Source organism: Lygodium microphyllum, chromosome 29 (assembly GCF_053477565.2).
Source record: "Lygodium microphyllum isolate KBCC chromosome 29, Lygodium_microphyllum_v1.1.10, whole genome shotgun sequence".
Lineage (NCBI taxonomy): Eukaryota > Viridiplantae > Streptophyta > Polypodiopsida > Schizaeales > Lygodiaceae > Lygodium > Lygodium microphyllum.
In genome coordinates, this window is record NC_141163.1 from 56,391,614 (window position 1) to 56,463,702 (window position 72,089).

The 72,089-nt window shown below is 42.4% G+C and overlaps 1 protein-coding gene across 1 annotated transcript; it reads left to right on the forward strand.

Moving 5' to 3' along the window:
- The first annotated feature begins 17,033 nt into the window (after window positions 1–17,033).
- On the forward strand, window positions 17,034–58,687 carry LOC148010665 (uncharacterized). The gene is made up of 4 exons (XM_087671679.1): window positions 17,034–18,159; window positions 18,247–20,585; window positions 20,765–21,042; window positions 58,265–58,687. Exons 1-3 carry the CDS (start codon window positions 17,107–17,109, stop codon window positions 20,892–20,894), a joined length of 3,522 nt encoding a protein of 1,173 aa, XP_087527805.1. The 5' UTR covers window positions 17,034–17,106; the 3' UTR covers window positions 20,895–21,042; window positions 58,265–58,687.
- The last annotated feature ends 13,402 nt before the right edge of the window (window positions 58,688–72,089 follow it).

Genomic DNA, 72,089 nt, shown 5'->3' on the forward strand with positions numbered 1-72,089 from the left:
CAATCTTGGGACCAGGGCCAGATCCACCAGCTTCAGCATCGGCCGCATCATAGGCACCAAGGGGCATGTCCCCAGCCCCTCCCTGATACATCCTTGCGATGATGGGGTTGCACACGCTCTTCAGCTCCTTCATCTTGTCCTCAAACTCATCCGCCTCGGCCAGCTGATTTTGATCCAGCCACTGTATGGCCTGCTCCACTGCATCCTCGATCTTCTTCTTGTCCAAAGCGTCCAGCTTCCCAGCAATCTTCTCATCCCGGATGGTGTTCCTCATGTTGTAGGCATAGTTCTCCAAGGAATTCTTCGATTCAACTTTCTTCTCGTCCTTGACCAGAGAAAACCAAATTCTTGGCACTCAGAGCTTGTGCCCTACTCAAGAGGCTCTATTCAGAGTGTTTGGCATGATTTTCGAGGCAGACGAGCAGGATGGGACACCACGGGGGGCAAGGGGTATGACAGATAGCTTAAATTTGCCAAGCAGATTGTGGTCTCTGGTCCTGGCCCTCTCGCCTTCAAATACCTAGATGAGAACTCCATGAATTTTTTCCCCTTGTTGAGTAGTGGAATCTTCTGGTGGTTTGACAATCCAGTAACTGTTGGCATCTTCAACTCCTCCAAAACAGGTTACAGATTGCTAACCACTGCCTGAACCATACGGTACATCATGTGAATGGAGCCTAAATTTAGTGCGCTCATGCATCAGCTTTAGGACAGAACCATATGTCACCTCCTTGGATTCAGCACCGGATGATGTTACCGCGGAAAAATCTCCAATGCAGAGAAGAAGTAGCAGCAGAAACAAGGAAGGCTCCATGGCCAGTCCACCACCGCAGAAACAAAGATACATGGGCTTTTGGTTGTGTGCTCCGTGACTTTGGTCCTGAATTTACTATGTTTGATGTTGACGGAGGAGAACCTCACACAGGCATAATTGCTTCCATCAGTAATGACAAGCCTGCATTGGTATCATGTGTGGATGATGATAGGTTGCCATCCTTGAGTTGCGAGAAGGGCCAAGAAGTTTGATTGTGCCCAATCTGAAATACCACCATAGATGCCAGATTGTTTTATAGTGGGTAGTTTGTAAATTTGGTCTGTAAATGCTAGATCTGCTCACTGTAGTCATAGGGCCATGTTGAGAGACTAGAACTCAAGCTCACAGATTGATTACATAGGCAGACGTCGTGAGACTGACTGACTCCACTTCAGTTTAGTGACTGACTATAATCACTCCTCCAATAATTGACATCATTGAAGTCACGATCCCCAGTGGCCACATCATTTCCCTGTGGCTCAGCAGGATTTTGTGTGGCATGCTTAGCAGGATGAATTGGACCAATCTCTCCAATGACACGTTCTTGTAGTGCATGTTCCATTGCCTTTGCTTCTCCAACCTTCAAGCCTATGGCACTGATCTTCTCAGCTAGTTGATCAACTGCCACATTGCTAGGAGCACAAACCAGCACCTGGTCTTGATTTTGCTTAGCAAGATGATACACAATTGCAGCTGATGTTACAGTCAGTTTTTTTTTTCCAATTCCAGGAGTCTTGGCTGTTGCTATAGCTGTTGCAGGGACAATGGCTCCTGAGATGACAGCCTCCTGCTTAACATGGAGATGATCTCTTTGGGCTATGAGCTGTGCGCGAGGGCATAGTTGGGTTATTGCCTACAGCTTTGTTAGATTCACCAATACCAGCAATGGTTTTGACATCCATTACATTAGGATTGGTTTTATACTTGGAGCTGGCCACTTTCATCACAGTTTTGAATGAGCAGGGTTTAAATCTCCAGACTTGTTAAGTGGAGGAAAATTGATAGCCAAATTGAGCTACGAAATTGATTAAGGATTACATATTTTGAGCACATATTCATAGTGGTAGCATAACTGAAGAAGAAAGCAACTTAGCATAACTAAAGAAGACACATAAACAGTTCTTTCACACTTGATGATGATGCCCTCATACTTGCAAGCTATGTCCTGAAATCTATAGCTAAACCTTTCAGACTTCAAAAGGTCTTATCAAATGCAACTCTGATACAATTGCAAATCAATCATTGGGGGATAGAGGTCCTAAAATTCACCAACACAGACAAGGACAGGAACAATATATCTCTTGTTTGTAAAGTTTGGTACAAGAACCACGAGATAACTCTGCATTCTTGAGGATTTATGATTCATGATATTGCTGTAGCTGACTTCTGTCATGCTTTGGAATATTTTGAAAGCAACTTGACTACAATGGCAGCTAAGATCAATAGCTCCAGCTCTAGTGAACAAGGTTGGCTTCAAACACAGGCTAATATTGACAAACTTGGAGTTTTAGTTGATCAGCGTATTGCTCTTACGAAGGCAGTTATAGAAAAAAGAGCAAGACTTGAATCAAATGCTTACGCTTATGGCCAACATGTATATGTTGGTGGTACACTTGAATCAAATGCTTATGCTTATGGCCAACATGTATATGCTGATGGTACACACTACGATCTACATGCATCTTATGAATATGAACAGCAACAACATGCAAATGAATATGAGCAGTATGCAAGTACATCTGGACAACATGTTAATGCTTATAAATATGATGTACCATATCATAATGCAGAGTATCATTCCATTGAACCTTGGCAGCAGAATGGCTATTATGGACAACATGCTTATGCTCATGAGCATCCACCTCTTCAGTAACATAGTTATGATTATACTTGTGAAGCTCTCTTAGTTGAGTAGCCCAGTTCTTATGGATGTGATAGTAATGGTTATGCTTATCAGTACTCTTCTAGCTTTGATCAACAGCAAGTTCATAACTACCATGGTACCCCATATCCCAATCAGTTCATACCTCATGATTACCCAAATGTAATGATGAGTTCTTATGAAGAAGAGAACAATGAGCAAGCTGAACAACAAGATTTGGATAATGAACAACATGATCAACAAGAGGATGAGCAAGAAGACCAAGAAGATGTACAAGAAGGGAACAATGAAGAGCAAGATGTACAAGTTGATGGCATCTTCGTTGATGAATCACATGAGGCACTTGCAGATGAGCAAGATGTACAAGTTGATGGCATCTTTCTTGATGAATCACATGAAGCACTTGCAAATGTAGATGGTTATGCTGAAGGTTTTAGACTCTTAGAGAAACCTCATGATGATATTCTTGAGCATCAGTTTACACTTAATCAAGGTTTACAACAGCCATTGAACGCATTTGATAATGAGTACCTTGATCATGGTTATGATGACTGGCACATGTCTGATGATGATATAATACATGATTTGGGCATACATGAATATGAAGATGGCATTGTGCTTCCCTATGATCCGAGAGATTATGGATGTGATCATGGACTTGATTATGGGGATACTTCATCGCATCCATTTGATCCGGGTGGATTGGAGTATGTGGTTGAGGGGCATTCTATTCTCTTGGACAATCATTATGACGGAATACCTTTTGATCTAGGAGGTTTTGAGCAGGATTTTGCACCTTCATTAGGCCAACGTCCATATTGGGGTTCAGAATTTTCATCTTTGAGAGGCTTATTTGGCTGAAAATTAGTCCATTTATCTCTAGTTCTACTGCAAACAATTTTTGGACAGCTTACTGTTTTGGTTCAGCTTCAATTCTGGTTTGATTACAAAAGAAGGATATCTATATGGGTTGCAAGTATGTCTAATGAGTTTTCTTTTGACTCATAGCACACTTGATTTGGATATGTCCATCACAAGATATCTCCATTTTACTACAACAGGTTCTGTAGTAGACAGCAAGCTGTCTATCTCTTGTTTTGCAGGTGTCCTTTCTTGGAGTTATGATGGTTTAGTTTTCAGTTTTATCATTTCAAAATGGATGTTCATATGGCTTATTCACTTTTCCACTTATGATCCTCTCCATTACTTAGTACAAACTAGTGCTTTTCCTATTTTTGTAGCCCTTGTATCAGAGTAGTACTCTGTTTCATCTATCCTTTTCTAGTCTTTCAGGTTTGTTTTTGAGGACAAAAACTTTTGGGAAGGGATGGATTGTAAGAAGATGTGAATGAGGAATTTAGTGTGCATTGCCATGTCACACTGACATTAGTATAAAAGGAGAGGACATGTAATTTTACACATCTTTTTGACACATTAATACAATTACAGTCTTTCTCTCCCATCTTGCTCACAGCTTCTATGGCTTCTCCCTCTTTCCTGTCTTTCTCTCTCCAAATCTAGTCTTTCTCTCTCCTCATCACTCTTCTTCTCTCTCTTCCTGTAGTCTTTCTCTCTCTTCTGCAGTCTTCTCTCTCCTCTTTCTCTCTCCCTAGTTTTCTCTCTGACAACTTTGCACAACTTGCCTTGGACACTGTGACACCTTATTACTATCTCCACCACATCCAAAATAGCACTCCAAATATCTAGTTTGCTAGCATCCTAAAACATTGTTTCATCCACTACATCCCCTATCAAAGAATAGGGAAAGACTAGTGTATCCTCACATATTGCATTATTTGACTTCCCAAGCTCAGTAAAATCACTCACCACATTATCATCAATATGAATTTTCTATATCTCTAGTATATCATCAAAGACAATAGGTGCATCGAAACATCCATGGAGACTACAACAATTGCTATAAGTAGCATTGCAATTCCCTTTTGCATAGCAACATCATCATGTAGAAAATCCATGGCATTTATAGCATGAAGCATGGTATCCTTTGTATCTTTTGTAGTCAACACTAGTGATGCATGTAGATCTTGTGAACCCTCAATTACCAATTCCTCTACAACCATAAGCAATACAACTTCCTTTGGCTCTACATCTCCATTAGCCACTACCAAAGCATATGTTTTCAACTCATCCACAACATCATAGCATACCTTAGGTAGGGCATCTACCTTAGTCTCTATAGCATCTCCACTTACACCCACTAAAGCATCTGCATTAGTAAGTACATGAGGCAAATCCTCCATAGACAATACATTGTTTTGTACCTAGGTTTGAGCCATACGCTCTGTCAAATCATCAATATGATCTTCTGTCACTACAATGGCATCTACTATTACACTAGGCAAGTCATCTACACCTTTAATATCCACAACTGCATCCCCCACATCACCATGATTCTCTAGCATACTCTTTGCCTCATGAATCATCTCTTCTCATCCATAAATAACAACTAGAAGTGCCCACTTTTCTCTTTGTTTCTGTCACCTTTTAAGCTTCAAAACTACATTTTCTACATCATCCCACTTTGTTGTTAGTCATCTTTCTGTATTAGCATATTCTAGAAGATCTAGAAGACTATCATGCAGTGTGGAATCTATTGCCTGAACAAACAATTCAAATTTGAACTCCTCAAGAGTCAGTTGTACTCTTCTTGGCAATTGTGCATTTCTATACTCAAATTCCTGCAATAACTCTCAGACAGTTAACCATTTATTGGGTGTAGCAACCCAATTCAAGAAAGCTTCTTTGATCATCCAGTCCTATTAGAAAGCCATGGTTGAAACCCTCACCTCGGCCAACTTCACGCCAAGTTTACCAATGTCAAAGCACGTAGAATTAAAGGTCTACTGCAGGGGAAAGAGACAAAAGTGTGCGGGGAGATTGAGAGATGGAACAAGATGAAAGAAAGATAATTTAGAATTTTGAAGATTTATTGGAGATAGATAGAGGTGAAATCAAGTGACTTCATTTCATACAGTTCAGTAGAGCAATATATATGCAATACTTCCAATAGATCTAATGGATATGCCCAAGATAAAGGCACATGCATACACTTGGGATGATAGCCCAACAAAAATTGAGACTATGGCTTATTATACACACTAATGCATGAATAATCTCTATTGAGAATAATCCAAAAGTTGTAGGTAATACCCCAAAATCTCATGCATACATCAATCTCCTAATGGAAGATTATAGGTGGCACCACCATAGACAAGAGACATGAATAAGAATGCATCAATCCCTATAAAAATACCCTCTATAGGCCTTTAGAAGCACTTCAGTCCTATAATTAAATTTTTATTGTAGCAACAAAACATGATATAAATGCAACTCCTTCCTAGAAAAACTTTATATTTGTTGTCTAGACTATGTCTACTAAAGGTAGAGATCAATACTCAAGCAATAGAACTCAAGAGAAGCCATGGTTGAGCATTAAATATCCATTTCAAGCTTGTTTCCATGTTCTTGATTGTTATTTATAGCCCAAAACAATCCAAATAAAAAGCATAAACCCATCAAAACTCCTCTTTGATGTTCAAAGAAGGTTTCCATGATATTCAGTACCAAGAATCGAGTGAGAGATTGCCTCAAAGATCTTGTAAGAGATGAATATCTTCAAGGATATCCTCGTCTATTCAAAAATAGTCCCAATACTCTCCTCTCTCTTCTCCAATGCATAAATAAGCCTTCAACCCACTTACTTTCTTTGGCTCTTCCCCTTATGTTTCCTTTGAGTCCTCTTCTAGTTAGCATGCTATTGCCTTCACCTTTGTGACCATGTTGGAGAGCAGTTGCCCAATTAGTCCTATTGGTGTCCCTAAATCTGCACTAAATGGTCTTCTTGATCTCACACTTTCCCTTCCTCTATTCTCCTCTATTCAAAAATAGTCCCAATACTCTCCTCTCTCTTCTCCAATGCATAAGCCTTCAACCCACTTACTTTCTTTGGCTCTTCCCCTTATGTTTCCTTTGGGTCCTCTTCTAGTTAGCATGCTATTGCATTTACCTTTGTGACCATGTTGGAGAGAAATTGCCCAATTAGTTCTATTGGTGTCCCTAAATTTGCACTAAATGGTCTTCTTGATCTCACACTTCATTCTCCATCACATAGCCCATAAAACAAGTCACTTAAGTTACTACTAATCACTACTCAAAGCCATGTGGTCATTAACTCCTAAGACTTCACTTGACTAACTTCTATTACCAAGACAATGAGTAAGCTAGAGAAGTCCATTGACTAATAAGTTTGTCACTTACCATTCTTTAGACAAAGCATATCCCGCTTTCATGCTCTATGTCAAAAATCCCATGACAACGTGCAAATATTGATGATGGAATGCCTAGTTAGATGGGTTTACACATCTACACTTAGCACGCCATTGGTCATTATGGCGCTTACATGGCCACTGACTTATCACTTATTATATTCAGTTTGTTGCACCTACATCTAGCATAGTTATAGTGCCAATCGATTAGTAGAGTTAGTTATGCACTATTTGACTTCGTAGGCCACTTTTCTTTATGTTATAACTTATCTATGCTTTATGTACATTGTATTGTGTGAGAAAGAAGAAGAAGAAACTAGCAAGAAAATGTTTTGGCATCTATCTCTCTTCACATGTTTTTGAGTGAGCTTCCTCTTGTGTGTATGGTATGTGTTTGGCGCAACAACTCAAGCAAGTCCCCCCACCATGCGATTTGTGACATTTGGCAATCACAATGTTTCTTGGTGGTTGTGTTGATGCAAATAATGGTCCAAAGCAAAAAAATAGCTAGCACTAAATTATCATGGAGCTGTAGTTACTCTTTTAGCTACTCATTCTTAGAGATGCCTAGTCTTAAAGATATGCAATCCTAAAGATTTGTGCTTACTCTTGGATATACCTAGAAATGCTCTCAAGAAGGTGTACCAATGCATAAACTCAATCCATACAATATACCTTTGATTGGTGTTCTATAGCATGCAAAGCAAGTGAGTTGGAGAGTGCTTTCTCCATTCCATCCCTCTAATCAACTTTACATCAATACCTCCCACTACATCGCATGGTAAGAATACAAGCACATTTGAGTGAGTTGATTCTCTATCTTAGCAATGGAAGATAACTATCATGTCTTATGCATGACATTGGGACATTATTGGAGCTCTTATTCTTCCAAGAGTTCAATCCAACCTATAGCTTAATCTAGCTCTCATAGCCAACTTCTACTTTTGCTTTGAACCATCTATCTCCCTCTCTACTCAACTCCATGAAAAAAAAAAGTAAGTAAGAAGATCCACGAGATGTAGTAGACTCACCTAGTTGGTGTTGGTGTTCTCATGATCAAGTGTGGTTCCCCTTGATCCATCAGTGCTACTCTCTCAATTTGTCTATTATAGTTGCTCCATTTCCAAGAGAAGAATAGGGCAGAAGGAAAATAAGAAGAAGAGAATGGAGAATAGAGCTTCTCCCCACTCAACCCTCAATCTCATGCTTTCACCAACAACATGGGAGAAGAAGAATGGTAGGAGGAAGAATGATGAATAGCTTCACCTCTTGGGTTCACACACACGCACATGCACATGCACGCGCGCACACACACATTCTCCCTCCCAAGCTATGATGAAAGCAAGCAAATAGAAGATAGAGATAGAGAAGAAGAGGCTCCCAAAGTTTGCACACACAAGAGTGAGGGCTTCTATTCATTTTACAAATTATATGCTATAGTTTACTTTTGCTTTGGTAGATTTAATCCTTTTCCTCTTGTGACATATTGTCCTCTCTTTTACCTTGCAATTGGATGTGCAGTATTCATGTCATAGACTTGTGGACACAATCTGTGTAAAATTAATAGACCATGCCTAGAACCTCTATAGTGGTTATGGGTCTTCTAAATGAAATTTTATAATTTGCAAGGGAGTGAGCTCAACTCTCAATTTCATTTACAAGAACTTGTAAGACTTATCTACACAAGCTATAAATGGAAAAAAACTAGATATGCACCTTGCAAACTTGAGGTGCCTAAAATAAATACAATGAATTTACTACTTTTTTTTTTCTTTTAACATTTCTAACACTAGTTGTTGACCCATTTTACTTATTATTCTCTAACTTGACTAGCTATTTCTATAGCTTGTTGTCTCTTTGGATCAACATTTTTATTCACAAAAGTGCCACTACAAGCATCAAATGGTTACTAGTAAAAATATTAGAATGAGCATCACAAATTTACTAGTTTTTTTGGCATCCTTATATGCACTGATAGTATAATGCATACAATAATGCTTATATTGACGATGGTTATAACTATGTCCCAATGTTGATGCTAATAATGACACTTAATCTTGATGGAAGTGGTTGATTATCTCCTTTGTGTATAGTAATGGTTGATCCAAAGAGACACGTAATGGTTAGCATCACAATAATTGTTGATTATCTCCTTTGTGTATAGTAATGGTTTATTGAGAATTAGCTAATAAGTATGGTTGGACAAGCACATACGCATGCATGCATGTGTGCATAGACACATGCACACACACGAGAGAGAGAGAGAGAGAGAGAGAGAGAGAGAGAGAGAGCCGCCCCATGGTGCAACTAACATTAGGGTTGGGTATGTCACGTAAGAAATCCAAAATTTCTCCCCCTTGGTAGTAGTAGAAAATGATTCAAAGTCAAGGCTATTTTTTGAGAATGAGAATAACCAAATGAATCCAACTAATGGCATGCTCACCACATTTGTCATGGTCTTGTTAGGTTACTACATTTGACCATAGCGTTGGAGAAGAGATGATGTTGGTTGTATGTTTTGGAGTTCCATTAAAAGGCCTCTATATATGGCCATTAAAGATAGAGGCACGCACATACATATGAGAAAAATGAAGAAGAGTTATTGTGAAATTTGTCTAGTTGCCATATAAGTTGCAATTTGGTATGATTGGTTGGGTAGATCCTTGTTTAAGAAATAGTATAGATTACCAATCTATGTGCCAACAATATCCATATGCATAGATGTACTCTTAGGGTTTGGTTATGTAGGAAAAAGATCCAACCTCTTAGCTTAGCAGTCTTCATCAATGGCCATATAATGGTAGTCCATCTTTTCAAATTTCCTCTTTCTTTTCATATTGCATATCTAGTGGAGCATGTAAAATTCACAACCATTTATGAGACATATAATCATCAACTAGCATTCTACGTGCGCTTCGCACGCACAGTTTGCCAACAATCCGTTTCTCATCTTTCTCTCTCCTCTTTTTTCTCTCTTTCTCTCTCCCCCCAAAATTCCCTATGTTAATTTTCTCTCTCTCTCTCTCTCTCATCATTCTCTTTTTATTTTTTTTCTTTTTTCTCTCTCTCTCCTTTTCTTCTCTTTGCACTTTTCTTCTCTCTCTCTCTCTCATCATTCTCTTTTTATTTTTTTTCTTTTTTCTCTCTCTCTCCTTTTCTTCTCTTTGCACTTTTCTTCTCTCTCTCTCTCTCTCTCCTCTCTTTTCCTTCTCTCTTACTTCTCTATTTTTTATTCTCTCTCTTTTAAAATTTTATCTTTTCTCTCTCTATAATTCTCTCTACATGTTCTCTCTCTCTTCTTCTTCTTTCACTTTCTTCCCCCCCTCAGTCTCTCTTAAAGTATGTAAAATTTATATTTTCCTTATATATAATTCTCTCTTTATGTTTATATTCTCTCTCTTCTCCTCTCTCTCTCTCCGTCCCCTTTTCTTCTTCTCCCCTTTCTCCTAATTTTCCTTTTTTTCTTCTCTCCCTCTATCTCTTTTAAATTTTATCTTTTTCTTCTCTTCTTCTCTCTTTTAAATTTTATATTCTCTCTCTCTCTTCCCCCCTCGCTCCTTCTCTCTTCCTTCCTCTCTCTCTCAAAAAATATTTAAAATTTAAAAAGGCTTTTCTCTTTTTTCTTTTTTTCCATCTCTCTTCCTATTTTCCTCTCTCTTCTTCTTCTTCTTCTTCTTCTCTCTCTCTCTCTCTCTCCTTTCCTTCTCTCTTCTCTTTTTTCTTTTTTTTCTTCTCTTTAAATTTTTTCTTTTAAATTTTATCTTTCCTCTCTCTATAATTCTCTCTGTGTTCAAATTCTCTCTCTTCTTCTTCTTATTTTCTCTCTCTGTCTCTGTCCCCCCTCTCTCCTCTCTCCTCTTTTTTCATTTTTTATTTTCCTCTCTATCTCTCTCTCTCTCTCTCTCTCTTAAATTTTATATTTTCTCTCTCTATAATTCTCTTTCTCTCTGTTCCCTCCCTCTCCTCTTCTTTCTTTTTTGCTCTTTGTTTAATCTCAGAGAGAGAGAGAGAGAGAGAGAGAGAGAGAGAGAGAGAGAGAGAGAGAGAGAGAGAGAGCCTAGGCCCTACGCATGAGAGAGAGGGGGGAGGGGGAGAAGAAAAATGTTTAATTAAAAAAAGACTATTCTCTTTCCTCTTTCTCCCCCTTCTCTCTCCCTCTTCTTCTTTTTATCCTTCTTCTTTTCTTTCTTCTCTCTCTTTCTTTTATTCTATCTCCTTTTCAAAGTGTGTGAAAAACTATATTCGAAAAATTTTAAATTAAAAAAAGCTTTTAAATTATTGAATTAAAAAGTTTAATCTAACTATGAGAGAGAGAGAGAGGGGGAAACTTTTGATTTAAAAAGAAGTTTGATTTAATTAAAGAAGAGAGAGAGAGAGAGAGAGAGAGAGAGAGAGAGAGAGAACCTAGGCCTTACACATGAGAGAGAGAGAGGGAGAGGGGAGAAATTTAATTAAAAAAGAAAGGGGGTTTTAATTTAAAAAAGGGAGGTGAGAAAATGAGGCTTTAATGAAAAAAGGGAAGAGGAAGAGAAAATGAGATATTACACGTGAGAAAAAGAGAAGGGGAGAGGGTTTTGATTAAAGAAAAGAGGTTTGGAAAAGGGGGTAGGCTCGGAAAGCCCTATGGAGGTTCGAGGCTAATTTTTTTTCTTTCTCTCTCTCTCTCTCTTTTTCTTTGTATTCTATTTTAGTTTATTTTTTTCCTCTCCTGGTTCTCTCTCTCTCTCCTTTTTTTCTCCCCGCTTTTCTTCTTTCTCTTTCTCTCTCTCTCTCCTTTTATTCTCCCCCCTCTCTCCTCTCTTTTCCTTCTCTCTTACTCTCCTCTTTTTTCTTTTTTTTCTTATTCTCTCTCTCTTCATTCTCTTTTTAAATTTTTTCTTTTCTCTCTCTCACTCCTCTCTTTTCCTTCTCTCTTTCTCCTCTATTTTTTATTCTCTCTCTTTAAATTTTATCTTTTCTCTCTCTATAATTTTCTTTACATGTTCTCTCTCTCTTCTTCTTCTTTCACTTTCTTCCCCCCCCCCAGTCTCTCTTAAAGTATGTAAATTTTATATTTTCTTTATATATGATTCTCTCTTTATGTTTATATTTTCTCTCTCTCTCTCTCTCTCTCTCTCCCCTTTCTCCTAATTTTCCTTTTTTTATTCTCTCCCCCTCTCTTTTAAATTTTATCTTTTTCTTCTCTTCTTCTCTTTTAAATTTTATATTCTCTCTCTCTCTCTAAAAATATTTAACATTTAAAAAGACTTTTCTCTTTTTTCTTTTTTCCCATCTCTCTTCCTCTTTTCCTCTCTCTTCTTCTTATTATTCTTCTCTCTCTCTCTTTCCCCTCTCCTTTCCTTTCCTTCTCTCTCTCCTCTTTTTTCTTTTTTTTCTCTCTTTAAATTTTTTCTATTTTTTTCTTTTAAATTTTAAATTTCCTCTCTCTATAATTCTCTCTGTGTTCAAATTCTCTCTCTTCTTCTTCTTATTTTCTCTCTCTGTCTCTGTCCCCCCTCTCTCCACTTTTTTCATTTTTTATTTTCCTCTCTCTCTCTCTCTCTCTATAATTCTCTTTCTCTCTAGTTCTCTCCCTCTCCTCTTCTTTCTTTTTTGCTCTTTGTATATTTCTTTCTCTCTCTCTCTCTCTCTCTCTCTCTCTCTCTCTCTTTCTCTCCTTATTTTAATTAAATAAAAAGTTTTCAAAAAAAAGTTTAATGTGTGTGTGTGTGTGTGTGTGTGTGAGAGAGAGAGAGAGAGAGAGAGAGAGAGAGAGAGAGAGAGAGAGAGAACCTAGGCCCTACGCATGAGAGAGAGAGGGGGGAGGGGGAGAAGAAAAATGTTTAATTAAAAAAAGACTATTCTCTTTCCTCTTTCTCCCCCTTCTCTCTCCCTCTTCTTCTTCTTCTTCTTCTCTCTCTCTCTCTTTTATTCTATCTCCTTTTCAAAGTGTGTAAAAAACTATGTTCGAAAAATTTTAAATTAAAAAAATATTTTAAAATATTGAATTAAAAAAAGTTTAATATAACATAGAGAGAGAGAGAGAGAGAGAGAGAGAGAGAGAGAGAGAGATCCTAGGCCCTACACATGAGAGAGAGGGGGGGGGGAGAGGGGAGGAATTTAATTAAAAAAGGTAGGGGGTTTTAATTTAAAAAAGGGAGGTGAGAAAATGAGGCTTTAATGAAAAAAGGGAAAAGGAAGAGAAAATGAGATATTACACGTGAGAAAGAGAGGAGGGGAGGGGGTTTTGATTAAAGAAAAGAGGTTTGGAAAAGGGGGTAGGTTCGGAAGCCCTCTGGAGGTTCGAGGCTTTCCGAACCTATAGCTAAAATAATATAGTAGTAAGATTTTCATTAAACATGTAGGACTTTTTATTTATTGTATTTCTCATTTTGTTGAGTAAAAAATATGAATGATTTATCTTTTGTGTTTTTGCACCCTATTGGCTTTTTTACATCACATGCTACAACTTGGCTTCCTTGATGGAGCTATGTTGAGGCTTGCATGTTGCGATTTGGCTTAGGCTCGAGAGGTTTTGAATAATCATTGATGTATAGTGCTTCGTTTGTTGCTTAGTTGTTCAATTCATGATTCAATTTGTGGTACAATGTATTGCATGTGTGTCTTTGTTCTCCATTTTCCAAATTGTTTTTCAATTCGTGGTACAATCTACATCATGTCTATGTGTGTGTGGTTTAATTAATTGCATTGTGGCAAAATTGGATGGCTACAGTGATAGGGGGTCACTAATGTGGTATCCATGGGGACTCTAGGAAAAAAGGGAAATGTGGCAACCTTGGGAAGTTGAAGTAAAGAGTAGGCGAGGGTGAAGTTGCAAGAGATGTGGAGATACGGAAGGTGAGGAGATGAAAAGGTAGGTTGAGTGTTGTTTTGCAAATGGCTTGTAGGCTAGGTCATCAAAGTCTATTTTCAAGACAATAGCCATGTTGTGGGTAGTTTTCTTAGTGTTGTCTTTCAATGGGGGCAATGCACTAGGTGGTCTTGGGCATCTTCAAATGCCAATAGTAGATAAGGATGGAAACCAGAATGAAGATGATGTGCAACACATCGTCAACATAGTAGGGGTGTGGGGGGAGGGGAGTTGGTATGATGAGGCTACATATCCCAAAAGGAAGGTTGCATGTAGATGTTATTGAAGGCATTTAACACGATGATGCCCATAGTGGCATTGATTGGGATGCTTAAGCCTTGCATCGCAAACATGGCCACTGTGAAGGCACCCCTTGTTTACATGGTCACATATTTTGACATGAAGTACAACATGTTTGTGTATTCTAAACCTTGGCTAGAACCTATAGGTGACCATTAGTACAAGTGCCAATTTGAATGAGAGCTTCGAGGCCATGGACATCACTACCATGAGCACGAGTGTGATGCCGTACACTTCGGCCTAAGCTTTGTCCCTAAGCCACTCAAAGAATAGTCAGCTCACCAAGGTGCTTACTATAGCAGTGCCCCATTTATGATCAAGTTAGGTGACAATACACCTAATGATGTGCGGAGGTAGCCAAGATGGAAAAAGGAGGGGATGATGGAATAGAGTTGCATCGAGTTGGTTAAAGAGGAAGTAGATAAGAAGGGTGGAAAAAGAAGGGGAGGACATGATGGAGCTCTAATGGAGAAGAAATGAGCTATTTGTGATAATAAGTGGGGACGTGCTTGAGCATCAAAATAAAGCAAGCTTTATAGTGATCTCAAAATCACAAAGGAAAGCACCTTTGAGCTACACCTTTCCAAAAGTCCTAGCTTGGTGGCTCTAATGAAATTTAAGATTTTTCACATTTTCAAAAGAGGTATATACCATCTTCAATAAGCAATAGTGGTTGTTAAAAGCCACCAAGTCTACATTCCACTTGAGAGCTTGTGGAGATAGGTGAAATAGAGCATGGTCTATCATCTATGTTGGAAACTAGGAAAGGCATCAAGAAATATGACTAGTTCTAGCCATTCACATGGGCTTGAAATAGAGGAGAGGAAAGTTGAATATAATTGAAGGAATAGCCTAAGCAAGCCACATGAAGGCATGTCATAGAAGGATGAAGACGACAGAGAAGAGAAAAGTGTATGATCTTTGCCAAGGTTAATATCTACTTTCAAAACTATATTTTGTACTAGAACCTATCTTCGCGATATTGAATAGTAAATAAAAGTAAAGAAAATGCCATATGTTTTTTAAAAGCATATGGAAAAATGGCACTTTCCTTCATAAATTTAAAACAACGAAGAGACGTGCCAACTCTTGGCTATGCTACTTGTATAGCATGTTCTTGTCCTTTTTTGTGTTATTACTATGCTTTTATAAAATAGAAGTCAATACTTGAGTATAACAAAAGAGAAAGGCCAAACCCATTGCATCTTAGACTTTGGCCAAGTAATTTGTTTGGTTTATATTTTTACATTTTACAAGGTACTCTTCATTATTAAGGGAACATCTTAGGCTATGCAATATGCTCATGTCCTTTCTTGTATAGCATATGTCGTTCATGTCCTTTTTTGTGGTATTTGATGCTTTTATAAAATTATAAGTTAATTATTGATAAAAAAAATAGCAAAATGTCAAATGCATTACATCTTGGACTTTGGCCAAGTAACTTGTATGGTTTATGTTTTTCAGTATTTTGGAACACAACACTGGAAGAATGTAATGATAGAATGCCATCAATTAAACCTAATTGCACAAGTCTCTCACTAATGTGCCTACAATGGTTGGCTCGAGTGCGGGGATTGCACCGTGCGTGACTTACACTTGCTATTAGCTAAGTCTCTTTTTTCTGGAGAATTAGTAACGTTAGTAATATAATTATAGAATAATTATAGAATTTATAAGTTATGAAAATTCTTCCTGACAGACAATGCGCCGCCGTCGCGGGCTCGCAATGCATGTCCTTGCATTGGCACTTTTTGTTGCAGCATCACAAACAATCATGATCATATACATCACTATTACTATATATAGACATGAGAATGCAGCCTAGAGGTAGGACTGTCCTGTCATCCGGCAGCTTCCATGGCTGGCCGCCTGTAGTTGCCTGAACTTCTGTTTCCTCTCCCGGGCTCACCACTGTCCGCCATGGATGCACCTTCATTCGGCCGCAGTCCGCCATGCATGCAGCTAGAGCTAGGTCTGTCCTGTCATCCGGCAGCTTCCATGGCTATCCGCCTGTAGGTGCCTGAACTTCTGTTTCGTCTCTCGGGCTCACCACAGTCCGCCATGCATGCACCTTCATTCGGCCACAGTACTCCCCCGATTAGCACACAAGACCGGTCTTTCTAGCAGACAGCAGCCATACTAATCTCATGGTTCCATCTCCCTTTCCATCGGCCGTTCCTCTTTGCGGAATTTATGCGCTTGTGATCGCGTGGCTGCGTAATGTGTACACTGGTCTTCCTGTACTAAATGTGGAAGCGTTTCATGCAACCATGGCGAGCTGATCATTCCAAAATTATGAAACCGGACACGTCTTTTGGCGTGCAACGACAGGCAATTTGATGTGATGTCGTAAAATGATCATCCAAAATCGTCATCTGCACTGTACGATATCTGCCATTTTGTTTAAATCAGAGGTTCATCTGTAGGAGGCATGCAGGATATTGGAGCAGGTTGTGAATGGTTAGGGTTTCTAGCACCTTCCTTAAAAGACGCTGATCAGGAAAGAAAGATGGCACAGCAGAACACTAGAGCTTTTGAACGTCGTTAAGCCTTATCATCATCAATCAGATGGAAGACACACAAATGCAAACAAAGTGGAATTTCCAGGTGAACACGGAGCGACTACTAGCCAGTTATTATAAGAATGCTGTAGTCCTAAAACAACACATATGTTTTGTCTATTACAACCTTAATTTGTTTCTTCTGCTTGTGAGCTGATTGTACCAGAGCGAGGTCTAGCTGTATGTTACATTAGCTATAATTATGAAATCCTTTTGTCCAGGAATTTGATTTCCGAAAAAGGTCCATTATTCCTTCCAAAGGGGAGCTTCTGGGTGAACATGTAGGCTCAGAACTCCCCGAGAATAAAGTGAATGGGCAGAAGTATGAAAGTGTTTCTGAGTACCTTTCCACTCAGTTCCTGCTTTTACGGCAAGACTGCATTCAGCCCTATTGTGATGGCATAAGAGCGCTCATGAAAGGAGCTACCCTTGCACACGATCTTCAAGTCTATAGGGATGTGAAATTGCTCACAATTCGCTGTGGCAAGTCTGGAATGGAGTACCGTGTCTCTTTTAGGATGGATAGGTATCCTGTTGACTGGGGTTCTTCAAAATGCCTTATGGAAGGTACGCTTCTGTGTGTCACAAGTGACAATTTTGATACTTTTATATGGGCAATTACAACTGGGCACAAGAGGACATCTATGGAAGGAGATTATGTTCACCTTAAATGCCTTCCTGTGTTTGAGGAATCAAAACTGGAGTACAAGAAGACATATATCATGGTGGAGTCACCAGCGGCATTTTTTGAAGCATACTGCCATGTTCTAGAGAACTTGCAAAAGCCAGAGCTGACAATGTTACCATTTGTGGAGCACCTTGTGTCATTAGAGCCTTTAGTGGAACCACCCGACTATCTTTCAAGAGGAAGTAAACAAGATGTATTGTACGATTTTTCATGCGTGTTTCCTGAAATGAATCAGGAATTTGGATGCAGTGTGTTTCCAGTGTTACAGGACTGGCCCTCATGGAACAGCTTGTTAGATCCCAGTCAGATCACAGCTGTTAGGCATGGCCTCACCAAACGTTTGGCTTTGATCCAAGGTCCTCCAGGAACGGGGAAAACTTTTGTTGGTAAGGTGATTGCCGCACTTCTGTTACACAATCTTGGCAACAGTACTGGAGTTACCCCGTCTTTTGAAAGAGACAGAGAGAACTTTCATGCCCACAAAAGATTCAAGTTAAGCAAAGATGTGCTAGATGGCCCTTTACTGATTTTATGCTACACAAATCATGCTTTGGATCAATTTCTGGAAGGAGTGTTTGAATTTGAAAAGAGTCTAATAAGATATGGCGGGCGATCAACCAGCATTAAGCTATCAAAGTGCACAGTAAAGCATCTGATCAAGAAAGAGAGACAGGGACTCCTTCGGTCACTGTGGGACCGCCACAGGCAGATTTTGCGGAAAGCTGATAAAATCAAGTTTTATATCTCCAAATGTCAAACACTTATGTGCTCAGAACATGTGAGTTATGATACTCTATGTCAGGTAGCCAGTGCAGAACAGGTTGATAATCTGTTTTTTTCTGGTTCTAACTGCCAAATTGTGCAGCTATGGCTACAAGGTTTAAGCTTGCACTCTGCATGTAAATTGATGGAAGGTTCAAAGCCATCCCAAGAAGAAGCTGTGAGAACATTAACAGATGGTTTTCAGTCAGCATCTGCAGGAGAGTTAGGACCAGATGAGGAGGATGCAGATCTACCTGAAGAGCTCATTTTCCATGAGCCCTATGTTTGGCTGCTGGGAAGATCTGCCCGCAGTAAATTGCATGCAGAATGGCTGAGGCGGATAAGAATCCGAGCAGAGAGAAGGCTTCTTGGACTTTTAGACGATTATCAAAATCTATGCCTTAAAAAGAAGAGACTAGATGAAGAGATTCACTTCTCTATTTTAAGTAGAGCCAGGGTTGTCGGCATGACCACCACTGCTGCTGCCAGATGTCATAGCATCCTTATGAGGATGAAACCAAAAGTTATTCTGGTTGAGGAGGCTGCTGAAATTCTGGAGGGCCATGTTATTGCTTGTTTAACTCCATACACACAGCATCTAATTCTTATTGGTGACCATATGCAGCTCCGGCCTTCTGTAGCAGTCAACAAGTTGGCTACTGATTATAGCTTAGATGTCTCTCTGTTTGAGCGTTTAATTATGGGTGGCATTGAGCATGTGACCTTAGAATATCAAAGAAGAATGAGGCCTTGTATATCTCAGCTCCTCCACTGTATTTATCCATCACTAAAGGATCACTTTAGTGTTTTGGAGCTGGACAATGTAACTGGAATGTGCAATAATGTTTATTTTGTCGATCACAGGGGAGAAGAGAAGCACCTTATCGAGTCAAAGAGCAAAGTAAACTTTGAGGAATCGGCATTTGTTGTGGAGTTGTACCTTTATTTACTGAAACAGGGATCTTACCTGGAGCCGAACATTACCATCTTGACCATGTATAGAGGTCAGGTGCAATGCATCAAAAGTACACTGCAGGAAAGGATGGAGAGGCAGCATTTTGTATCTGAACAGAGAGCCAATCTACATAGAGCAGCTTCCCAAATAACATGTGTAGATGATTATCAAGGGGAAGAATCAGACATTATTATATTGTCTTTGGTAAGAAATGTCCGACATTCTGGAAAAGATCATGGTGGAGAAAGTATTGGCTTTCTTGAGAATTCAAATCGTGTATGTGTGGCCTTATCTAGAGCTCGCAAAGGCTTGTTTATTTTTGGAAATGCAGAGCTTTTAGCATCTAAAAGTGTACTGTGGGGAAGGATATTACATAATCTAAGACAGTCAAATTCTGTTGGTAGATTTCTTGTCCTGTCTTGCCAAAATCACTTCCTTAAAGAAACAGAGATCCATAAAGCTGATGATTTTTGGAAGGTCATAGATGGTGGCTGTAACATAAAATGCAGATATGAATTGGATTGTGGTCATCCTTGTCCACAATACTGTCACCCTGGTGGACATGAGCACACTGTTTGTATCAGTAGATGCTCAAGGTTGCTTCCCTGCATGCACCGTTGCATGCTGAAATGCCATGGATTTACACCATGCCCTGCTTGTAGAATGAAGGTACAAAAGCATCACCATAGATGTGGCCATGGACAAATGGTGCCATGTTCGTCCTTTGAGTTTCGTTGTGAAGAGCCTTGCTCTGCTTTGTTACCTTGTGGTCATAGATGCTGTCGCAGATGTGGTGAAGACTGTACAAGGCGGTGTCCTGTAAAGGTCAAGAAAGAACTTCCATGTGGACATTTTGCACTTATGCCCTGCCATAGACTCCCTAGCACACATGTTTGTCGTGAATTGTGTGGAAAGTCTCTTGAACCCTTCTGTAGTCATTCCTGTCAAGGGTCTTGCACCTCCTGCAGAATGACAAATGTGCATCCTCAATGCTGTCAAAGGTGTGAAAAAATTCTTCCATGTGGACACCAGTGCAAATCATTGTGCTATGAGACATGCCAACCCTGCTTACAACCTTGTGAGAATAGGTGCATTCATAGACACTGCCAACACAAATGTGGTGATTTGTGCTCACCTTGTTTGGAGCCTTGCTCATGGGGTTGTGATCATTATAAATGCAGCCTTACGTGCCATGAAGTTTGTGATCGTCCTCGTTGCAACAAAAAGTGTCCAAAAGTGCTGAAGTGTGGACATTATTGTATTGGCCTTTGTGGGGAACCTTGCCCAACAAGGTGTAGAGTCTGTCACCCCCACACAATTGAGACTTTTTCACAGCTCAAAATAGGGGAAATGGAGAGAGAAGCCCAGTTTGTGCAATTACTAGATTGTGGACATTTGTGTGAGTTTGGGATGCTTGATCATTGGATGGGAGTGGAGGAGTCTAATCGAACAGAGGCTGGCTGTTTCTCAAACCAGCTAAAGACATGGTAACAACTTTTTTGTGTTTTATCAATAAAGTATAACTTAGAGAGTTGAACTAGAATCTCAGTCACCGAAAGAATTTTACTTTTTTTAGCTCAGAAACGGGCTGCATATTTGTTTTACAGATGTTTATTAAGAGCAATTGGCACCTACATAGCTAATTCTATGAGTTGGTTGGCTGCAGCCCCAGATGTATGATTCCCATAAGGAAAACAATACGCTATAGAGGCATAATCAATTCATATCTTTTGGATCTTGAAAAGTCCAAGAAGCAGATATTGAATATGGATTCTAACTGGTCCAAGGTGTATTGATACTGTGACATACATCTATACAACTCAACCTTATGAGTGGTGTTATCCCATATAACCTTTTAGACTGTTTGGCTTGTTTTCAATGCTTGGCAGTAATGGTTTATGAAAGGGCAATTCTAAGTCAAATCTCAAGATCTATCTCTTGCAGGTATGTAAGGCTTTTAAAATCTAGCAGTGAGAGCTAATTTGTGATGAGTTTTGTATTGTAACTTCATGCTGACAATATTACCTCAATATAGGCTGCTCTGTACCTGTCTGACCTCTTCCCCATGGTGCATGATTTGTAGTTCATGCGGCAGTTATAGACAAGCAAATAGTCATTGTGTATATGCAGAGCATGTAATAGCTTCATATTAATGGATTCACTGATGATGTTTGTCAAAACATTCCAAAATGGTGTACTCGAAAGTGAATTTTTAGAAAGATTTATGCGTACTGTACAGTAAATACATGCAACTGATATTTTCTATCACTATGGCAATACGAATTACAAGATACTGCAGCATACATACGTGCAGTTGATAACACATGTCAAGTTTAAATGATAGGCCACACAATTTTTTATTTTCCCAAAAAGGGAATATTCTAGTAAAAGGCACCTCACTGAAAATTATCACTAAATGCAAGGTACAAAGTACAAGATGCTGCATCATAAAGTACAAATAGGAATTAAAAGGGCAGTGGGGGGTAATCATGTGATGACTTAGTGGCTGTCAAGTACAGGGCTAATGAAATGGCCAGTTTGGTGGGTTGTAATGCCAAATCATGTGGAGGCACAAGGTGGAGAAGATGCCAATCTCCCATGTGCTCTGGAAGGCCTGCTGGTATGAGTGGACTCTCCCTGTAGTCTCTCCAATCTACCTTTGAGAGTATGAGTGATCTTCGTCCAAAATATGGGAAATGGTCTTTGAAGTAGAGATGCACTGTTGCTCTAGAGCTTCATGGCATCTGTTTGTTTGGATGGAGCAAGCAATTATGCTACTGATAAGCTCCTATTTGTGTTTATGACCTGCACTCCACTCTGTTTAGGATAATAAGGGTTGGGGACAATCAATGTATTCTTTTTGGATCCCCTATTGAAAAATATGCTCAAAGATTTGGCAATTAAAGTTCAACTTACATTTAAACTTGCCAAATTCTATATATAACACAAAACATATACACATACATACTCAAGCATTGATGTACTCGTCTAATGTTGGATAGCATATGAAATGCAGACTTTATGAGCAAAGTATTTATAGAAGTTAAAGTTGCATATTTACTATTAATCTTTGCATTGCAATCTAGGTGACTTTTGGCAATAAAATACCTCCAAAAACTTATCTTACAGCCATATTGGCAATAAGAGGTGATTTTTTGCATGAATTATAGCCAAATATTTTCATGTTGGACCTCATTTAATGCCAACTTTGTGAAATTTCGCCCAAAAAACTAGATTGGGAAAATGCTATGTTGTTGGTCTTATATGTGATGACCTATGCTCCCACGTAAGTGCTCATATCACAGTAAGATTCCTTGTGTCACTATCATCCCACCATGAGTGTTGTGGAATACCAACTTGAGGGCTCTCCTCGAAACCACCTAAGCCTTGGCACAAGCTCGAATGCAATCGCTTTGAGCCTCCTTTGCTACCTTTTATCTCAAACAAGGAACTAGACTTCTATGTATGATAAGCCACATGAAGAGCAATATTTTAAATCAGGCCTTTAGTCTAGAATGGTGTGCGGTACGAGGTCTCGAAACTTTCTATAAATAGGTAGGCCGCCCTCCATTTAGCTCAATTTCGTTTTTGCAGGTTTTAGTCACTCTAGCTTCGCTGCCTACACATGTTCACGAAGGACATCTCAGCCAAAGCTACCCATTGCTGCCTATATCCATTAGGTGCTTGTTTTCAGTCTCCCCTTGTGTTTATTATCTTTTATTCCAAGCCATCCCACCCTAAAGCAGCCTAGGTATCGGGTAAAGGGTGCGTGTCGGCTACCCAATGACCTACCAAGACTACAAAGGCGATGGTTATCTTACCAAGGAAGTCCAAGTGATTACCCTAGAGAGGCTAGAGCATCAGACCAAGGATGCTTGTCGGTTGCCCAGGGGCATACCAAGTCCTACAAAGGTGGATGGAATCAACAATGGACTTTTTTTTTGGAGGTCTTTGTTATAGTTTGTCACATGATTTAACATTAGGTGAGGATTTCAAAATTAGTGTTCGTCCTGTTGAGCCATTGTGCCCCAAGTTACAGGAAATAAGGATGGGTAGTCCCACTACCTTCATCAAACAAGCAAAATAATCCCACATACTATTAGGATAAGTGCCTAGGGATTACCTATGGGTATGTGTGTGTCAATCATATGGAGATTATGTGAAGAGAAACAATACGACATGTGAGCAAGTAAGACAAGCAAAGCCAGCATGTAAGCTGGTACGAGTATGGTGGATCTATAGTCGACCACTCCAAGGGCTACTGAAAAGGGATAAATGTGCACAAATTCATGTTTACATGAATAGCTTGGGGTTACTTGATCGGGGTGCACGGGTTTGATTCTTGGATTTTGGCTATGTGCCTCTTGCGTTAGATCAACACTCATCGTCATGATGGCCAACCTTTTGACAATGTTGACAATACCTATTTTTCTTATGTACATTTAATCATCCAGGTTTGAGAGTTGATTGTTTGGTTCCTTGGGATTCACTAGTCTTATTTCGATTTTGATTTGAATTTTGTTTGTCCTTGCCTTTTGAGAAGATGCGACGAGAGTCCTCTCTATCGAGGACGTGTTATGAAAATGATCAAACAATGCATAATGCAATAGCTGACACTCAAACTCATAAAATGTAAACATTTGAGACTGTGAAGTCACTTGCTATACAAAATGGAGATATTTTCTTGGTAGCTTGTTAAGAAATAGGGTAACTTGATTATTAGAGGAATTAGGAGCTGTTGAGCTAAAACACGCTTTTTAACTGATTAGCATTCTTAAAACAATCCCAAATCACAATTAATTAATGAAAAACCCTAAAAAGGGGAGCGGTTTGAGAGAGTTTCAATGGTCCCTCAAAAAGCCTAATTCTTCGGGGCACCCTTCAACATCTATAAATACATAGGCTATCCCCATTTAGCCTTATTCCCATTTGCGCAGGTTTCACACCCTTGAGTGCAGATTTCAGCCATTGGTCTATCTCTACGTGGTTGTCTAGCCTCCGAGACTGCTACCACCTCTCCTGGCATCTTTCTCTAAGCTGTCGCCTACTGTTTGGCGCCTTCCTCCAGGCTATGTTTGGCATCTTCCAGCCATCGCAAGCATCTTCATCAACTCCAGCTGCTTGCATTTGGTGTCTCTTTCTCCAAGCGACAGGTGTTGGTGCTCCTCCTCATCTAGGTGACATTCACAGTTTGCGTTTACACTTATCTGGGGGCCGCCTTCCATCTCCACAACTTCTCCTACTTGCGTTTGGTGCTTTGGGCCCTTGTGGCATCATCGTTTTGCAGACTACACACTCCGACTGGTGGTCATAGACTTGGGATCTGTCTCTGGTGGATGTAACTCTCCGATACATGGCTCTACCCTTGAGTATTTGTATACTCTTACATTCATTTGCAGTATTCATTCACTCTAGAGTTATATTCTTCTCTCTCTTCTTTTGTTTGTGTTTGAGTTTTGAGTTTTGAGCTTTCCGTTTAGGGTTTGAGTTTTGCTTTCAGTGTTAGTGTCTCTCTCTTTGTGTTTCTATTGTGGTCGTACACTCTGTGTTTCCTCAGTGCAAACCCTAGTAGTTTTCTTTACATGATGGTATCAAAGCCGGTGCTCTTGTAAAGAGTATACTTCGGATATTGTGGAGAGCTAGTCTTTGTGCGAGGCACACAATATGACTCGTAACCGAATCACAATGTCCCAGACGCTTTCTTCTCCACTTCCTATGATGTCCTATCAGGCTTTTCCATTATTGGAGGCCCTGAGACGGCATTATGGACTCCGTGAGGAGGGTGACACTCCACTTTCACCTTCATCTTCTTTTTCTACTATTCCAGATTTCACTAACATGATAGAGGACTTTGAGGAGTACTATCGCAACAAGTACGGTAATGTTTACATCCCTCCCACAAGCTTTGCTACCACATTTGGACCGGTTGGTGAGGCTGGCCACCTCTCCGATCATGGAGGATATACGGCATTTGGAGCATCTGGCGATCCATCTTCATTATTTCAGCCCAGGTCCAGTGTCAGGTCTGTACAACCCTTTTGAGTTGAATGAATCAAAACCCTCGCTTGTTTCTTCTTTTGAGGTGTAGGATCTTGATGGCTTTGCATATGTGTGAACTTTAATAGAAGGGGCTCATGAAGCAAACAGAATTTAAGTACATCTACAGCTTTTGTTTCATTTGAGCATGTAACACACACTTCTCACTTCCTTCTCCTATCCCACCCTCTTCTACCTCCACCCTTGATCATCTCTCTTCATTCTTTCAAAATCTCGGATTACACTCCACATCTGCTTCACACACACTAGGGGTTGGATCTTCCATCTTTTTTTTTTGCAAATAAAATATGGTTGATTATATTACTCAGAAAAACTGATTACAACGGAGTGCTCATGCTCAACAGACTAGCTGGAGCTAATGAAAGTCACAAGTCCATCATGTATACAAGCCTCTCAAGGCGGTCTGGGGGGAATGGGGGCAAGAAGCCATGGAGGGGGGTGTATTGCCATCCGGGGTTGCTTGCCTGCATCATGAAAAACAGGTCTTGGCCGCCCCAAGTACGCATGAAATGACATTGGAGCTCCTGATGAGCCTTGGATTCGCCTTGCATCTGATCCCATCAGCCATGGAGGGAGTGAATGATGGAGGTCTAGAGCTATGCTAAAGTCGCTTGTACTGAAAGTCTCTCTCCGTCGAAAGCCTCGATACCACGCCTTCCAGAAAGCCTCTTGACAGTGCTGTAGGCTCCAGTATCTAGCGGATGGGTAGAGCCTCCAAACCGACCACTGCGCACAACCCTGCCTCGATAATGAATATCGTGTCATGCATCTCGGCCTCATATAGAAGGTGGCGGCCCTGGCTGACTGCCTACTAGCAGAAAGCTCCCCATGAGATACATCCAAGGCTGGGTGCTATATGGCGAAGGATGCAGTATGCACCTCTCCACATGAGCTGCGCCGCCTCACACGACCAAAGGCAGTGCTTTGGTGTTTCCAAAGGCTGCTGTGTGCAGCGCATATAACCTCCCTCTTGCATTTGGACAAGCCAAATTCCCACTGCTAAGCCTCCTTGTGCCACTAGCCATAAGAAATATGATACCCTCCTCGGCCTCCAACTATCCCATAGGCGGTACCAAAAGGTCCATCAGAAAGGCTCTGTGATGTCGTGCTCCGCCTAGTACCTGCTACATGACGGCACCCAATCCATATCCTTCTGCATCGGTCCGTGTTTGCCAATCCTGGTAGTGTATTCCAGGAACCTCGGTGGCTTCCTAGCGACCGTTGTGGCTGGCCATAGCCACTCTCCCGAGTCCCACTCTAGCTCATCAAGCGGCATGTTCTCCCAGATCCAGAGGTGCCACTCCCTGAGCTCTTGCCAGAAGACAAAAGGGTCCAACTGCCATGTCTTCCCCTGAAGGCCAATCACCCGGATTCTCCTCCATGAGAGAACAGCTAACCCCTCATCTTGCTGCCCTCTGTCAAGGGCCAGACGCCTTCCCTCCTGTACGGTGAAGAGGCCCACTCTACCTGCCACCTGTAGGGGGATGCCTGTTGGTGAGAACCTAGCGGCCCATACCTCCTCAGGCTCTATTGGCTCTTGTCTTTGGGGAGCAAGCCACTCTTGAGGTATTGTTGTGTCTATCTCCCTTCTCCTTATCTCCACTCCTCTTTGATAGCTAGATACTTGCTACAGCACCTCCTCGTCCACCATCTTGTACATCTCCCGCCATGTCTTGATGGTACGAGCCGGGCCGGCCTCCCAGCCAGCCCACTGGATGTGGGGGCACTCGCCAAGCTGTGCTCCTTCCTGATCTTTGACTTGGGGGTTTTAGATAACCGGCTGACGATCTATCTCCTCCTGGCAACGTGGGGAGCTTTGGATTAGGGCCTTACAGAGGCCTTGCCACACGCAGATCAAGCTGCGTAGGAAAGGTGATCTGGGCGGGGTGATTTGGGCTGATGTGAAGATCCATCTCAGGGACGGCCTCCACTCACCGCCAAGCCTTGGTCTATAGTCCTGAAGACCCTCATGCAATAGGACCTTCCATGTCTGCTCTCTCGGTGTGAGGCTGCGGACAGCTAGCTTGCCCAAGAGGGCCATACTCCAATACTCTGGATCTATGATCCCCAGGCCTCCCTGTGACTGATGCCGTATGATGGTCGCCCATCTCACCTTGGCCTTAAAATCCCTGGAGCTGTCTGACCCGAACCAAAGGGAATTCCGCACTAGGCGGCGAAGCTGCACTATGCAAGATGAGGAGAAGCACCAACATGAGGCGATGTACCAGGCTGTCGCTAGGAGGACCTGGTTAACCACCAGGGCTCAACTTGCTAGTGAGAGGCGAGCCGTACTCCAGTAGGTCAACTTCCTCCGAATAGAATTGAGGACTGGGAGAAACTGCTGGGCGGGAGTGATGTCGAGTCCCACTTGAAACCCTAGGTAACGGGTGGTCTGCCCTCTGCTCACGCATCTAAATCCCAGGTGGACGCTCCACTCCATGCTTTAGTCCGGGTTTGTGAGAAAACCAACCGACTTTCGCCAGCTGATTTTCGCTCGCTGAAAAACATAACACCTCAAGAGCTAGCCTCACTCTCTCTACCATCAACTCATCGTCCCCTATGTAGAGTGCTGTATTATCTGCATACTCTGAGTCTAACAACTCAGTTTCCTCTCTCACGGGAAGTCGGAGTATCAAGAATTGCGTGGTGGGGGGACTTGCTCGAGATGCTGCGCCGAACACACACAGAATGCACAAGGAGAAGCTCACTCAAGAGACAAGAAGAGAGATGGAGGCCAAAACGTTTTCTTGCTGGTTTCTTCTTCTTCTTCCACACACTTTACAATGTACACAAAGTATAGATAAGATACAACATAAAGGAAAGTAGCCTACTAAGTCAAACGATGCATAACCGACTTTTCTTCTTCCACACACTTTACAATGTACACAAAGTATAGATAAGATACAACATAAAGGAAGTAGCCTACTAAGTTAAACAATGCATAACCGACTACACTAGTCGACTGGCGCTATAACTATGCCAGCTGTAAATAGGTGTAACAACCTGAATATAATAAGTAATGAGTCAGTGGCCATGTGTGAGTCATAATGACCACCGACGTGCTAAGTGTGGACGTGTGGACCCATCTAACCAGGCGGTCCATCATCAATGTCTGCATGTGTTGAGCTTGTCATCTCAACACTCCCCCTCAAGCTGAATTGCATCTCTGCGACTCCAAGTAAGCTTCGAAACTTTTGAAGCTTCTTTGTACCCAATGCCTTCGTGAAGATGTCAGCTATCTGATCCTGTGTGCTGACATACACCAAGTCAATCTCACCTGCTAGTACCTTCTCTCTCACAAAGTGGTAGTGTACCTCAATATGTTTTGCAGGGTTCCTAGCCAACTGTATGCTACTCATGTTGTCACAATAAATGACAACCGGATCTTCCACCTGCACATCCAAATCAGCCAATAACTTTTGTAGCCATACTACCTCACATGCTGCAATAGCAGCACCTCTATACTCAGCCTCTGTACTCGACAAAGCAACTGTAGATTGCTTTTTGCTGCTCCAAGCAACTGCTGCACTACCAAGAGAGAACATGTATCCGCTGGTAGATCTTCTATCAGACATACTACCAGCCCAATCTGCATCTGTGTATCCAAACACCTGTACATCTGTACCTGCCTCATAGAAAAGTCCATAATGTAATGTGGACTTCACATATCTCAATATGCGTCTGACTGCATCCAAATGTGGCTTTCTAGGTACTTGCATAAACTGACTCACAAGACCAAGAGCGTAGCTCAAGTCTGGCCTTGTAATGGTCATGTAGATCAAACTCCCCACTATCCTCCTGAACATAGTAGGGTCTTCTATCTCATCCCCAACATCAGCACTCAACTTTACATTTTGCTCCAATGGGACTGAAAGTGGTTTGCATGCTGTCATACCATACTTGGATAACATATCCAAGCCATACTGTCTTTGGGACAGCCATATACCATCATCACATCTGATCACCTCAATGCCAAGGAAGTACCTTAGCTCACCTAAATCCTTCATCTCAAACTTATTCTTCAAAAAATCCTTGACTTTAGCAATCCCACTATCACTATCACCTGTAATAATCAAGTCATCCACATAGATGACTATGATGACCAAACCTGCATCTCCTTTTCTCACATAAAGTGAGTGATTAGCATCAGAAACATAAAAGCCAATATTGACAAGATACTCTCTGATCTTGTCAGACCATGCTCTAGGTGCTTGCTTGAGCCCATAGAGCGCCTTCTTCAACTTGCACAAATACGTGGGATGCTCTAAATCTTCATAACCTGCTGGCTGATCCATATACACTTCTTCCTGCAATTCACCATGCAAGAAAGCATTCTTTACATCCGTTTTTTGCAACCTCCAACCTTTGGTTGCTGCCAAAGCAATCACACATCTGACAGTTGCCATCCTAGCAACTGGACTGAAGGTTTCTTCATAATCTATGCCATATGTCTGGGCATAGCCTTTTGCAACCAGCCTAGCTTTGTACCTACTAATAGAACCATCTGCATTGTGCTTAATCTTATAAATCCACTTACATCCAATAGCTTTCTTGCCCTTCGGCAATGATACTAGATCCCAAGTCTTTTTGGCCTCTAATGCAACCATCTCTTCATCCATTGCTGCATCCCAATGAGCATGACCAACAGCCTCCTCAAAACATGTGGGCTCAATATCCTCAACTAGTTTCACCACATAAGCATAATGGTGAGCTGCATAACCCTCAAAACCAAATCTTTTAACAGGGTATCTAACCCTGCTAGATCTACGTATCACCGGATCACTCAATGGAGCCTTTACATTGCTATGAGCTCTCTGTACATCTGGTGTCCTGACAGAAGGAATACCAAGCTCATCATCTAAGCTCTCTGAGCCACTGGAGTCTCCATCAGGAACTGCATCAATGCCATCTGACATTTTATTCTTTCCTTTGTCTTTACCTGTAGTACTACTAGATGCACCTGAAGATGTAGAGGTACTCCTTAGTCTCCCAGACCAAGGACTACCAGATGATGTCTCTGGTCCACTAAGAGTCTGTGATTCTTGCTTTTCAGCCTGTACATGAGTGTCATGATCATCATCATCATCTAATGCATCACCACTAGATGCATATCAACTGCTCATTTCATCAAAGATGACATCCCTGCTCACTCTGAACTTACATGTGACAGGGTTATAACACCGATACCCTTTCTGCTGTAAAGAGTATCCAATAAAGACACACTTTTCAGCCTTTGGATCCAGTTTCTTCCGCAACTCATCTGGCACATGAACATACGCAATGTAGCCAAACACTTTCAAGTGTGATACATCAGGCTTCTTGCCGGTAAAACATTCTTCAGGAGTCATACCATGAACTGCAGCTGTGGGAGTTCTGTTCATAATATAAACAACAGTATGAACAGTCTCAGATCAGAAATGCTTAGGTATATTCTTTTCAGCCATCAAGGCGCGTGCAACTTTTGCAATATGCCTGTTTTTCCTTTCTGCAACCCCATTTTGCTGTGGGGTATACCTGCATGTGAACTATCTCTTTATCCCATGAGACCTCAGAAAATCACTGAACTCATTCGAGAGATACTCTCCCCCTCCATCTGAACTCAAGCACTTTACTTTCAAGCTTGTTTCTCTTTCAACTGCAGCCTTGAAAGTTCTAAAGTGCTCAAATGCTTCACTCTTTTCCTTCATAAAATATACCCACAGCTTTCTAGAACAATCATCATCAATGAATGTGACAAAGTATGAACTGCCTCCAAGAGATACATTTTGTGTAGGCCCCTAAATGTCTGTATGCACAACATCAAGAATATTTCTGCTTACATCTCTGTCATGTGAAAAGGGTTGTCTTGCTTGCTTACCAAACTGACATGCTTCGCATACCTTATGAAATTCTGCAACTCTAAATGTAGGCAAACCTGTAACCAACCCTTTGGATTGCATTAATTTCAGCCTTTGTACATTTGCATGTCCAATGCGTTTGTGCCAAATTTCAATATCTGCAACAACATCTTTTCCTTTAGCATACATAGCAGCATTCATAGTAGGAATTCCAGTATCCAGAGTAAACATACGTCCAACTTTACTTCCCTTTGCTACCAACCTACACTCGTCATTGAAGTCTTCTACAAAGCAGCCCTTTGCATTAAATCTGACTTGCAGCCCTTGCTCTACCATTTGACCGACTGACACCAAGTTCTTTGTAATAGATGGCACATGTAATACATCTGAAAGACTCTGTCTTACCATCGTGCAAGGACAAGGGAACTTTTCCAATGTGTGAAATTTGGTGGCATGAATCATCACCCGTCTGCACATAACTTGCATTTTGCAAATCGTGCATCTCTCCAAACCATTCTGCATGGCTGGTCATATGATTGGATGCACCTGAATCAACATACTAAACATCATCATGTGTTCCCTTTCTTGTAACAACATTCAGCTTATGCTGCATAACAAACAGATGTTCATTTTTGTCTTCATTCTGTCGTGAAGACGATGCATAGTTTCCTTGCTGCAACTTACCACTGCGAATATCATCTTTCTTAGCATAACATTGGGCTGCAATATGACCTATTTTGCCATAGTAGTGACATACAATACCAGAGTTGTTAGAACCTCTGTTCTGCCATCCACCTCTTCCTTTAAATCTTCCCCTGCCTCTAACGTTACCACGACCTCCTGAAACCTGCATATCGCCAAATTGCTGATTCAATTTGTTTTGCTTGTTATCACTACCACGTCCTGTACCACGGCCTCTTGAAGAGAACCTGCCACGTTCCCTTCCTGAACTGGAGTAGAAAGCTTAGACCTGTTCACCACTTCTTTCAGATGTCTCACTCTGCATGTTGATCTCTTCAGTGATCATAAGGGAGACCAACTCATCGAAATCTGGGAATGGCTTTCTAACATATACGGAAGTTACAAAAGACTTCCAAGCCTTTTCATTGTTAAGTCCACCCAAGGTAGACAACACCAAATCATAATCATCGGGCATTGCATCAATCGCTGTCAAGGCATCTGCAATGCTCCTTACCTTCAGTGCATACTCATTGATAGACATCTTTCCTTTCTTCAATGTATTTAACTCTTGCTTGAGTTGAATCTTTCGTGCCTTTGTATTTACAGAAAACATACTTTCAAGTATGGTCCAAGCTGCATATGAATTCTCTGTATTTCTAATATGACCCAGCATATTATTGTCAATTACTGCAGACAGCCAATACATGATCTTTTTATCTTTTGCATTCCATTTCTTCCGTGCCTTTGTCTCTTCTGCAGTTGGAGGATCACTCACCTCTAGCTCCTTTTCTTCATCTGAAACAAACTCATAGAGGCCTTTTCCAATAAGGAAGTTCGTGACACGGAACTTCCATGATGGGTAGTTGTTTTTGTCGAGCTTCTCAATGATGGGGCTTCCACTGTTCTCTGCCATTATCACAAAACTAATACCAAACAGCAAGCAAATCTTCTGCAATCTTTGACCTGTAGTGCACAGCAATACACCAGACAGCCTTTTTCACTGTCTGCTCAACAATACATGCAATCTGCAACCTGTTTGCAGATAAACCTTATGTTTTCTTCTTGCAAACACCTCAAGAATTACAGATTTGCAATCTGTAACCTGCGCACCCACTTTCGGTCAAAACAGGCGAAATCACAATGTACCCTGAAACTGCTGTCCGCAACCTTGCGGCTCTAAAATGGGGCCTGAAACGGCCTCAGATGCCCAAAATAACTGCAGTAAAGCCCTAAAGGGCGTGTCTGCAGAATACACAGTGCTCTTCGCGCACACCAAATCTCACTGCAATCTGAGATTTTTGCTCGACCTTGCTTCCGATGCCTCCACAGGCACTATCCAAGAGAGAGAGTGGAAGAATGGGAGAGCTTCTTACCCGTGGCTTGCTTGCTCGAACCTTGCTTCTTCTCCTTCGCTTCAACCTTCGAAATCAGTCTTTCTCAGTGGCGCGGCTCTGATGCCATGTCAAGAATCGCGTGGTGGGGGGACTTGCTCGAGATGCTGCGCCGAACACACACAGAATGCACAAGGAGAAGCTCACTCAAGAGACAAGAAGAGAGATGGAGGTCAAAACGTTTTCTTGTTGGTTTCTTCTTCTTCTTCCACACACTTTACAATGTACACAAAGTATAGATAAGATACAACATAAAGGAAAGTGGCCTACTAAGTCGAACAATGCATAACCGACTACACTAGTCGACTGGTGCTATAACTATGCCAGCTGTAAATAGGTGTAACAACCTGAATATAATAAGTAATGAGTCAGTGGCCATGTGTGAGTCATAATGACCACCGACGTGCTAAGTGTGGACGTGTGGACCCATCTAACCAGGCGGTCCATTATCAATGTCTACATGTGTTGAGCTTGTCATCTCAACACGGAGGCTGTGTAATCTGCTCACACGTGACCTGAGAAAATGAGACATCGCCTTTGCAAAGAGTAGAAATAGGTACGGGGCTAGGGGGCAGCCCAGCCGGATCTATCTCTCCAGTCGAAACTCCACCCCTCGCCTACCACCTATGAGAACCTTGCTGGTGGCCAATCTTTGAAGTGCAGAGACCCCTCGAATCCAAGCTTGGGGAAAACCCAACCTCACCATGGTGCCCTCCAAGAAATCCTAGTCCACCTTGTCATAAGCTGTCTTGAAATCTAAGAGTATTACGACCAGTCTCTGCCCACTGTGCTGTGCCCACTCTGTCGCCTCAAAGAAGGTGAATACATTGTCTAGGATGCTCCTATCCTGGACAAAGCTTGTCAGTGTGTCATGGATGATATCTGGAAGCACGGGGCGTAGTCGCCTACCAATCATCTTTGCCAATGCCTTATAGGCCACTGACAATAAGGTGATCGGTCTCCACTTGGAAAGCTTCAACGGGTCTCCCCCTTTGGGGAGAAGATTGATAAGGCTTGCCGTAAGACTCCCTGGCATCTGTCCTGAAGTGGAAATCTCCTGGAAGGCCATCAGTTGGGGGTCCTTTACCACCTCCCAGTAGGTGGTGAAGAATGCCTTAGAGAGGCTATTCTCTCCTGGGTATTTCTGCCGGTCCTGTGTATGGAAAGCCTCCTCTAGTTCCTTCTCTATGAAGGGGGCTAGAAGGGAGTGTCCCATCTCCTCTCTGACGATAAGGCTTGCCGTAAGACTCCCTGGCATCTGACTTGAAGTAAAAATCTCCTGGAAGGCCATCAACAGGGGTCCTTCACCACCTCCCAGTGGTGGTGAAGAATGCCTTAGAGAGGCCATTCTCTCTCGGGCATTTTTGCCTGTCATGTGTATGGAAAGCCTCCTCTAGTTCCTTCTCTATGAAGGGGGCTAGAAGGGAGTGTTCCATCTCCTCTGTGACGAGGGATGGGACGTGATTCCAAACTTGCTGTCTACATTGCTGTCCTCTAGCTGAAGCTGTCTCCTGCTGGAAGAGGCACCTGTAGTAGTCAGTGGCAATCTCCATCACCTCGTCTGGGCTAGAACGCGTCCTCCCATATTGATCTCAAAGGCTGCGTATCTGCTCTCCTGAGGTGTGAGGCTGGTGCACTTGGAAAAACTCCCTGCACATTGTATCCCCCTTCCGTGCTTTGAAAGCTGCGGAGGTGTGAAAAGAGAACTTTGAGCGCTTGTCCTCTAAGCTAGCAATGGCTGCTTGCGCGCGCCCCTCCTGTGCGTGGAGGGTAGGGTCCCCTGGTGCCTCCTGTAATAATCTCTGCGTGGTTGCAAGGTCCTGCTGCAGTGCTCTCTCCTCCTCCCCTCTGCTGCTTGGCCTATATGGTTGCCTCTTGGCAGATACTGCTCGACTTGGCTAGGACCTTTGCAACCTCCTCTCCGATCCATTCCCTCGTGCCCGACTTCCTGTTCCAAATCTGCTCTATCTGTCTCGTCACCTCCTCCCTCCTATAGATTGAGTTAGGGATCTGACAGGATCGAGTGGCTAGGGCAGATGCTAGGGGATCAAGTGTCAGGAGAACCATGCAATGGTTGGACAATGTGGTACCCGCCAACTGCCTGATTTGGCCTTCACGAGAGCTACCCCTCTCTCCCACATAAAACCTGTCCAACCGCTCCACCAGGACTCCACCTAGCCTCCTGTATCCCCAAGAGAATTCCAGCAACCTCTGCCTCCTGTGAAAGGTAGGGTCTCTCTAGGCATCACGTGCTCCTACTACCAGTAGAAAGACCTCCCATGCCTCCTGCTCCTCTCTAGCCATGCCTTGGTAGTTTTTGCCTCTGCCTTGCTGGTCCTCCAAAGCCTCCAGGTTGTTGAAGTCCCCTCCAACGATCCAGGAGTCCACCACTGGGAGTCCATATGCGATCTCCACCCAGAACCTGTTGCGTACCCTAACCTTCGTAGGGGCATAGACATTGAGGACTTCAAGGCACGAGTCCCCAATATCCAGTCTGATCCATAGAATCCTCCTTGCCACTATCGTCCCGTGGTCTCGTACACAGGCGGTGAGACTCGGGCCAATAGAGGTGCATACGCCTCCACTCCTGCCGTGGGCACCTATGGCGTGCTCCCAGTAAGTGTGCGAGCTTCCCGGGAGTACCTTTCCTACCCGCTGAGCCTGGGTGGGCATGAGCTTGTGCTCTTGTAGAAGTAGGATGTCGATCTGTCCGGCAAGGGCAGGCTGCAGCTCCTGCCGAACAATCAACTTCTTAGAACCATGTGCCCCATTGTAGTGGAGACTGTTCACATTCTAGGATGGAAGGTGTAAGCTCATGGGGAAACTTGTGACTGATCGAATAGGCATTTGTTCGGTGTGGAGGCTGCTGATGAGGAGGAGAAGCTATGGGGCATGCAAGTGCGCTTTGCCGTAGGTATGGATGGTAAACTCCAATCCCCCATGGTGGCCCTTGGCTGGACCATAGGGGTGATAGATGCTCTAGGTGGTACTATCAATGCATCTATCAACCGTGCTGAGAGTTGTGACTTTGTACATTGGTAGAAACGGGCCGCTTTTGCCAGGGGCCAATCAATCACATCCCGCGGAGCTCTCCACTGTGAAGGGGCTCGAAAGACGATGCTCAAGTGTGGGACCTCAGCACCAGCCCACCGGCTAATGTCCATCATGCAACTAGGCCAGTGCTGTGCAAACAATGCTAGTCCTTCATCTCCCATCCACTGGGAGATGTGGTCCTTCATCTAACTCTTCAACTCCTCCTCTATCTGTTGTGTTGTTGTCCAATTCCCTTAGTGAGAGGATTGAAAGAAAAAAGCGTAGTTTAGTCCATCCGGTGGTGCTAGTAGATGGACCTTGCCCCTCCTTGACTTATGAACCATGAAGATCCCCACCTCTATGTTGAGAAACCCTTCACCCTTCACCCTTCACCCGTAGTTTGTGTTTTTGCGTTTTTGCGTTTTGGGTTTGCGTTTAGGGTTTTGCAGCCCCAAAAAGGGGCGCCATCCTAGATTGACTATGCCTATTTATAGGCCACTCTCTCATTCATTCCTCATGGCTGATTCATTCAGTCCGTCACCTCTTCTCTCTAGCCTCTCCACTATCCTCACACCCCTTCAGGAGGACATTGCGGTTCGTGGTTGTCTTTATCATCTTCCTTGTGCTACGATACCCTTGTTTCCTTGTATCACATTCACTCCATGATTCAGAACTTCATCCTTCCATTCATCAGAGTTTTTTCTCTCCTCTTCTCTTCTCCATGTTTGCAGAGTTCACTCCGTGTTCCTCCCTGCAAACCCTACTGTCTCGTTGGTACGTCATCTTTTGACATGGTATCAGAGCTGGATTTGCTCACCTAGCAGCGAAGATCCTCCACTCCAGTGAAGGCAAAGACCGGTGGCGGGTTCGGCATCCACTTCTCTTCTTCAGCTGCATCAAAATCTCGTTTTTGCAGATTTCAGGTGTTTCAGCTTGCTACCCACACCCCGTTTGCGGAGGACATCTCAACCGAAGCTGTCCATTGCTGTCTTCATCAGTTGGCGCCTGATTTCCAGTCCTCTTCACGCAGTTTGGAGCTGATTCCAGCCAGGCGACTGTTGTTCCTGTGTAGACCTGTTGCCGTATAGCTTGCCACGTCATCACAGTCCTGCTGCTTGCATTTTTAGTCTTTCTGTCTCTTGCTGCCTACGTTTTTAGTCTTTTTCTCTTGCAGGCTGTCTTGCCTACGTTTTTAGTCTTTCTCTCTCCTCACTTGCCTTTTTCTACTGGTTGCAGTCTCTTACTGCTGGTCGCATCCTCCTCCCACTGGCAGCTCACTTACAGCTCTTCTACTACCCTCCCACCCCTTGAGGCGGACATTGCGGTTCATGCTTCACACTGCCCTCACATTTCTTGAGGCGGACATTGCGGTTCGTGGTTCATGGTGGTTGACCTCTTTCTTCTTCAGCAAGGCACACTGGTATGTATCCATGGCCTCTCTACCAACAGATGTCCAGACTACTGGGTGCTCCTACTGTGGCATCACCGGACACACCAGTGATGCTTGCCAACTTTGACCTTTGCTTCCCACCCTCCGGAGTATATGCGTCTTTCATCAGGTACTCCTTGTGCCATCTCTCCTTTCTGGGCCACAGAGATCGTTCTGCATCGGCTATTAGAGTGCTATGCTGAAGACAATAAGACGCATCCGATGCGTACTAAGTCCTTTCAAGCACATGGAGGATCGATTGGCGCTACAACCTCCTGGAGATCGTCGCAATGCCAGCGGTAGTCTTCTCCCACCTATTTTTGGGTACAGTGTCTACCACGGCCCGTGGTTCTGCAGTCCACTCCATCGAGAGGCAGTGATTGTTTGATATCATCTCATTGTCAGTCTGCTCCTTCGAGAGACAGTGGCTCCTCGACTCCTTTCTCTTCTTCAGCTACCCAGTCCGCTCCACTGAGAGACAGTGACTGTTGTCCACCTCTTGCTCATTCTGAGCCCCACTCTTCCCCACCCTCGACTACTCAGGTTGGAGAGGCTCCTCGTAAGTCCGCTCCTTTGAGAGACAGTGGCTGCTCGACTCCTTTCTCTTCTTCGGCTACCCAGTCCGCTCCATTGAGAGACAGCGACTGTTGCCCATCTCTTACTCATTCTGAGCCCTACCCTTCCCTAGCCTCGACTACTCAGGTTCGAGAGGCTACCTCTGGGAGCTCTTTGGCACCCCAGATACCTTCTTCGCCACTACCGGCGGCACTTCCTTCGTCATCAGACATTTCGGAGTCCATGATCCATGAGTTTTTGTATTTCCTATCTACTTCAGAGGGGGATTCAGAGGTGGATGTTATTTCTTTGCTCTCAGAGGGGACATCTACTTCTTCTTCGACTTCAGCGGGGGCCCCTCCACCTCCCACCTCAAAGGGGGAACCTACTCTACATGAAGTTCTTCACCCATCCTCTACTTTCTTGGGGTGGCTGTCTTTGACCAATCATCTCTTCTACTAATGTCCAGGATCTTCAGGTATCACCTAGATTGGGACCTCGGAGGTTCAGCCGCGACTTGGTGACGAGGCCTTCGTATTCCTTCCAGCATGGATGCACGGAGCTATTGGCTTCTCACCCAAGGTTGAGTTTCGGGTTCTCCAGTTCACTTTGTCTACTGTTCTTTACTGTCGGTTCCCTTTCAGATGGAAATCTTGGACCTTAGGGATCCTCTACCTTCTATGCATTGCATGATTTCATCATCTTTGTACTAGGGTGCTTGGGCAAGTAAACAATTTTCCCATGACATGAGGGACATTGTCTAAGTGGCACCTGCTGCATGAGCATTCTTCAGCATGTAGCATTCTTCAACATGTAGCATTGCATCTCCACCTCACTCTTCTCTTGTTTTCCTTTTTTGGGCTTGAGAGGGGGTGTTGAGAAACCCTTCACCCTTCACCCGTAGTTTGCGTTTTTGCATTTCTTTGTTTTGCGTTTAGGGTTTGCATTTAGAGTTTGCAGCTCCAAAAAGGATTGCCATCCTAGATTGACTATGCCTATTTATAGGCCACTCTCTCATTCATTCCTCACGGCTGATTCATTCAGTCCGTCACCTCTTCTCTCTAGCCTCTCCACCACTCTCACACCCCTTCAGGAGGACATTGTGGTTCGTGGTTCATGGCTGACTTCATCATCTTTCTTGTGCTACGGCACCCTTGTTCCCTTGTATCACAATCACTTCATGATTCAGAACTTCATCCTTCCATTCATAAGAGTTTCTTCTCTTTTCTCTTCTCTTCTCCATGTTTGCCGAGTTCACTTCGTGTTCCTCCTCGCAAACCCTACTGTCTTGCTGGTACGTCATCTTTTGACACTCTAGAGGTAGTGGGAACTCTCTGTGCTTCGCAACTCTCAGGTAGGACAATGGGCCATTGTGGAAGAACTCGTGGCAACACTTGTGTTTGTCTTGGGAAGGTGTGACAGGCGGCAGGGGCAGATGAGCTGGTGGTTGTGTGGGAGGGGGAGAACTGCTGGTGCGAGGAGGATGTAGGCCTGTGTGGCTCATCACCTTCTGTGGGAGGAGGGGGGGTGGGTCTAGGGGGATCACTTGAACCAGGGGCGGATCGGGGGGGAGGGGTGCTTGGCAGGGGAGGTGGTGGAGGGGGGAAAATCGAGGGATGGTCGGAGGTACATGGCGGGTGTGGGGGGGGCTGGTGGGCCTGGAAGGGGAAGGGGTGTGGGCCTGGGTCAGTGGGGGGGTGGGCATGGGGGCTGTGGGATCTCAGGTGAGGTAGTTTGTGGTGCGGGTGGTGGATGTGCGGGGCTGCGGTCCTACCGAGTGGGGTGGGTAGGGGGGTTTGCGGAGTGCTCTGCGGAGGGGGCGTCGCTTGCTCTCCTGCTCCTTGCTGTCAAGGTTGTGTCTGAGAAGTTGGTTGCGGCCCCCCTTGCTGTCTCCCTCTTTGTCATCTCTGGACCTATGTGAAGCCGTCAGTGTCCACCCGTGGGCCTGTCGACGGAGCTGTCACTGCATCCGCGAAGGAGGCAATAAGAACTGTGCTGAAGAGCCGACCAAAGTCCTTCACTAATTGGTGGTACTCTATCACTAGTCTGGGGAAAAGTAAAGTGACTGGGTGTTTGAGAAATCTATTATAGAGCTCAAATGACTCCATTGTGAAGCCGCTGTACCAGGGAACCATGTGAATGACCCCCTTCGTGGAGGCATAAGACGAGCTCTCCACCAACTCACGAGCTGCATCCGCAGAGGTGAGATGAATCATGAAGATTCCACGGCCCATGAAGATTGCCTCCACGATCTGCACAGCATGGAGTGGAGCCAATCCCGAAGTTGGGCCCTGGATGGAGTGTCCTATTACCTAACCGAAAATCGTTGTTTCTTTAAGCTCCAACTCTGTGGCATGGACGGCCAAGAGATGTTTCTCAAAGAGGACAATGCACAAGGTGTTTGACTGAGGGGCACTGCACAATACACTGGTGTCTGACCAGAGGTTTCCATTGCGCTTCCCTACTGAGAACCTACCAATCACATTGCTGTATTGTCGGAGGGGGGAGTGTTGGTGCAAATGGAGGGAGCAACCCGGGGGGGGGGGGGTTCTGTTTTCTGATGCCGATAGAGGCGCCAGGGGCCACGGATAACGGCGTGGTTGCCGCAAGGTAGAGGAGACGGGAGACAACACTGGTGAGGTACCAGGGTTGGGGGGGGACTAGGCGTGGGGCAGGTACCAGGGCGTGGGGGTGACCAGGGCGGGGGGGGGGGGGTGCCAGAGCGGGGGGGGGGGGAGGTACTAGGCAAGGGGATATGAGGCGGAGGGAAGTAGCAGGGTGGAGGAGAGGGGAAGCAGCAAGGCGGGGGAGACACTAGGGCGGGGAGGGGAGGGGGGGTATCGCGAATGGGGTGTAGGCGGGTGGAGCCTCAAGGCAAAAGGGGTGCAGGCGGGGGGTGTGCAGCGTGATGGTGAGGAGGGAGGGGCGTAGTGTGGTGGCAAGGAAGGGGAGGCGCAGCTTGATGACGAGAAGGGGGTGTAGCACGATGGCGAGGAGGCAGGCGAGAGGGATGGGGGGGGGGCCGCGATGGCCAGTCAGCAGGGGCGTAGTTCGACGGGGGTATGATGGCGGGGGCGAGGGCAGCGGCACGTCAGTAGGGAGCTGAGCTTCAGTATCATAATTCAACCATAGTTTATTGTGTGATGTCTATTGTCCAAGAGCATAGTGTAAGAGTTGGATCTTCCATCTCCGCTCCTAGCACCTTCCCCTTCTCTACCCCATTCTCTACTACCCTTCAACACAGTGCCTCTCACCTTTTTGCAAATGAGCACACCCATAGCACCTGGGACGGCTGTGATGGGCATTCCCCTCACTACCCCTAGATTCACCTCACATGACCACTCAGAACGACGTAGGGGATTCCATCCTTGGCTTATGGTGCGTCATCCCACTTACCTTGGGTTACACCTACGCAGGGTTTTCCATCTTCTGCTCCACGTGTTCCCATCCCACCTCCACCATGGGCTACTCATATGGCTGCCATGCCTATGCCTAGTCAGCCCATCCCTACCTATGATCCGCCTTGCACACCACCCGAATGCTTAGTGGGCACTCTAGGGCCCATTTCCAAGTGCACTTCACTCCCCCATTTTACCCCCATTATACTTTTTCACACTACCCATCTCCGAGCACTACCACTCTTGTTGCAACGGCCAAGAATGCCTTCACAGGTAAGACTTGTTTTAACGGGTTGAATTTCACCACTTGGTCAAATTTCATGCAACAAGTGCTTGAGTCTCAGGGTCTTTGGGACCTTGTCATTGGTCTAGAGCCTATGTTGGACCCTCAATTAGCTCACCTTGACTACATCCGTCAATGGAGAGCTTACAATGCCATAGCCAATGTTGAGCTGATGCAAGGATTGCTTCTTGAGTTTCACTCTCAATTACAATACTTTTCGCTTGCTTCAGAGTGTTGGAGTCACCTTCTCGACTGCTATGCGGTCTGAGATCATACTCGGCACATAAATCTCGACTTTGAGCTTCAAGAGGTCTCTATTAAGGAAGGGGATGATTTGAAAGTCAAGCTGGCTGAATATAGGCAATTACTTTCCGAGTTTGCCACTATTGGCTCTTCAAAGTCAGACGACGATAAGGTTACGTTCTTCTTGAATAAGTTGCCCGAAAAGTACTTCAATCTCATTCACACGTCATCTCACAACCTCGATTGCCAACCTTCTACGAGTTTGAGTGCTAGTTCTTACGTTATGCGAGGTTGCATGATCAAGTCCACAAGAAATCCTCATCATAGTCTTATTTCAAGTAGAGGGGGTTGGTTGCCTCTTCTTCGAGAGGAAAAACCAATAGTGGCAAGAACTCGCCTCTTTCTCAGACGGAACCAAAGAATTTAGACCTATTTGGTAGCAACTCCCTAAGAAAAACTAGTTTTGCACACATTGCTAGAGAGCAGACCATATGGACGAGGAGTGTCGCTCCAAGGCCCAAGGTCTTTCATCTAAAAAGCCTCAACAGACCGCTGCTACTGCACAGTCCAGTGGGGGTATGCCTTTCACTCCTGCTTCATCTGCTCCTTTAGCACCCATTGTTGTTGCTCGACATGTGGCTTGAGCACAGCCTCAACAGGCAATCTCTTTCACTACCCCCGAGGGACTAGTTGATTGGTCTGCAGGTCCCAATCCGGTTGCATTCATGCATCCATCTCACCTTTCTCTCCACCTCGTCAGGCGTTCCCTTGGTAGAGCCTTGCTAATGGCCGTACGCGATGGTGGAAACCTTCTTAGACTAGCATGTCTCTAGGTCCTTTAGGATACCCTAGGTCAGCCTAGCATCCATTTTTCGCACTCTTAGAGTCGAGCCCATAGGTTTCATTGTCCTTAGCTTTTTCATTTTTAAGTCTTCGGCTACATTTACTCACACACATACACATTCATTGCATTGTCTTTTCAGTTAGATTTTCTCTGTGTTATGTTTTGTAGGGTTCTCTCTTTCAGTGTAGGGCTAACTTGCATATTGCTTTGGTTCTACCTAGGCTAGAGACGTGGGGATGCGCACTGTTTCTTTCATGGTTTTATCATCCTAGGAGTGCTTGCTCTTCTTCCAGCATGGCGGTTTCCCCTCACGAGGCGGATCATGCAGCATCTCTCTTGATGCTATCATGGCGGTGACTTTTATCTTGCTCTTCCAGTGGGGTGCTTCATCCACTTCATCTTCATCATCTTCTTCCATTCCTTATGGTTCTTGGCACCACACGAAGACCGACATCAGACTCCTCTTCCTTCTTCGGCATATACTTCTAGATTGAGAGGGGATTTCTACCCTTCTTGGTATTCTATAGGCTTCAGCACTTTGTGTTCGAGATTGGCTTCTCCCTCCCTGTTGTACCTTTACACTTTGCATTGCATGATTTCAATATCTTTGTACTATGGCGCTTTGACAAGTGAACAATTTCCTCACAAGGGAGATTGTCCAAGTGGCACTTGCTGCATGAGCATTCTTCAGCATGTAGCATACTTTGCATCTCATTGTGCAGTGTACCACTTGAGTGGATCCTAAGCTGGTTCCACCGATGGTGGTTGTCACCACACCACCATCCTCTTTCATCACACGGATATCTCATCACCCTTTTTTTTTTCCTCGTCATCGACACCCTTGAGTGGATGGGTAAGCTTTTATTGTTTTGTGATGTGTTGGGCGTACCCTCCCTACTTCCATCTTTTGGGTCATTGTTACTCAATCGGCCGTATCCTATAAAATTTAACTCTCACTGAAAAAGAAAGAAGGGTTCAATGTGGTTCCATCCGCCTTTGTAGAGCTTGGTAGGCCATTGGGCAGTTGGCGTGCACCCTTTGTCCGATGCCTTGTCCTCTTTGGGGTGACTACTTGGACTCCCTTGGTAAGATAGCCATCGCGTCTATAGTCTTGGTAGGCCATTAGGCAGCCGATGTGTATCCTTTGTCCGATGCCCTCGGTGGTTGCTTTGGGGTAGGACGCCTTCGGGTAAGTAAAAATCAAAGTGGCTGGCCAAACCTTTCAGCTCTGTTTTGGGCTTGAGAGGGGGTGTTGAGCTAAAACACGCTTTTCAGCTGATCAGCATTCTAAAAACAGCCCCAAAACACACTTCATTAATGAAAAACCCTAAAAAGGGGGAGCGGTTCAAGAGAGTTTCAGTGGTCCCCCAAAAACACTAATTCTTTGGGACACCCTTTAACATCTATAAATAGATAGGTTGCCCCCATTCAGCCTTAGAAATTGGTTGTTGATGTCCAATAAGTGTGGATTGATGTGGAGGTATTAAAAGTGTCATAGTTCCATATGGTACTGAAGGTGGAGGTGGAGGCATTGGGGTGTGATAGCCTTGTCCAAATCTCGGTTGGAGCACAACATAATGACCGGATGATCCACTAGGTTATACCAGAGAGGCAAACTGTGGTACCAATCGATCCACACTTGAGTATGTTTGGGATGTACTTCTAGAGGGATAATCCGAAGTGTGTATGGGAGATAGAGCCTTTGTCACATGTACACCATCCGGAAATGGGTATGTAGAGGTCCTAAAGGCTATGCCTAAGTGTGCAGAATCCCTGGAGTAGTGTGTGGTGGTAAATGTGATGCACTTAATGTAAGTGGAAAGGAAGGTGCAGTGGAAGATGGGGGAGGGATGGGTGCAAGCCCGAATGAATTAGTGAAAATTGATGTGGTTGGGAAAACATGGCTGTTTTCTTTTGTCCATTAAATGCATTGGATGAAGATGCACCTGCTCCTGACCATGAGAAATAAAATTGTTTGAAGGAAAAGGAAGGGAAGGAACACAAGTTCTTCTTTCAGCTTCTTACCTAATTTTGAGTTCATAAAGAAATACTTGTCTTCCTCATTGCTTAGAAATCAAAGGTTATTTTCAAGAGTCTCTTCTTGACGAGCATCTCTTGATTCAACAGAAAATGATAAATCATCTGGCATAGAATCTGATATAATAGGGTTCGTACTTAGCATTGGAGAAAAAAAATATTGTGGAAGTGGAGTGTAATCCGAGCCAGGCTCCAATTGCAGATGGCCAGTTTGTAGTGGAGATTTTGAAAGTCTTGTAAGATCATTAGTTCTGTGCACCAAATCTAAAGGAGATAACTCAGGCTTACCTTCAATCTCCTATTGAGCCCTGTACATAAGGACAGCATTACGCTCAGCGATGGAAATTTGATATGATCTTTGGACTCCATGGTAGTCCGATTGTTCTCCACTGATGTCAAATCTGGTAGTAGCAAGCTGGGAGACCCATTCTTGATCGTTTCTGTCATTGATCGTTTCTGTCCGTCTTCAACTATGGAGACTAGAGCGGTGGTGTGAATGCGTTCGAAGTCATCTAGCCCTTTTATTGTTTTTGCTTTTGCAGATGAGCTTTCCGATCAGAGGCCAAGGTTTTTCAAAGAGTACCTAGCTCCGATACCATGTGAAGAAATGCTCTAAACACAGAAAACACAAAACCAATCATATGACAAAGCACAAAATGATAACACAGAATACAATTGGGATTAGGATAACTCAAAGACAGTGAACACAATGAATAATGAAGTGAATGACTATTGAATATACAATGCTCATGTAGTAAACACACTATGTAGTGAATACTGAACCTCGAACTCTTGTATCTCTAGAATCAAGGCAGAGGTTATAAGCTAGGGAGTGTGTCCTACTCTAAAATGGATCTCGAAATGCAACAAGGCAGCCTCGGCGTGTCAAACACTAGCAAACATAGCTAGAGAGATTGGGCTTGATGCAGATAGGGAGTGAGCAGAGAGAAAGACTAAAAACACAATTACTTAAGGAGAGAGAAAAATTGGGCGGCAATAGATGTGTGCAAACGTAGCTATCAAGGGTTGGGTGATAAGCAGAAGATAGAGAAAACACCAAATGTAGATGCTAGATGACCATCAGCGGGTGGCTGATAAGTAGAAGATAGAGAAAGCACCAAATGTAGATGCTAGATGACCAAGCAACAATTGGAGAGTGATGGCGACATCTCTAGGGTACTAGGCAACAGTTCTAGGGTGAAGTTGATAGCCAATAAGGGGAGAGAGTGATTGGAATCAGGCGCCAGATGGTAGCACACAACAAAGGAAAGGTCTGACCACGACGTCCTCCACGAAAGGGGTGTGGGCAGTAGAGATATGGCTCTTGAAACTTGCAAAAACGAGATTAAGGGAGAGCGGTGGGCTGCATGCCTATTTATAGAAAGTTTGGGGTACCCAAATTAGGGTTTGGCATGTGGAACACAATTGCTTTCTAGGATTGCATTTCTTTTTACAACAATAAGGTTTCTTCATTAATTAAGCGTGTTTTGGAGCTGTTTAAGTCAGACTAATGCATTTTTATCTTAACAAGGGCAAGATGACTTCGAACACATCTTCACCACGTCATCATGATACTCTCGAGCCCAGCACTTCGAGACACGCGATGGAGTGGACTTCATAGCTTGCTTCTCCATCTAATATGGCCATTTTGTTGTGCTCCAACTGACCATTGGATAGGGCTTGTGTGTCTAGGTGCCTCCATTCCATTAGCACTTTACGGAAACATTCATGTTCCAGTGCCTCTGCATCAATCGGCATCCATTGGACATATCAATCTATTTCTGGCCCTTTGAGTTCCACTGCTTCCAGGCTTTAGTCGCTACATGAAGCCTACGAGCACTAAGCATCTTTGGTATTTTCGCTTAGGACATCTCGGATATGACTCTCTTTATGAGATGCCATGTTGATAGATGGTTGATGGCCTTTGCAACTTGAAGCTATTGCAGGGTGTTTGTAAAGCTTGTCAACTTGGGTGTCACGAGGATGTGAAATTTTGAGATGCTCTAATCTTGCCAGTAACATTTGATTAAGATATACCAAATGTGCAAGGTTGTTTAAGCACATGTGATGCTCATGGCAGATATTTCATAGTAATAGGCCAAGGATCCTGAGGATGCAGTGGGTGTCAAAGGCAAAAGTTGTGATAAGTTATATTTAACCCTAGGGCAATGGTTTGGCCAATAAGTGTTAGTGGTGACACTAGGTTGCTAGTCTAAGGGTCAACAGAGGTTGGGGACCACTTCAAGTGGAAATGGCCTAGCCAAGTTAATTATGGATGGGCACATTTAATTTTGGGTGGGGTCAAAAAGGCTGAAGGGTTGATTTTAATTTTCAGAATTAACAAAATGACTGGATAATGCTAGAAAATGGATTTAGAAGGGTGCCGCTTGGCAAAAATGCCCGTGCAAGAATGAAAAACGTTTTTGGAGGCTGGAGAGAGAGATTTAGTGCATTCAGGTTGAGGAAAAGAGAGAGAACAAGCTACTGGTCTGAGTTTTCTGCTGTGGAGGACCTTCTGGAGGCTGGAGCAGCAAGAATCAGGCCATCTGATGCAGATGACAGTAATTTTGGGACCTTCGGGAGTTGGTGATAGCTGATTGAGGCAGGTGACAGCAGTTTGAGGCCTCCTAGCAGCTGGCGACAGGATTTAATGCTGTCTGATACAGGCAGCAATCAGATTTCAGGCCTTTCTCACGTGAAAATCAGAAATTTCTCTTTTGACATTCTCTCACCTTCTCTAGCTTGTGCTCAGTCATTCTCAGCATTTTTGTCTTTTGGATCAGATTTTAGTCAAATTTGGTGGACAGTAGAGAGATCTCTGCTGTAAACCCTACTTTTTTTATAGAAATTATGGTTTGACAGCCACCTTGGGACCCATGCCAATTAGTGAAGGCATTGTATATTGAATTCAGCACTTGAAATTTGTGTAATTGTTAGGGAATTCAGTTGCCAGCCCATTCATTGTAAATTGGCACAGGATTTGGCTAGTTAGTGGTTCCATTTGTGCAAGTCTTGGGTGAAAAATGAAGGGGCAATTGGTCTGAATTGATTGCTGATTGTTGCTATAGCAAGGGGCTTTTGGAATAGCAAAGGAGATTGTAAATCTCAGGTTGTACTCATTCCATTAGCTATCAAGTAAAAGAAATACCAAAAGGAGCGCTAGTTTTAGGGCCAATAGGGTGTCCAATGTCCAAGATTATTAAGATAATTTGTGCATTTTCAGTTTACATGAATTTTATGCTTGTTGTAATTAGTACTTAATCAAGTTATTTACCACTCTACCCGAGGAGGAAGGCTAGTTTCATAGTGAAACAACACCATACCCCATTCCCTCAATAGTCTACACATTGAGTTGAGGTGCCTCTTAGATTGATTCATGTTGATCTTTGTGGGCCGATATTCGTCGCTAACTTGAACAATGCACTATAATTTTTTAAAATTGTGAATGATCATTCTCGTTACATGTGTGTGTACTTTTGTAAGCATATGTCTGATGCTTGTATATATTTTTTTGCTTGGGTGCTATTGGTGCATAACCAGACTAGTCATTGTGTAGGATGCATGAGGAGTGACAAGTGGGGCAAGTTCACCTCCAATGAGTTTTTTGAGTTTACTACAGGAGCATGGCATTTTACACTAGCTCACCTCTACTAACTCCCCATCACATAATGGAGTTGTAGAGTGTAGGAATTGGATCATCATGAATATAGCACGCTCTATGCTGTTCGTAGTAGAGCTAAGCACCTTTGGGTCGAGGCTGTTAATACTTCATTGTACATCCTCAACTGATGCTCGATTGTAGTTGTTCCTTAAAGGACTCTGTATGAGGTATTCTTTTGCTCAAGGCTTGTAGTTTTCCACTTTAGAGTGGTTGGGAGTCGTGCCTATATACACACCCTTGATGACAAAGTAGACAAGGTCACTTTCTGAGCTGATTTCTTGTTTTTTGTAGGATACTCCTCCTAAGTGAAAGTTTATCATTTGTTTGATTCTCGAATAAGCAAGGTGATTATTAGGAGAGATGTAGTGTTTGATGAGAGGGACATTGTGCAGTCTTTTGTACTAGAATTTGTGGCCTTTTTTCACATTGTTCCTTCTAAGATAGTGCCTACTGAGCTGGGTCTATTACTTGCTCTTGATCCACCTACAAATTTTTCACCTCCCATGGAGGGGGATCCTCCAATGTGGAATCTGATGGAAGAATCCTCGAATCCAACATGGTCTGTTGGTATTGGCAAGGTATTTGCCCGACTTGCACCTCACGCATCATTTAGGTTGTTGTTTACAACTAATTACATATTGCATTCTAAGTCTGATAGTTGGCAGGAAGCTCTTTAGTATTCCCAATGGAAAAAGGCCATGAGAAAGGAGCTAGAGAGTATTGACTGAAACAAGACTTGGATCTTGGTGGATTGTCCAAGCTACAAGAAAGTGATCGAGACAAAGTGGATTTTTAGGACTATGCTAAAAGCTAATGGGACTTTGGACGAGTATGAGGCATCACCTTGTGATGCAAGGGTTTCGATAGATGCAAGGTATTGACTATGAAGATACCTTTGCTCTTACTACGCAATTGATATCCTTTCGTTTGTTGGTTATGCTAGCCGCTCACCCTAGTTAGTTGATCTATCAAATGGATGTCAAAAGTGCATTTTTGAACGATTATTTGAAGGAGGAGGTCTATGTGGAGCAACCTCTTGGATTTTCTTTTGCTGACCAGAAAGATAATATCTTTTGCTTGCAGAAATCTCTTTACGGGCTTAAACAAGCACCATGGTCTTGGATCCAGAGGATGAATGAGTTCCTTAGGACTTACAGATACCATTCTTCCCCTCTTGATTCAAACTTATATGTCCATACTATTTTAGAAGGGATCAGCTATATCATACTATATGTAGATAATTTACTTATCATTGGCTCAAATTTTGTGCGATTGGAGAAATAAAGGCCCAAATTTGTTCTACTTTTGAGATGATAATATTGTCTTATTTTTGTGGGAATGGTGGTAGTTCAATTTGGGGGTAGTATTTTTGTGTCACAACAGAAGTACGCTCTTTAGTTAGTGGACCAATATTGCACGGATCAAATACGGCTTATGGCCACTCCTCTTGATTCCATTGTCCATCTTTCTAAGGATACCCTAGGTCAGCCCTTCGACAAACAAGCATATAAATTTGTGGTAGGGAAGCTTCTTTGGTTGATTCACGCTAGGCCAAATTTAGCTTACTTGGTTAGTTTGCTTAGTCAGTATTTTATTGCACCTAGAATGTCACATTGGATTGCATGTCTTCGTTGTGAAGAAAGCTGCTAGGGTTTGTACTAAGGAAACACAAAGTGTACAACCATGATAGAAATACAAAGGGATAGACCTAGACATAAAGCACAACTCAAAACTCAAATACAGAAACTTAAACACAAATAGAAGAAGGGAGAGAAGAACACAACTTTGAAGTGAATGAATACTGTAAATGAATGTAAGGTTGTATAGAATACTCAAGGGCAGAGCAAAGTGTCGGAGAGTGACATCCATCGGAGATGGATCCCAAGTCTATGACCACTAGTTGCTTATGCCAAGAGATTGAGGAGATTGAGATGACAGTTGCAGAAGAGAGAGATGATGCTAGGCGGCTCCAAAAGGGTGCAAATGCAAGCTGAAGGATGTCGCCTGATGGAGAGTGAAGCAACCATACTATCACCAGGCAGAGGGAGCCGAAACGTAGGCAGTTGGAGGGTGTGGAGACTGATGCCTGGCTAATGTGGGTCAAATGTAGGCACCAAGAGATGGTGGCGATGGCAGGTGGATGCCAAATGCAGCTTGGAAGATGGCGCCAGACGGTGGGCGACGGCCTGGAGGAAGGCGCCAAGGCACTGCAAGGGTTGATGGAGAGATGGCAGTAGTCGTGAAGGCCGGACAGCCACGTGGAGATAGATTGATGGCTGAAATCTGCACACAAGGGTGAGAAACCTGCAAAAAGGAATAAGGTTGAATAGGGGCAGCCTGTCTATTTATAGATGTTAAAGGTTGCCCCAAAGAATTAGGGTTTTTGGGGGATCATTGAAACTCTCTCGGACAATCCTCTTTTTAGGATTTTTCATTAATTAAGTGCGCTTTGGGATTGTTTAAGAATGCTAATCAGCTGAAAAGCGTGTTTTAGCTCAGCACCCCCTCTTAGGCCCAAAACTAAGCCGAAAGGTTAGGTCAGCCACTTTGATTTTTACTTATCCCAAGGCGTCCCACCCCAAAGTAACGGAGGCATCGGACAAAAGGGTGCACGTTAGTTGCCCAGTGGCCTACCAAGAGTATAGAGGCGACGGTTTTCTTACCAAGGGAGTCCAAGTAGTCACCCTAGAGAGGATAGGGCATCGGAAAAAGGGTGCACGTTGGTTGCCCAGTGGCCTACCAATCCCTACAAAGGCGGATGGCACCACATTGAACTTTTTAAAAAAAATTTTAAAAGTGAGAGTTAAAGTTTATGGGATGTGGCCGATTGAGTAACATTGACCCAAGAGACCGGAGTAGGGAGGGTATACCCAACACATTACAAAATAGTACAAGCTTACCCATCCACTCGAGGGTGTCAATGACGAGGGAAAAAAAAGGTGATGAGCTATCTATGTGATGGAGTATGGTGGTGTGGTGACAATAGTTGCCGGTGGAAATAGCTTAGGATCCGCTCAAGTGGTGCTTTGCACAATGAGATACAAAGTACGCTAGATGCTGAAGAATGCTCGTACAGCAGGTGCCACTTGGACAGTGTCCCTCGTGGGGAAATTGTTCACTTGCCAAAGTGTCCTAGTACAAAGATGATGAAATCATGCAATGCAAAGGGGAAAGGTACAACAAGGGGGGAGAAGCTAATGTTGAAGATAAAGTGCTAAAGCCTGTAGAATACCAAGAAGGGTAGGAGCCCTCTCTCAACTTGGATGTAGATGTCGAAGGAGGAAGAGGAGCCTAATGTTGGTCTTCGTGTGGTGTTGAGAATCATGATGAATGGAAGAAGATGATGATGAAAAGGATGAAGCACCCTGTTGGAAGAGCAAGGTAGAAGTCGTCGCCATGATAGCATCGAGAGAGATGGTGCACGATCCGTCTTGGGAGGGAAAGCCTCCATGCTATAAGAAAAGCAAACACTCCTAGGATGATGAAACCATGAAAGGAATAGCGTGCATCCCCATGTCTCCACCAGCCCAAGAAAAGCAAACCTGTAATTTAGGCCGATTGAAATAAAAAACCTTGCAAAAGAGATAAGAATTTGCAAGCACAGAGGCCAGTAATGAGATGCTCCAAAGCAAAACATAACATAAAGAAAATGCTAACTGAAAGTACAATGCAATGAATGTGTATGTGTGTGAGTAAATGCAGTAGAAAACATAAGAATGTAAAAGCTAAGGACAATGAGTTCTATGGGCCCAACTCTAAGAGTACAAAAAATGGATGCTAGACTGACCGAGGGTATCCTAAGGGACCTAGAGACATGCTAGTCTAAGAGTGTGGACACCATCGCACACATTCATTAGCAGATCTCTGCCAATGAAACGCCTGACGAGGTAGAGAGGGAGGTGAAATGGACGTATGAAGTGCAATGGGATCGGAACGTGCAAACCAATCAGCCAATCCCTTAGGGGTAGTGAAAGAGATTGTCTTCCAAGGCTATCCACATGCCACATGTCCAATAGCAATGATTGGTCCTGAGGGAGCAAATGAAGTAGAAGCGGGAGGCATAGCCCCACTGGACTGTGCAGTCGCAACGGTTTGTTGAGGCTTTTTAGCTTGGGCCAGATAGGTCTTGATTCTTTGGTTCTGTCTGAGGAAGAGGTGTCACTCTTGGATTGGCTTGCCTTCGCATCTTGTGAATTCTTGCTACGGTTGGTTTTCCCTCTTGAAGAAGAGGCAACCAACCCCCTCTGCTTTGAATAAGGCTGTGATGAGGATTTCTTATGGACTTGATCGTGTAGCCTCGTGTAACACAAAAATTGACACTCCAACTCGTAGAAGGTCAACAGTCTAGGCTGTGAGATAATGTGCTGGATGACATTGAAGTATTTTTCGGGCAACTTATTCGAGAAGAATGTAACTTGATGGTCGAGTTCGGAGAGCCAGTAGTGGCGAACTCGGCGAGTAAGTGCCTATATTTAGCCAACTTGACTTTTAGATCCTCCCCTTCCTTAATAGAGAACTCTTCAAGCTCAAAGTTGTGATTTATGCATCGAGTACGATCTTTGGCTACATAGCGGTCAAGAAGGTGACTTCAATGCTCTGACACGAGTGGAAAGTGCTGTGACTGAGAGTGAAACTTAGGAAGCAATCCTTGCAGCAGCTCAACATTGGTTGTGGCATTGCGGGCTCTCCATTGATAGATGTAGTTAGGGTGAGCTAGTCGAGGATCCTCGGCATAGGCTCTAGACCAACAACAAGGTCCCAAAGACTCTAAGACTCAAGCACTTGTTGCATGAAATTTGACCAAGTGATAAAATTTGACTTGTTAAACGATTTTTATCCATGAAGGCATTTTTGGCCGTTGCAATAGGAATGGTAGTACTAGGTGATGGATAATGGGGAAAAATGTAATGTGGGTAGGATGGGAGAGTGGAGTACACTTGGGAATGGGCCCCAGAGTGCCCACTAGGCATAGAGTGAGTGTGTAAGATGGATCCATAGGTAGGGATAGTCTAACTAGGCATGGGCATGGTAGCCGCATGAGTAACCCAAGGAGGTGGGATGGGAACACGTGGATCAAAAGATAGGAATCCTTGCATAGGTGTAACCCAAGGAGAGTTTCAAGATGCACCATAAGTTGAGAATGGAAACCTTTGTGTCTGAGTGGTCATGTGAGATGTGAATCTAGGGGTAGTGAGGGGGATGGCCATCACAGTCATCCTAGGTGCTATGGGTGTGCTCATTTGTGGAAAGATGAGAGGCATTGTATTAAAGGGTGACACTCTCCTAGTGTGGGATAGAGAATGGGGTAGAGAATGAGAAAGAGCTAGGAGTGGAGATGGAAGATCCAACCCCTAGTGTGTGTGATGTGGATGTGGAGTGTAATCCAAGGTTTTGGAAAGATGATGAGAGGTAATCAAGGTGTAATGTAGAAGAAGGTAGGATGGGAGGGGATTGAGAAGTGTGTGTTACATGCTCAAATAAAACAGAAGTTGTAGATGTACCTGAATTACGTTTGCTCTGAGAGCCCCCTCTATTGAAGTTCACATACGCAAAGCCATCCGAATCCTGTACCTCAAAAGAAGAAACATGCAAGGGTTTTGATTCATGCAACTCAAAAGGATTGTATGAACCTAACACTGGACTTGGCTGAGATGATGAAGATGGATCGCCAGACGTTCCGAATGCCGTATATCCTCCACGATCAGAGTGGTGGCCAGCCTCACCAACCCGTTCGAATGTGGTCGTAAAATTGGTAAGAGGGGTGTAAACATCATTGTACTTGTTGCGATAGTACTCCTCAAAGTCCTCCTCTGTCAAGTGGGTGAAATTTGGAATAGGAGTAGAAAAAGAAGGTGATGGTGAAGGTGGAGTGTCGTCCTCCTCAAAGTGCCCATAATGCCATCTCAGGGTCTCCAGTGATGGAGAAGCTTGATAGGATATCATAGGAATTGGAGAAGGTGTCTGTGACATTGTGATTTGGTTACGAGTCGTATTGTGTGCCTCGTGTAAAACCAAGTTGTTCACAATATCTGTAAGATACTGTTTGTAAGAGCATCAGCTTTGATACCATGTGAAGAAAGCTGCTAGGAGACAGACGCAGGCACAGAAAGCAAAACTCAAACCCTAGATGTAAAACTCAAAACTCAAACACAAAAGAAGAAGGGAGAGAAGGATACAACTTTGAAGTGAATGAATACTATAAATGAATGTAAGTTTGTACAGAGCAAAGTGTCGGAGAGTGATGTCCACCAAAGACGGATCCCAAGTTTGTGACCACTAGTCGGAGTGTGGAGTGAGAAGTCTGCAAAATGCTGATACCAAGAGGCTAAGGAGATTAAGGGGACAGGGTGTAGAAGAAAGAGATGATGCCATGCGGCTCCAAAAGGGTGCAAATGCAAGTTGAAGGAGTTGCTTGATGGAGAGGGAAGCAACCACACTATCACTAGGCAGAGGGAGCCCAAACGCAAGCAACTGGAGGGTGTGGAGACTGACGCTTGGTTGATGTGAGTCAAACGTAGGCACTGGGAGATGGTAGAGATGCTGGCAATGGTAGGTGGATGCCAAACGTAGCTTGGAAGATGGTGCTAGACAGTGGGCAACAACTTGGAGGATGGCGGCAAGGCACTGCAGGGCTGATGGAGAGGTGGCAGTAGTCACGAAGGTTGGATAGCCACGTGGAGGTAGATTGATGGTGGCTGATAAGGCTAAATGGGGGCAGCTTGTCTATTAATAGATGTTGAAGGGTGCCCCAAAGAATTAGGGTTCTTGGGGGATCACTGAAACTCTCTTGGACCACTTCCCTTTTTAGGGTTTTTCATTAATTAAATGTGTTTCGGGGCTGTTTAAGAATGCGAATTAGCTGAAAAGCGTGTTTTAGCTCAACATCCACATGTTGAGATATTTGCGGTGTATCTATTCTTATGGCCTAACTTATGGATCCGGTTTATGTTTGCAAGGGGACATTGACTTTGATTGGGCAAGAGATCCTAACACCTGGCGTTCCCATGGCGGCTACCTCTTTACCTTGGATACGTCATCCATCTCTTGGGCTAGCCATAAGCAAGAGACAGTGGCGGCTTCCACAGCAGAGGCCAAGTATCAGGCTCTTTTTTATGGTACCACGAAGGCTATCTACTTGAGTACTGGCATCATTATACTTTCCATACGACTCTCCCACCATTGTCTATTGTGACAACTAGAGTGCCATTGCCCTTGTGGGCAATTCGATCATTACACCATGGACGTGGCATGTGGGGTTCCACTTCCTTCAATTGCAAGATTGTTTGTTATTAGTTTTTGACCATCTTTACAGGTTTCTCTTGTGCTTTTTAATTGTTTTCCACGTGGACTTGTCTTTTTAGCACTAGAATTGGTGTTTTATCCTATGAACCTGTTTGTCCCTTCAAACCAAATATCTTTTCTTTTTCCCGCTTATAGTACCAACTTCTAGATTTTCGATTATTAATCTTTGCATGTTTTCATGTGTTTTTTCTATAATTTTCGTTGATTTTTCATGTGAACACACCTTTTTGGCACCAAAACTAGATTCCACTGTGACCATGCTATTTAGCCCTTTGGATGGTTCATTTTTCTTTTTTACAATGTTGCAACTTGACTTCTAGGTTTTCCAGAATTAATTTTTGTTTTGTTTCAGAATTTTGTTAGCATGTTCTTGTGCAAACACCCATGTTTTCATATTTTCATGTGTTAAGCTTCTTCACAAAGAAAAGTGGACATTGAAAACTTTATTTAAAAAAAAAAAAGGGAAGTGCAAGAGGGAAGGCTCAGAATCAGTCCATGATGTTATTCATCCAATCACTCTGAGAGAGAGAGAGGGAGAGAGAGAGAGAGAGAGAGAGGGTTTTACGAAAAAAAAGAGAGGGTTTTACGGAAAAAAAAAAAGAGAGAGAGAGAGAGAGGATTCCTTTGACATAGATGTTAACATCTCTCCTTCCTATTGGACAATCCAAAAGGCCCGCCTCTTAAAGTATCGTATTTTTAAGGGTCTTTTTTCCCCTAGTAATGTTAGAGGTTGATTGTTTGTATGTGAACAATGACGGATGATAGCTTATTCTTGGCTGCAATTACCAGATCATGGATAATCTAATGGACTCTATTCATAGGGGTATTCTTTTGACATGCAGAATGATTTCGAGTTGCAGGTTTACTTATGGCTAGTGACCATTTAGACTCAATGTTCATTTAAAATGAGAAAGGTTATCCCAGAAAGGTTTGACAAGTCCGGTTGAGCAATAGTAATACCCAAGAGGACCTGCTCAATAAACTAGGAGATTGTAAAAGGCTGCTGCTGCCTATACAAAAATGTTTTGCAGGTAGTTAAAGAGTGTAGATTGTTATGTACCATTCTGCTTGCAATGAGTGAAAATTGATTCTTAAAGCACTTGAAGAAGAAAGCTAATCCCAATGGTTTGCACTCACTATGTTGAATACCTCATACAAACTTATGGCTATGATACATGATGCTTTTGTGAATCTCGTGTTAGCCATGAGATATGCTTTGTCCAGTGGTGGTAATTTCTACTCATCACTATGGACTTCAACGAAGCATGTGGTTACACTAGTTGGAGGCTTCTCTTAGCACTATTAAGGTGCTTTGGATCAGGGCACTATTATTGAAGCTCTTTTTCATAATGCTTCAGCAAAGATCTGCAATGATGGAATGAACATCCAGATTGCCCTTTGGCACTACTGCTTTTTTCCATAGTAACAGAACCAGTGCTTACAAACATAGAAAGCAGGACGCAAGAAGGCCACATTAAAGGTTTTATCACCTCCAGATGGCTCGAGGTTTTGCACTCCAATGTTTGCTGGAGACAATTCCAATATTATTTGTGCTGAGAGGAACTTTGTTGATTAACTGTTAGACAGTTTACAGATCTTCTGGTGTTGTTAGAAGGACCAGAGATCTGATTTGATTGTTTATATTGCAATCAGCAAGCAGATTGGATTGCAAATTTGGGATTTAACCAGGGAACTACTTCCAGTTATCCATGCTGTTCACTAGGTCTATTAGGGGTATAAATCAACATCAAGCCGCGAGGCTTTTGATGGATCTATGGGAAGTTCAGTACTAAAATTGCTTCCCCAATCATGGTTATTTATGAGTTTAAAATGTTACAAGCGAAGGCTAGAAGGCTTTGCTTCAGCTTGTTCAAGAAGGTTAACTGATGACTAGCCAGGGGCTATCATTTTAAGGTGTTGGGTCTGTCAAGTTAAGCTGCCTGCTAGTTAGTAAAATGATTTTGATTGGCAGGACGAGTTATTTTGCGGTGGTTGCAAAATCAAACTTGGAGGCTGTTGTAGCTCAATCTCTTGCTGATATATGGTCTGGTATTCTACAGAATGCTTTGTGGAAAACAAGAGATTGAAGAGGTGATTTTTATTTCTGTAACTGAATGAACTAATGGTGCAGCTTTTAATGAATATTTCATCCCCATTAAGCACAATCCTAAACCTTCCAAAATGCAGTGCTGAATGGGATCAAGAGACGGTCTGCCATCTGAGACAGTGAGGATATGGAATTTTGGTTTGTAAATAGAATACAGTCGCACTTTGATCTTACTAACTGGGAATTTGACTGAATGTATTGGGTACTGCAAAGGAAGAAAGTAGTGCCATGTAGAGAGAGAGAGAGAGAGAGAGAGAGAGAGAGAGAGGCCATTATCCAGTAGTCCTTTTTGTCATCTTTCTAAACAGATGGCTGCACTCTGGTCTTAAGTTTTGGGGCACAATCCAGGGCAGCAGTGTGCTGCAGATCCAGGCCATGACCTGAATCCAGATGACCTGCAGTATTCAGGGGCGCAGTTTAGGGCAGCGGCTGTTCAGGCAGGGAGCAGTGGTACGAACATGAGGCAGAGGTCACGGCTGGAGATCATGAAACCATCAGGTCACGACTGCAGCGAACATGGGGGCTGCAGTAAATATGGCGTCCTGCAGTGAACATGGTGGCCTGCAGTGAATGAGATGACTTCCCTGACCTGACGTGCATGTGAGAGAAACCTGCAATGAGGACCTGCAGGGTGATAGCTAAGTTTGATGAAGTATCTTTCATTTATCTAGATTAAGTCTCAAACTGTCTAGAAATCTAAGTGTATTATAGATAATGCCAGTGAAAAATGACAGACATCACTTTAAGAAGACATGTCATTTGACTGATGCAAGATTTTTTTACTTGTTTTGGTGGGAAAAATAACCAAAAATAGGAAAAACAAGCTGCCAAATTTAGGGCATGCTTGCAACAACAATTTAGGGTTTCAGCTCGGTAAACAGGCAGATTGATTGCAACCGGGCCCATGTTTCAGGTTTCAGGATCTGCCAATTGGGAATTTGGTGGGGGGCTGCAACCAATCAGGTCTGCGTCAGTGGACCAATCTAGTGTGTGTGTGTATCTGAATGAACAGTAGTTGGCATGAAATTTGGTGATCAGTCTGTATCTCTATGTCTGACTGAGTACAGCTTTCATCGATGAGGTGATAGAGGACAAAATGGTTCCAAACTCTGATGCTGAACATCCTGAGCTAGTAAGTGGTTCAAATATGTTGAGGATACCCCTACGAGTGGGCCAAATATGACATTGCCTTCTGCTCAAGCAAGTGGTCAGACATTGCCCTATGCTCAAGCGGTCGGACAGTTAGATGATTCGCAGGGCTTGGACCAGAAGCATCTTTTGGATTTTGCAAATACATTTCTTCTAGACTTTGATGAGAATGATGTTCTTGATACTGATCTGGATACAAAGAAGGTGCTGCGCTTATTTTCCTCTTTGCATGAAAAAGGGGTCATCCTACTTTTTACAGCCAGAATTCCTGTGATAGTCTTCTGTACGATCATGGTTGCTGGCTGTGTGCAAGAGGATTGTGTTGATTTTGTTGACCCAAGGGGGTGATGCAAGATTTTTTTACTTGTCTTGATGGGAAAAATAACCAAAGAAAAAGCCACCAAATTTAGGGCATGCCTACAACAGCAATTTAGGGTGTCAGCTCAGTAAACAGGAAGATTGACTGCAACCAGGTCTGTGCTTCAGGTTTCAAGAACTGCTGATTGGGGATTTGGTGGGGGGCTGCAACCAATCAGGTTTGTGTCAGTGGACTAGTCTAGTGTGCATATATGTGTGTGTGTGTGTGTGTGTGTGTGTGTGTGTGTGTGTGTGGTGGTTGGCACGAAATTCGATCAGTTTGTATCTGTATGTCTGAGCTGAATACAACTTTCATTGATGAGGTGGTAGAGGACAAAATGGTTCCAAACTCTGATGCTGAACATCTTGAGCTAGTAAGTGGTTCAAATATTTTGAGGATACCCTTGCGAGTGGACCAAATGCAACATTGCTTTCTGCTCAAGCAAGTGGTCAGACATTGTCCTATGCTCAAGCGGTCGGGCAGTTAGATGATTCCCAGGACTTGGACTGGAATCATCTTTTGGATTTTGCAGATACATTACTCGAGGAGTATGTACAACATAATCAGAATAATTTTCTAGACTTTGATAGAAATGATGTACTTGATACTGATCTGGATACAAAGAAGGTGCTATGCTCATTTTCCACTTTTCATGAAAAAGGAGTCATCCTATTTTTTATAGCCAAAACTCCTCTGATAGTCCTCTGTACGATCATGGTTGCTGGTGGTTGTGCAAGAGGACTGTGTTGATTTTGTGGGCCCAAGGGGGTTTTATGAGGTTATGCTCAAATCCCCTTACCACTGTTATGTACTCTTAGGCAAGTTGCCATTGGTTTATGGTCACAGGTTGATGCATGTTGTTCCACGGAGGCCAATGGCAGATTTCACAGAACTACTTAAGCAAGAGTGCCTAGTTTGGATGGAAGTGGAGGGTGGGTTTGTATTGGCCTCTTTTGTCTGATGCCATGGCTAAGATTGGCAAAGAGTATTGGTTCCTCCCAATACTCAAGCGACCAATAGAAATAGAACGTGTATGCTTTGGGATATTTATTGGAAGCGTCCTACTTAGTTGTGTGTGAATTCTATTGGTATGCATCCCCCACGCTTCTGTCTCAAATGGGGAGCTTTTGTGGGATATTGCTTTGCTTGTGGCGAACTAGGCCACTTTATCGCAAAATGTATTGAAAAGAGAGAAGAGCCTCCACATGGAAATGATATTTTTTTTGTACAATAGGATGGTATGATCTCACATATGCATATAGATACCTAGCCTATGGAGGGAAATATAGACAAAGAGAAACAACTAGTTTCATTCCCCCTCTGATGATGCTCATGGTGGCAAGAAGTGCATTCAAAGAAGGGCAAAATGTCTAATGATGTGATGCACATTAGATCCTTGGATGACACATAGGATGGTTTGCGCACCTATAAACGCCATAAGAATAAATCCTCTTCCCAGGGTACAAGTATGACATTGTTTGACAATAAGACAATCTATAACCTAAGGTTCTAATGGGAGTCATTGTGTGCCCCCCCTAAATGTCTTGCCTTTGATAAATGTGGTAAATTTATTACTCTATGGGACATAGATATCCACATTATAGTATTGTTGATGCAGATCAACCCTCAACTTCTGAAGTGCATTGTAATGGGACGAATGCTTTTGCTATTTTGGCTGACTTTTTGGATGAGGATGTTCTTGCTCTGCTAGCAAATGTAAAGAGCATCTTGGGAAGTTGTGAGGTAATAGTGTTGGTAAAATTCTTGTCTTATTGAAAGAGGGATGATTTTGAAAAGTCTAGTGTTGATTTGTATACCAAATTTTGGACTTACAAAACCTTGAAGATCTAGATTTCCTCTTGGTAAAAGGTGTTGGAAGTTTTGAGCTTTCAGAGTGAAAGTATATGGTCTATGCCTTTGAATAGGCTAAATATTTTTCTTTTGGAGGATTATCATTAATAAGTTTGCTACCACTAAAGACAAGATCATGAAGTTTAAGTAGATTTTAGTCTTGTGTCCTTATTTAAAAGGATTGGTGATACAATTTAGTGTCTCTTTTGGGAATGCAAAGAAGTGAAAGCTTTTTGGAAAATATTTAGATATGTGTTAGAGATGGTGGTCAATTAGCTACGTTAGCATGAAAACCATCTAATTATTTGAAGATAAAAAGCTTTTAGACCAAAAGAACATGTCACCAAAAATAGGATGAGCTAGGATGAATCAACCCCTTATTTAGATAAGTCATTCACTTCAGTCAACTCTATATGGTGGTTGGTTTGAGAAATACTTCCTAGCATTGGATTGATATTGTGAATGATATGAATGGTTTTTGTGTAGATATAAAATGGTAGAGAAGGGAGATACCATGCACAACTCCATGTAGAACATTGGAGATTCCCCTTAAAGTAGTAAGAATGAGCTTTTTATAGCATTATGGTATGTGTCAAAATAGAGATTTTTATAGCATTATGGTATGTATCAAAATAGAGATTTTTATAGCATTATGGTGTGTTAAAGAGAGATGTTTAGCAAGTAGCTAATTTATGTAAAGGCTCTCTTATAGTTCCCAAAGCACACTTTGAGAGCCAACCATATGCCTTTTTTTTTGCTACCATACAATAATAGGCACTCCATGCCTAGGTTGCACAAAGCACGCATAAACGAAAACAATGTACTTTGTGCCTTAAGCCACGCTTCACGTGTCGAGTGTGTTGTTGACCATACATATTTCACTCATGCATCATATTTTGTTGTTGTGGCCCATGTACTAAAAGACTTTGCACTAGAATTTACACTTTTTGAGAATCTCATGTATACTAACAGTAACATATCAATATCTTATAAGTATTTACATATTAATTGTATTATTAATACTTGTATGTGTTTAAATGTATTAGACTTAGTATAATTTAGTAAATGAAAACCATATATATTAATAACCTAAATAAATTTCAATCTTGATTAATCGTATATTAATGACTTAAATAAATTTTAATATTGATCGTTAACTTTCATATTAAATAGTATTAATATTAATATTAATAATCATATCATAATAATTATTAACATAGGGGTGTGATAATATTAAAATTAATATATTACTATATGAATAATATTCTTAATAATAAAAAATAAAATAAACAAATAAATAATATATTAAAATATTAAAATTAAAATAAGGATGTAAAGAATATATAAATTATTATTATTAATATGTTATATTGATAGTGGTGAATTACTTTAATTATATTACAAATACATGTTAATTTTATTATTATGAGAGAGAGAGAGAGAGAGAGAGTGTGTGTGTGTGTGAACTTTTACTTTTACTCAATCCTCTCTTTTTGCCATGTGAAATCCACTAGAGCTTTTTAAATAAAATATATGGAAGATCTTCAATGACATGATATACAAGTCGTTGAGGGCCTAGATTATTATCAAAGTAGTTTTGAGACAAATACAATGTCTTTGCAAAAGCATGGTCTTATCTAATAGCCTTGAGTTTAGATGTGCATGTTTGAGATCATTGAGCTATTAAATGTAACACAAAATAATGCTTAGGTGTCCAAGTTGTCTTAAAGTTATAAAGTAGGCTAATTTAAGAATTTTGCGCTTGAAGTTGACTTGAATTAGCAAGTATAGTACCTTTTGAGACTCTTATGTTTAGGTGTGGGATTACACTTACCACACTTTTGTTGATCATACTTTCAATAAGCTAGGTGTTTGTAGCTTCAAAGGGTAACTCAATCATGAAATATTTTAGGATCTTGCTTACAAATTCTCTAAAAAATCGAGAAAACTTACGTAGGGCATTGTTTTGGTGATGATAAATATGAATTCAGGATGTGAATTTTGTTAACCAGTTTTGGAAGCATGAAGACATTAGACTTTGCAGCCGCATATTTTTGAAAAGTTGCATCAATTATTTAAGCTTTGTATTAATTCTTATGAGGGTTGGGTTCTTCTCTTGTGTAAATTGCCAACAGTAGAGTATATGAAAGGGAGAAGATTGGTCAAGTAGCCAAAGGTTGGATAGGATGCCCAAGGGAAACCCTAACCCTAGAATTCATGTATAAAAGTGACAAGTTTTCATGTACAATTGTCTCCTGTGCCATCCACCATAGCTACCAGCAACCCTACCTAAAGGTCGTGGTTACTAGATTTCTCGTACCTTGTTTGCTAATAGCACACTTGTCGCCACTTAAACCTCATCGGTACTCGCAAGGCAAGAGGCAAACCTCCATACAGTGCTTTGCATACCACCATGCTCGACATTCGACAATCTCATCTAAGCAGCACCAATAGCCCATCATGTTGTAGTAGTTTTTGTTATGCCGTTGTAATGCACCCCACGTCCCCTTCATGCCACCACTAGTCGTTTGGTCGCCACCATCACTAGTCCCCATGCTTGTCACCATCATTAACCCCCATCGGTTGGTTGCCAGAGTCACCACGCTTGTTGTAGGCTGTCTGGTCACTCCCTCCTAATCATCACCATCTTCTTCCTCTTCATCATCATTATCCTCATTCTCATCTTTATTGTTATTGCAATCATCACCATCTTCTCCCTCCCCATTATCGTCATCCTTACCCTCTCCTCTATCATTATCATCCTTCTTATCATCTTCTTTCTCTCCATCATTATCTTGACCCCCTTATCCACTGCTATCTCAATCATCATTGTGGCATTATATCGTAGGTTGTGAGAGAGAGGGAAAGAAAAGAAGTAGAATTGTGTTCAAAAAAGAGGAGCCACATTGAGAGGGAAGCAAAGGTACTATAGGAGGAGGAGCATCCCATAACCACCAAAGATGAGCAATACCGTATTCGAAAGATGCCATGGCAACATAGTAGCAACCATAGGTAGGATATTTAATATGTTGCATGTGAAGTTGTAGAGGACCTATGATAAGTTGGGGACCCCACCACACCTTGGTGGTGACTCAACCCTCCTGGCGGGGTGAGTGATTTCTAGTGTGTGTATGTAAAAAAACAACCTTACACAAGTGAGAAAAAAGATCCCCTATTGCATGCATGAGTAGTGAAGGTTTGGTATTGCATCTTCTATATTGGTGCGTTGATTGTTGCATATACTTGGGTACAAAGAAACAAGAATTGAATTATTCAACATTGCTTTTGAATTTTTGGATAAAAGAGGGGTAGTACATTTCTTCTCTATTTATATTGTGCACGTCTACTTGCACATATGCAACCATATGAGCATAAGCACCCCCCCTTCCCCCTCCCCTTTGCACACTACCATCCAACCTATTGGGGGCGAGAATTAGTAGGAGTGGCAAGGTTGGTGGATGCTTAGTGTACCATGGCTATACAATGCATTCCGAACCACGAGTTGTATGATAATGGAACGATCATGAGTACAATTGGATCTGTGTGTATCTTGTGAGTTCAAATTGGTTGTTTGTGTGTACGTTTTATCACTTGTCAATTTGTTGATTCTTTGAATAAATTTTTTAAATTGGGCACCCTAATGCAGCTCTCATTGCACATAGCATGTTGCACATACACTAGGTGTCTACAACAGGAGCCTTGTCTCCCCCTCCACAACCCAAGTCCAACCTAGTAGGATGGAAGAATAGTTGGAAGTGAGGTAAGGAGAGGGACAACCTTTCTGGTGGGGCATCACATATGTAGTTAGCCGCATGTAGTGCATCCATACTACACTACATCATATGTAAATGCATTCACCTCACATCCCACTATTCATGGCAATACATAATGCATCCAATTGCCTGCATTGTACATCCATATAGTGCATTTAACCTTAGTAGTGCACCCATTGCCACACTATGCTTTTACCTTCCGCCACACATTGTGTATCCTTTCAAACTATATTATCTAGTGTACATAAATTGCTCGTGGTTCTATAGATGTGTTGAAGGTCTCTTACATTGTGATGTGCATCCAAAAGGCAAATCTCCTTCTTTGCAACTTAAGTCCAACCTAGTAGAATGCAAGAACAATGGGAAGAGAGATAGGAGAAGGGCAGTTGGGTACATACCACCATGCATAGTCAAGTGTAGCTGACTGCACACATCATGCATTCGACATTCACATAGAAAGCACCCATCTCATTAAGCCACAGTGCATCCAATTACTTGGTGTGCATCCATCTCGTATACCCTCATAGCTTTATATCCTCCCCTATGTAATCATAATTTTATCTCATAACCCCTATACATTCGCAATGAGCATGGATTCTAAGAGTGCATTTAGTAAAGTGCATCTTCTACTTGTGCATCCATCATAGTGTATCCTTTCTTACCACAACACACTCACCTAGCAACACTACACTGTGCTTCCACCACATGTTGAAAACCTAGTAACCCTTAGTTTATGTTAGACAACTAGTGCATCCATTCACCTTGGTTGTTGACCCATCCACTCAAGGATTATATAGAATAGTTGACTGCATTCACCTCTATAGAATTATCCTTGCAACCATTGAGTACATCAAGCCATCCACATGCACAGTAAAACACGAGGAAATGCGAGCAACCATAGGTGTAAAGTTGTGTGCACCTGTGTGCATTGGAGTATATTTATGGGAACTTGTAAAGTTTTGTTGTGCGTCAACCACACCCATACACAACCACTATAGGTTGCATAATACCTAGGATTCTACATCTTGCAAATATGTATTTAGGAATCCGATGCCACTCAAGTACAAGTAACGATAATTCAATAATTATGCCACTTGGAAAACTTACCTTGAGACACATTTCAAAGGCACAAGGGTGCACAAGGAGGAACTTGTGCACTTGTAGTAACACATGCATGCAAAATGACCTTATAAGAAATTGTACTTACGCAATTGGGTTGATGTGTGTTAGCTAGCATACTACAACATCCGCATTTGTTTAGCATGCATTCACTACAACTAGGGCACTTGCATATTTTAAGAGACCCTACACTTTACAATTACATTTAGGTTTAAAGCATGGACATCAAGCACATCAAGCACCTTGCATGTCACAGTAGGGTGTTAAAGAATTTGTAGAATTAATAACAAAAAGACCCTAGGAGCCAAAAACTCATGAACTAGAGAAAGAAAGAATAAAAGCCAAAACCACCAAACCATCCCAAACCAGGAAATGCTCAACTCATGACCTAACTCTAAATCCACAAACCTAGCCTTGAGGTACATGCTCCTAAGGAGTGGCTGAGAACTTTTCACCAATAGGGATCCAATCCCTAATCATAATCTTGACCTCAAAACCATATCCGTGCATGATCTTATGGACTCAGTTATCAATCTAGTTAACTGAGAGGTTCCCAACATAGCGGTCAACATGATGGATAGGTCAACAAACTTAGAAGGAAGGTCAACATCCATTGTGAAATGTCCATTGTTTGACCAAACCAACATCCTTTAAGTAGGAATGTATATTGCACAAACCATTTTGATAGGGATGGGAAACAATCTAACCTAGAGAGACCAATCAAAAATTCTATTAGTAGCCAAAAAGCTAGATATATATAGAGCTGGTGATAATCCGTACAACTTCTTAAAGCAATTCGAGTAATTTTGTGACGTGAATAATCTCACAACTGATGCAAGGTGGGCACAAGCCTTTGGGTTTTGCCTTGGTGAGGAAGGATGCACTTGGTTCACTAGCCTAGATGCCACAAAGGATACTTCCCTTGTGCTATTAAAGGATTTGTTCATCAAGAGCTTTGCGGAAGTAGGCTATGGGGACAATCTTATTGTTTGCCTAATGAACATAGAGCACCAAGAAGGAGAGAGCGCAAGGGACTATGTCTCCAAAGTCGAAAGTCTCTTCAATCACATTCTAGTTGCTATGAGACCTATGCTAAAGGTAGTCACAAAAGCCTTCATCAAGGGTATCCTTGATGAAAGGTTATATGAAGCTTTGATTGGAAACTTCGAATTAAACTACTGTGTCATAAAATATATCTTGGATGAGACTATTTGTGTGGATGACCTCCACAAGGAGTGCAGCAGGGATAAGTGCCCTAGAGGTTTCCAACAAGGATAGTCGAGTCCCTTAAAGTTTCATGACCTTACTGCTAGAACATGCAATGCATACACTATGATGGAGATCACTTTCCTTTGGAATGTTTGAAGCCACCACGAGTATGTAGCAATTGTAGATGATTTGGCCATAAGGTAGCTTATTGTAGAGCCTCTCGAAGGCTGCTTGGACCAAAATTTGCTTACCTATAAAACAATAGAGGTGTTAATTATCCAAGGCAACCTCCATTTAGATAACCATTGGCACTTTTAGCTCCATCAGACCCTCAAACAGCTGCTCAACAAGCAAATATCAATCCTTCAAGGATACTTAGACCCTCAATCATCACACATCCACCCAGTGACACCCTAGTCCACTTCATAGAGGAACCCACAAAAGAAGAGGAATACACAAATCCCTTTGTTTGTTATGACAAAGAAGGGCACCCAATCCTTATGGATTATCAATTGGTTCCCATCATGACGCTAGGACAAGGTTGCGAGCAAGATGTAACCCCACTAGAGATCTTATTTCAGGCTAAACTTGTGGGCAACCAAGGCACGTGTCATCATAGTACCCACAAAGGCAAAAGCAAGTAAAGGGGAATGAGGCACATGAATGCTGCTTAAAATGTGGGATTACATATATATATTCCGATCGTCCACAACATAAGGCAAATAATGGCAAGGCCATTGTGCACTCGATTTCCTTAAGTTTATTCACCATAGAAATAATTAAGGATGAATAAACTATTTTTATTCATATGTATGCCATCACTTGGGTTCAAAACAAAGCTCGAGAAATTAATATTGAGGGACCAACAACCTTGAATGGATGGGTTATTAGCAAGAAAAGTACCAAGAAATGGAGAAGGTGGGATGAACTCAAATTAAAGAACAAAGGTCGATTGTGCTTATCCAAACCTAGTCCAACAATCAGTTGCTATTGACAAATTTAAGGAATTGGTAAAGAATGCTCAAGCTGAGTTGAAGAAAGCACAAGTTGACGAGATGATTAACCTCCTTAGCTTGTCTCATATGTCTAATGCACCCAACTAGGCATAGACATGGCAACTTGATGAGCTCACAATTGAAGCATTGAGCAAGCCACCACCCTTGGAACAAGAGCTCACTCTTGATGCAAGTTGATCACAATATCTCTTTTGAGTACATTAAACATGTGATAATCACCTCACTTACATTAACACATTAGGATTCTACTTAGAACTCTACTAAAAGGTAACCCAACTATTTGGCAGGGATTGAAGGTTTGAGTAAAGGGTCTTAACCCTAGCCAATCTTACCATGACAACCCTAATGCACACCTAAGCTTGAGTGCCCTAGGAATCAACATGTTCTTGGAAGGTGTTGAATGTTATGTAGTACTTCCTATGGAAACTCTTGGAGACACCACGTGTAACAAAATAATGTATATTGGGGTTGGTGTGAGTATAGTTAACCACAACGTCCTCCAAGCATGGGATAATCCACCTATAGAGTTAGTTCATTTTAATCTAATTATTGCAGATAAACTTAAAGTTCAACCTTTGGTAGAGTCTTACAAGACTGGCCAGTCAAAATTAGTGGATATTGTTCAAGGTTAACTTTGTTGTCATGAAGGGAGTAAACCATAACTTATTGCTCTATTGCCTCTAGATGTGTAATGCACAACTCATTGAAGATAGAGGTAATAATCTAGTATTTCTAGGAAATTGAAAGAGGCGATACATGTTAAGATGGAATCTCGGAAAGCAACCCATGTTGACCTTGATGCCATCTCGGCCTTGTTGAAAGGAAATTCATGGGATCCCCCAACCATTAGACTTTGGACTAGATATCTTCCTTCCCTTGAGGATGAGCAAGATTGGATGCACATTCTTGCCACATTGGAATTGTCCTTCACAAAGGAACTAGAGTATCATTTAGTATATGAGTACATGAGTTAGAGAGATCCACTTGAAGCAACAAATTTCACCCTTGAGCCATGCATGGAAATCCTTTAGTGCCTCTTTTTATGATAGCCCTTGACTTTGCACCTCACCCATTCTAGGGCTACCCAATTTTGGAAGATACTTGCACTAAGAATAATCCTAATTTAGTGGAGGTCGTGTCTTCATGATCATCCAAATGCAAATCTGACAATCTTTGAGAAATTATTGACTAGCCCCACTTAGCAATGGAAAAATTTGCATCAAGTCTTATTTGACTTCCATAACAACCTCTTTGTCTTGCTAATGCTCAAGCAAGGCGTAGAAGTTGATGAGCTTAGTGACTCCAAGGACGATCACTATGAAGAGGATTTTGATTCCGACTTAGTGGATTATGACATTGATGACCACACCATTGAGCAAATTCACTTGGACCCTAAGCCAACTCGACATAAACCACTACTCATTGATGCTAGAATTGTGAGAGTTATGCCTAAATTGTAATGGTTAGACTATCTCAAGGTTCTAGATCACAATCAAACTCGACCTCTGAATGATACTCTAGGTCTTGACCCTAAGTCACTCTTGGTCTAGCATGATCAAGATAATATCTAGGAGAATAGTACAACAAATTTGGACTCTGATTCAAAGTAAGGCAAGGACTTTGACCCTGAAATAGCTTAACCATCCCAGTCAAAGAATGCAAAAGTTAAACTTCCAATCCATTTAAGGAGGAAGCACTTAAAAAAGGATGCATGCTATATTGTGTCAGAATGTTGTAATTAGAAAAAGCCACAATTTACCAAGTTCAAGAAAAAGCGATAAAGTCATCATTTTTCTTGGAGCCAAGTGAGAAGGTGCATCCAATGAACCTATTGGAGGAAAGGAAGTGAATATTGCTGAGGTTGGGGAACCCCCTAAACCTGTATACATTGTTGAAGACCTCAATAAGAAGAATGAGATATAGCTTGTAGAACTACTCAAGGAATACAAGGATGTGTTCACATGGAACTATTTTGATTTAAAAGGGAATCCACCACAAGTCTTGACTAAGACAAGAGTGCTAAGACTATGAAGAATTGGCATTATCTAATGTATCCCTGCTATGTGTACCATATGAAAGAAGAAATTGAGAAACTTCAGAAGGTTGGATTCATTTATAAAATCAAATATACCAAATGGGTATCCCCAATTGTCATGGTACTCAAGAAAATTGGAAAGCTTCAAGTGTGCATCAACTACAAAAAGCTAAATGCATTTACCATGAGAGATCACTACCCCTATCTTACACTGATCATATGATTAAACAAGTAGCAGGGAAGGAGACTTATAGCTTCCTGGGGTACAATAAAGTCCAAGTCTATTAGACCACAATAGACTAAAAACTGTCTTTGTAATAGAATGGGGAGTCTTTGCTTGAATAGTCATGCTATTCAAACTGACTAATGAACTTGCGAAGTTCTAATAGCTCATATGTACCATTTTCAAGGATATGCTCAGGAAGTGGCTTGAGGTGTTTGTTGATGCTTTATGCATCCATTCCAGTTTTGGGAGGATCATCTTGAAAAAATTGGACTTGTCTTTGAAAGGTGTGGGCGGTATAACTTGCACTTGAATCCACTTAAATGCCAATTTTGGATAAAGCATGGAATCATCTTACCACCATCATCCAATACTAAGAGAGTGTAGACTTGGCAATAGTGCTAAGGTTAAAGTTATCACAAACTTACCACCACCATCCAATACTAAGAGAGTATAGTGTTTCTTTGGGTACACTAGGTACTATTGTAGCTTCGTGCTTAATTATGCAGTTATTAGTCAACCTTTGTATAAGCTACCAGTTATCTGAGAGTGGATTGAGGAGTGTCAGGCTTTCAATGAAATATTAAAGAAGGCTCTAATGTCTGCACCTATCCTAAGAGCCTCAATTGGTCAATAAAATTTCATGTACATATAGATGTTTCCAAAGTTGCAATTGGGATAGTATTGTGAATGTTAAGATAGCAAGCTCAACATATGTAGATGTTGATGATGGGCCACCTAGCTAGATGGGTCTGCACATCTACACTTAGCATGTCAATGGTCATTATGATTCTTACATGGCCACTAACTTATCATTTATTATATTTAATTTATTGCACCTACCTACAACTGGCATAGTTATAGTACCAGTTGATTAGCATAGTTAGTTATGCATTGTATGACTTAGTATATCACTTTCCTTTATGCTGTATCTTATCTATACTTTATGTACACTATATTGTATGAGGAAAGAAAAAGAAGAAATAAGCAATAAAACGTTTTGGTCTCCATATCTTTTCTTGTGTTATTTGTGAGCTTCCTCTTATATGTGGTGTGTGTTTAGCACAGTAACTCAAGCAAGTCCTCCCACGATGCAATTCATGATATGATATCAAAGTGGCATCACTGAGAGAGACTAGTTTTGAAGGTTGAAGTAAAGAAGAAGAAGCAAGGATTCGAGCAAGCATGCAATGGGTAGTAAAAAGCTCTTCCATTCTTTCACTCTTGCTCTTAGATAGTGTTTGATGTGTGTTTGGCACAGCAACTCAAGCAAGTCCTCCCACCATGCAATTCATGATATGATATTAAAGTGGTGTCACTGAGAGAGACTAGTTTTGAAGGCTGAAGTAAAGGAGAAGAAGCAAGGTTTCGAACAAGCATGTAATGGGTAAGAAGCTCTT

Coding starts and splice junctions, on each gene's coding strand:
- LOC148010665 (XM_087671679.1), top strand. CDS start 17,107: ATGAAAGGAGCTACCCTTGCACACGATCTTCAAGTCTATAGGGATGTG. Junction 18,160..18,246: donor CACTTATGTGCTCAGAACAT/GTGAGTTATGAT, acceptor CAAATTGTGCAG/CTATGGCTACAAGGTTTAAG. Junction 20,586..20,764: donor TCAAACCAGCTAAAGACATG/GTAACAACTTTT, acceptor GGTTGGCTGCAG/CCCCAGATGTATGATTCCCA.